Source organism: Physcomitrium patens, chromosome 3, assembly GCF_059467195.1.
Source record: "Physcomitrium patens ecotype Gransden chromosome 3, ASM5946719v1, whole genome shotgun sequence".
NCBI lineage: Eukaryota > Viridiplantae > Streptophyta > Bryopsida > Funariales > Funariaceae > Physcomitrium > Physcomitrium patens.
In genome coordinates this window covers 23,468,829-23,520,024 of record NC_143412.1, presented here as the reverse complement: position 1 = coordinate 23,520,024, position 51,196 = coordinate 23,468,829, and the positions used below count along the sequence as shown (strand labels likewise).

Sequence of the window (51,196 nt, the reverse complement as noted above, 5' to 3'; positions counted from 1 at the left end):
CCACTCATAGCATCCATTTCAATATATGCAATGGTAGTCAACTTGAGACAATTAAGCCTAAAGTATGTCATTCATGATTGTATAAGTAACTCTGATAAATATAACAAAGTATATTTAATTTTAGTGGTGATTTATAAGATTATATTATTAAAAATATTAAAATAAATATTTAGAATAATATTATAAAAAGAGGGTATTACAAGATTTTTATTATTTATTTATAGGTATCTCAAGGCCACTTGAGAAGAATTTAAACTAAGTATTGTGAAGAGATTCACTTGCATGAAAATTAATAATGACAATATATTGGATTTGTGAAAAATTAGGCAAGCTCATCACAAGACATTGAAAGATTATTTAGATCAATTTATAAATCTTGTAAAAAAATACAATGCTAATTTCAATAACTCTATCTAGATCTTGTGGTTTTAGCAAAGCTTACTATCAAATATCTTACAAGACATGATATATATCCAATCCAAAAAGATAGAAGAAATAAATGCACATTATCATTTATATGAAAATCTAAGTGAAAGAATCTAAGTTCATTATTTGTGGTTCTTCAAAGAATCCAACTTCATTGCAAAATTAATCTATTGACTTAATGTTTGAGGATCAAATAAATTGAGCATTAATATCTTAATCCCATATTTTAATCTATAAAAAAATTAGTTAATGAATGTAGTATCATCTTATTTTATATTAATCACAAGTTATTAAAATTATAAAGCATATAATGTTACTGAATGATTTTTTTGTCAAAAATTTAAATCTTATTGATTGCAATACAAATTACCTCATTTTTTTGTATATAAATCAAAATTCTATTAAAAAATCCTCTAAATTATTCAATATTGAATCACATCATTCAAAAAAAGATAAAAACCATGATAATGGTATCGAGATATAATACAATTAATAGGTGAAAAAGATGAAGAAATTATTATATTATAAAAGATCTTACTTCAAACACTTTTCTAAATTAACTTAGAAAATGGAAAATAGTCCAAAAGGAAGTAAATTTAAGGGTGTAAATTCTACTTTTTTACAAAACAGGCTTCTATTTACTTTATAAAGCCATAAATAAGGCAAAATAAGATAGATTAGAAAAATAAAGGATCTAAATATATGAAGAAAGTAATTAGGAATTAATTTTAGTAAAAATTAATTTAAAAAGAAAAAATTTGATATCTAAAGAGAATCGGTAATCAATCTAGGTTGAAATTAGACCCTGTGGCACAAAACTGCATAACTACGGTGATTCGGGGGTTCTTTTGTGGATTAATGTTGTAATACGTGAAGTGTTGCTTGAAAGTGCACCAGGTACTTGATTATAGAAGGTAGAATAGAAATTATAATAATGAAATCTTAATTCTAATAGAATATTAAATAAACTTTAATTAAAACTTAACAATATTAAATAAGCTTTAATCAAATTTAAAAAGAAACCTTAAAGAAATTAAAAAAGAAAAAATAAAAAATCTTAAAGGAGTTGAAAGATAATCTACAATAAACTTTGAAAGAATCCTTAAGAAGCCCTAAAAAATATTTAAATAATTACAATATCTCTTAAATAAATATCAATTAAGTTCTAATTTAATCTTAATTGAATCCTAATAAATTTCAATCAAATCCTTGACAAATCCTAAATCTTAAACTAAATCTTAATCAAATCTTAAATCCTAAATCAAATTCTAATAAAATCCTAAATCCTAAATCAAATCCTAATTAAATCCTAATTAAATCCTAACCACATTCTAAAACTTAAACTAAATCCTAAACCAAACTCTAACCTCAATATCAATGATTGATTAAATCATCGATCTTAATTAAAATTTTACACACCTCTCAATCTCTTAGTTACAAATAAGTACAATAAATTTGAAGACAATCGCATTTACCAAATAGAAGAAAAATCCTAAAATTTGCTTAAATATTACTCGCGCTTCTTCTCAAATTCTCATACTGATCTTTCAGTGCTAATATCTCTCTTTTGCATTGATTTCTATGATAGGATCCTATCAAGTCTGCTATCAAATTCTACATCCAAACTCCAAAAGTGCCCTAGAATTGCCATAGGTATGCAGTTTTGTACCTCAGGGTCTGATTTCGACCTTGGTAGACAATTAGTCCTCTCTAGGTATCAATTCTTGACTTCTTGTGGTGAATTTTGCTAAAATCTTATTTTAATTCTTTCCTACATATGCCTATATTATTTATTTTCTAATTTACTTTTTTTTCTTTATTTATGGCCATACAAAGTAAATAGAAGCTCATTTTATAAAAGACAATATTAGTATTTTTTAGTTTTACTATCTTTTTGACTATTATTTATATTTCTAAGATGATTTGCTATATTATTTTGAACTAAGATCTTCTATAATATAATAATTTTTATATTCTTTCACCTATTAGCAATTATCATATTATAAATTCTTAAAATATGTAAAAATTAATTAGAATATATAATATGTTTATAAGTCTTAGTGTGTGTTAGAATGGTTAATAGATTAATTTAAAGAGAAAAGATATAAAAAAACTTTATTTTGATTTTTATCTATTTTTATTTTGGCATTAAAAAAAAAATATAGAATCTAAATATTTAGTATGAAGCCTTGAGAAGAGATTAGAGCCTAAAGAAGAAAATCGTAATTAGTAGGAGGCTTATTGGGAGGGATGAAAGTAAGGCATGGTTGGATGAAGGCAAGGAATAGAGATCTTCATTCCTATTGGTCAAAGGCCATGCCCAATGGGCTTCAAGGAGGCTGCCCAAGGCCTTATTAAGGATTAAGATTTCTCTTTCGAAGTCATTCGAGCTTTGGAGTCTAGGATCATCAAGTTTATGTTTTTGGATATAGATTGGGTGTATATTTTGTGTGATTTGGATTTTTTATGAAGGAATTATTGACGCTCAAAGTTAAGGTATCAATTTTATACCTATTGTCACTCTTTGAGGCATAACATACATTTACATAAAGCAACAAAGGATTGGCGATTATAGTTGGAGAGCACTTCTTTTACCACACTTTTCATATACTATTTAATGAATTTGGAGTTTGGATGAAGAAGTTATAGAGGATTGAAGTCAGCACATCTAAATCAAAGGCAGTAAGTAAGTGATTTTGTTTATAGTAATGGTTGGAGCCATATTTTGAATTTTTGGAAGAATTTTTGGCTCAAAGATTTTAGAAAAGGTAGATAATTGTATTAAGAAATTATACATACAAACTTTGTGGTATTTGGATGTTTAATTTGTGAGATATAAAGAAAATTATACGTAGGTATATAAAAATTGTTAGGATTTTGGTGATATCTTAAGATCTGCAATAAATTTGCAATTGAAATTTGTTCTAAGAGGTGATAAAAATATATCAGTACTTCATGTAGAATTTGAGTAAGTTTGGACAATCAGATTAGGAGAAATGAGGTATTGAAGTTCAAGAAAATTTCTACATAAGGATATACAAGGTTTTAGAAGATTTTATCATATTTTGGATGTTGTTGGTTACTTGAGGCTTATGTATTTCGTGTAATTTCTCCAAAAAGGAAAATTTTATATATAAACTTAGGACTTTCTTTATTTTGAAGCTTGATTGAGCAATTAGTGGCAACTAGGAGCCCAATGCTTTCTTGAGGCAAATTCTCTCTACTTCGACACCGTATTATATTACAACATTGGAGAGTAGTGTTAAAGAGCATACTAGAAAAAAATAATTTAAGCATTGATTTTGAGTAATTTGAGTATATAATGAATTTACAAGAGCTTTACAAAGTCACAGTTGTTTTAAATGACTCTGAAATTTGTAAAATAAAAAGGGTGTTATGTTTTAGAAAATTTCATAAGTTTGATAATAGATCTACAATCAAATTTTGAATACTAATGTAAATAGTTGTCCGAAGTGTATGCTATAAGTTTGAATTTAATCAAATAGTTGAATTGAAGATTATTGAATTTCAAGTAGGTTGAAGTCTCGGAAATTGGACTTTGAAAGGTAGTTAGGGTTTCTAAGATCTTCAGCAATCTATTAGTTGGATTGAAGTAAAATTTATATTTGAGGATAACAAATTTAATTTGCTAACATATGTGAAATTTGAGAAGAATTGAATGATTTGAAAAGGAGATATTGGCAGTAGAAGTCCAACATTCAAATTGGAATAAGAGACCTGCCAACATCCAAGCGGATTTTAAGATTTTTCTTCTATTTGATAAGTATAATTATCTTCAAATTTTGTGTGCTTGTTGCTAACTTAATTATTAAAAATTAAGTAAATTTTTAAGTAAGATAAAAATTTTAATTGATAGATATTGAAGTTCTAAATAGTATTAGGATTAAATTGAATTGATTAAGGTTTGATTAGGATTTGATTTAGGATTTAGGATTTATCTAGAATTTAGTTAGGATTTGATTTAGGATTTAGAATTTTTCTAAGGTTTAGTTAGGATTTGATTTAGGATGAAGGATTTATCTAGGATTTAACTTAGGATTTAGGATTTGTCTAAGATTTGATTTAGGATTTAAGATTTGTTTTAGATTTGATTTAGGATTTAAAATTTATCTAAGATTTGATTGAAGTCTATTAAGATTTTAAAAAGGATTTATTTAGAACTTAGTAAAGATTTATTTAATATATATTTGTAACTACTCTAATATTTTTTAGGTTTTCTTAAGGATTCTTTTAAGGTTTATTGTGGATTTACTTTCAATTCTTTTAAAATTTATTATTGTTTCTTTTGTAATTTCTTTAAAGTTTCTTTTAAATTTAATTAAAGCTTATTTAGTATTCTTAATGTTTAATTAGAGTTTATTTAGTATTCTATTAGAATTAGGATTTTATTATAGCAATTTCAATTCTACCTTCTATAGTCAAGTGCTTGATGCATTCTTGAGCAAGATTTCACATAATATGATATATTTGGTGAATCCAACATGAAAAGCTTGATGTAGAAGATATTTGGTTTTTTTTTTTATTATTTAAATTATGTAGAAAGAAGGAAGGAGAGTTGAAAGAAGAGCTATGAATGGTGCTTCAATTGGAGCTACAAATAGTGGAACTAGTAAAAGACAATGTATGTATTTTGATCTCAACTTGACAAGCATGTTTGAGGCTTTTGTCTTATTCATGCAAGAGTAAAAGATTAAAGCTTTCAAAGATGGTATGGCAAATAAAATATTACATGCAGTTGTAGACAAGATCAATCAATTTGAAGGGAAGGATATTACAAAATATTTAAAGTATTATATAAAAGAATTAGAGTTGATGCATGTTTTATAAAGAAAGATGGTTTAATTATTTGAATTAGCCTCTGCACCAAAGATAAGAAATCTAATTAAGTTTCTTATAGGACATTTTGGAGGTTTATGGGAGAAACTTTCTCAAGCATTGAAAGATGAATTTTTTTTAGAAGATAGTGACAAAATCACAAAGAAGTTATTTCTTGAATGGATTGAAAGGCGAAAGAAGGATCTTCTATCTACAAAATTATTAAGAGTGTTTAAAAAGCAATATTATTGTTTAACAAAAAAAAAGAGGTAATTATTGGATCCAAATAAAATAGAGTTTTTTCTTCAAGCAGCTAATAGAGAGTTGGAAGAAAAGTTGGAAATTTTGCTTGAAGATAAAGAAGAAGATGAAGGATTGACAACAAATTAGAAGAAAGTAGAAGAGGCAATAGGATTGCTTGCAAAAAGAAAAATGAGAAAGGACAATGTGGATATTCAAAGAATATTATAAGTATCTTAGGTAAAAATGCTTATTACCAATTTTACATCTATGATTCAACCTTCAATGGCTATATTAAAGAAAGAAAAAATAGAAATTGATGAAATTATATGACGGATGAAAGATTTGCAAATAAAATTTGTAAAATTTGAAGAGAAGGATCAATCATTAAGAGTATCAACAAAACAAAGGTTAGGATCAATGGAAGGTGTAGTATATAGGTACATGTGGTGTGATAGCATGGATCATTTGAATAGGAAATGTAAGGATTTTATAGTGGTGCTATGTAAAGGGATTGGTTTTTTCAAAGATGGTATGATACACCTTAAAGAAAATGGAAAAAAATTAAGAACAAACTTTGGGAATATAGGTATGAAAGCATTGACGGTTCATGTAAAGATAGTACAAACATATAGGATTGGACTTACTTGAGATTGTGCTGGCATAAGTATTGAAGCACCAGATCATATAAGTTCATTGTTGCAAAGTGCAATAAAGTGTGTGGAAATTATAAAGGTTGCTAGACATATATTAGTTAATGGGAGCAAGTTTATTTGAAAAATAACATATTGGAATGATCCAATTGATAGTCTAACTATACATGCATATGTTGTAAATGATTAATATGAAGCATTAATAGAAGAAAAACAAATGAGAGGTGAAAATAATGAAAGGCCATCAAAAAGAACTTCAAAAGGAGAAAAGGCACGAAAAAAAAAAATCCTATGCATAAAGAGACAATAGAGAATATTACTACAAAAAAAAGAAAAATTATAATAGAAAAAATAAAGGCTCTTGCTTATAAATTACAATGAGATATTGAGGCAACAACAAATTTGAGGAAGATTTTGGAAGAATTCATTTTAAATGGAAAGGTGGAATTTACATTAGGAGAAGTTCTTGGAATAGCAAAGAGGGAATTCCATGAGGTCATTGTAGATATTATTAAGAAGAAACAACAAATTTAGGATGAGAATATGGCTTCAAATGCATATAGGATAAGAGTGATGGTAGATGAAGAAGACAATGACTATGCATATGGAGATTTTTTATACATAAGAATTATGGAAGAAAAAGAAGAAGAAATCCAAACTTCAAGTCATTATTTTCATAGTCATTGGGCAAAAATAATAATGGAGACATTAGTCAAATTAGGAAATTTAGAAGAACCTATTGTGGCATTAATTGATCATACTTTGGAGATCAATTTGGTATATAAAGAGTTGTATGAAAAGGGGAAATGACCTATTGGCACAAATTATAGGTGGATGATTTGAACGGCAAATAATTCATAAGGAGAATTATATTGAGCATATCCAAATGTAAAGGTTACAATAAGAGATGTTAGTGATGAGCAAAACTTTATTGTTCAAGATATGTTTACTTATCCTATAATTTTAGAACAACCTTATATTATGGCTATTTACATGGAAAAAAAATTATAGACAATGGATTAGTATATATTTGGATTAGGAGTCAAGATGGAATAAAAACAATGCAATTTTTGAGAGTATGTGTTAATCATGAGAGAAATCATGGGAGTTTGGAAGAACAACCTTTGCCAAAGGTTACTAGAAAATTTAGAAATGAGTATATGAGGGATTTTTATTGCACACCATTGTAAAGTAAGATTACAATAGATTTGAAAAAGAGATGTTCTTATTAAGTATAAAAGAGAGAATATTATCTACTAGGCTTATTGGATTGACATAAGATTTTTTATTATTTTTTAAAACTATTGACAAGATGAAAAAAAAAAAAAAATCAATATGTTAAAAATATTGAAAAAAAAAATTGAAAAAAAAATGGAAAATTGATTGAAAATGAATTTATTTTGAAAACAAAAAGTGGGATTTGCAAATATTATAGGAGAATTAAATTATTTTTTACAAGGTAGATTGTAAAGAAAGAATAGAGCTATTAATATATATTTTAAAGAATTTTATAATGAAAGTCACGGATTTATAGAAAATTTAAATTACCAAGAAGTACGTGTTGAAACTAAGTATAAATCAATGGCAAAAAAGGTCAAATCAGTGGCTTTGTGACTACGATGAGATTGTGAAGAAATGGTGAGTAGAACATCTACACAACCAAATTTAAGAGATCTTAGGAAGATAGAGCATGAATTTATGGATGCTACATTAGATGGATTAAATATTAAATGTGATGGATTTTTTAAAAAATATGAAGAAATTTATTTTAAAAATATGCTTGGATGATATAAAAAGGCTTTTATATTTAAAATACATGAAATTAGATATATTAATCCAAGTATTATTACATCGATGGTTATTTTTACTATTCTTTATGAATTATGGAATTTGCAACCAATTCTGGTACCAAGAGTACATTTATCTAAACTAATAGATTTATTCAATAAAAAAATTAAAATGGGAATTTTGAAACTATCTAAGGTACCTTATTCTAATTGATGGTTTACAATGCCAAAGAAAAATGGAACAATGAGATTTATACAAGACATGCAACTTGTGAATAAAGTGACTATTAAAAATATAGATTCAAGTCTAATTGTAGATGAATTTCTAGAAGCATTTATTGGAAGAGCTATTTATTCAATGGATGATCTTTATTTAGATTATAATCAATTTTAATTATCAATACAAAGTAGGAATTTGATAACTATAAAGATATCATTAGGATTGGTCGTAATATATACATTACTACAAGGGGTTACAAATTTTGTGGCACACATGATGAATGGAATGCATAAGGTATTAAGAGAATTTATTTTGAATATAACAATGTCTTTTTTAGATGATGTGTCAATTAAAGAATATAAAGAAGAAAGAAAAGATGATATATTGGATGTAGAAAATTTATGGCAGATCATATTGATGATTGTAAGAAGATTTTGACAAGATTAGAAGAAGTTCATTTAAGCTTATCGGGGACAATATTAATATTTGGAGTAAAGGAATTTTTGATAGTAAGACACATGTGTAGATCATATAGATATAAGCCAAGTATAAAAAAGATAAATATTCTTAAAAAGATGAAAGAATGTGCAAATACAATGGAAGTTTGAAGGTTTTTAGAAGCATGTACTTTCTATCATTTATGAATACCTCATTTTGCATATATAGCAGATTTATTATTTAAGTTATTACAAAAGAATTAAAAATTTTATTAGAAAAGATAACAAAGAAAAGCTATAGAAAAATTGAAATAATTTCTTTTTTTACCTCCAACTTTGAAAAAAGTAAATTATTAATGTGGAAGATCAATGATATTAATAGTTAATATGAGTCTAATTGGAATAGGTTGGATAATTGGATAAGATGATAAATAAAAAAATATATATGTAGTAAGATTTGGGACAAAGATTTTGAATGCTAGGCAAAGGGCATATACACAAATTAAAAGAGAATTATGGAATATAGTAATAGCTATAAAAAATTAAAAGGAATACTTAATTAATACACTAATAGTTATAAAAATAGATTGTTTATCCTTATTAGGCATGATTACTTGTTGTTTTACTTAAGATATAATAATATTAAGATAGATTGCATATATAAAGTCTATAAATCTCAAATTCAAATATATTTCTAGAAAAGACAATGCAGTTACAAATATGTTGTTATAAGCATGATATGATGATAAAGATGATGTGATTGATGATGAAAAAAATATTGGCGCTGATTTTTATTCCACTTTATGTGTAAGAAAGAATGGATTGTGTTTGGCTATATGACTAGAATTATTCTCAGAAGAGTTATATGATGGTGAATTGTTATACATTAGAAAGTACTTAAGTACATTAAAGCAATAAGAAGATTGAGCAGATTATGAGTTTAAAGAAGTTGGAGGAAGGCTTATGGATATTTTCTTTAAGATGGATTTTTAAAGAAGTATCCAAAACAAAGGAATAGAGTGTCACAATAGATTGTATGTGGCTATGGTACTCAACAAAATATCATTGAAGAATTTAATGAAAGCTGGAGGACTGGACATTGAGGCATTTGGAAAACATATGTAAAGGTAAAAGAAAAATATTGGTGGAAGGGCATGTTTAAGGATATGGCAGATTTTATAGGAACTTGTGAGACTTGTCAAATATATTTAAGCGTTTGTCATGAAGATAGATTGCATCCAACATATCTATTAGGAATTCACTACAAATGGGTGGTTGATTTAGTTGTAATACCAATAGAATCTGGACAAAAGAAATATTTGATACTTGCTTAAGAAGATTTGATAAATCAAATGGAGAGAAGAATGCTTCAAACAAAGACTATAGAAGATGTATGCTGATTTATATTAGAAGAAATTATTTTTCGATATGGTTGTATTGAAAAAATCATTGCAGATAGAGGGCAATTAGATATAAATGAAGTACAAGAATTCTTTGAGAGAATGGATATTAGAGTTGCACAAATAACTACATATAGTCCAAAAGAAAATCATAAGATTAAATATGGATACTCTCCAATTTTTAAAGCATTGGTTAAAGCATGCAAATACAAGATAGATGATTGGTAATACAAGTTATTACCATTTGCATTATAGGTAGATGACAAAACTCACAGTACGATTACATGATACATGCCAATAGAATTGATGTATGGACAAAAACCAGTGATGCCAATAGAAGAGGTTGTACCAACAAGGAATGCATTACCTCGGGAAGATGGTTTAAGAAGTGAAGAACTATTAGCATTACAAATTTAAAAACTTGAAAGAAGATTTGAGGATATTGAGGTAACTATAAAGAAATTAAAAGGAGCAAGAAAGAATATATATATATATATATATATATATATATATATATATATAACAAAAAGTATCAATTGCATCCAAAATTAATTCAAAATGTTGATTTAGATAGTAGTTTGGACAACCAACATAGCACAATAAAATAATTTGCAAGGAGATGGTTTGGGCCATATGTTGTCAAATAAGTATACAATAATAGAATATACTTTTTACAAGAACTTGATGGTATAAAATTAAAAATACCTATAGCAGGGAAGAGAATGAAGTTATTTAAACAAAGAAGTAAAAATATTAATTTTGATAAAAAAATAAATTCCATTACAAGATATTTAGATAGGAAAAAAAGAGTAAATTGAAGATGAAGAATTTGATTAAGATGAATACTTTATAACAATATATTGAAGAATCATTGTATATGTCAAAAGATGCATAGGTATTGGGAGGGTGGATGTTATGATATAACACAACTAATAGGTAAAAAAGATGAAGAAATTATTGTATTATAAAAAATATTACTTCAAATATTATAGCAAATTATCTTAGAAAATAGAAAATAGTCTAAAAAGAAGTAAAACTAAGAGTATAAATACCACTTTTTTACAAAGTAAGCTTCTACTTATTTTATAAGGTCATAAATAAGGCAAAATAAGATAGATTAAATAAATAAAGAATATAAAAATATATAGAAAGAAATTAGGAATTTATTTTAGTAAAAATTAACTCAAAAGGATAAAATTTGATACCCAAAGAGAATTGTTAATCAATCTCAGTCTAAATTAGATTCCAAGATACAAAACCAGGTACCTATGGTGACTCAGGGTTCTTTTAGAGATTGGAGAGTAGTATTAAAGAGCATACTAGAACAAAAAATTAAGTATTGATTTTGAATGATTTGAGTATGTAATGACTTTACAAGAGCTTTTTAAAATCACAATTATTTTAGATGACTCTAAAATTAGTGAAATAAAAAGGATATTATATTTTAGAAAATTTTATAAGTTTGATAGTAGATTTATGGTCAAATTTTGAATATTTATGAGAATAGTTGTCCAAAGTGTATGCTATAAGTTTGAGCTTAATCAAATAGTTGAATTGAAGTTTATTGAATTTCAAGTAGATTGAAGTCTTAGAAATTGGACTTTAACAGATAGTTGGGATTTCTAAGATCTTCAGCAATCTACTAATTGGATTGAAGTAAAATTTATATTTGAAGTTAACAAACTTAATTTTCTAACATATGTGAAATTTGAGAATGATTGAATAATTTGAAAAGGAAATATTGGCACTAGAAGTCCAACATTCAGATTGGAATAGGAGACCTGCCAACATCCAAGCGGATTTTAGGATTTTTCTTCCATTTGATCAGTGCAATTATCTTCAAATTTTGTGTGCTTGTTGCTAATTTAATAATTAAAAAGTAAGTAAATTTTTAAGCAAGACCAAAATTTTAATTGATAGATATTAAGATTCTAAATAGTACTAGGATTAGATTGAGTTGGTTAAAGTTTGGTTAGGATTTGGTTTAGGATTTAGAATTTGTCTAGGGTTTGCTTAGGATTTGATTTAGAATTAAAGATTTGTCTAAGGTTTGGCTTAGGATATATTATTTGTCTAGGATTTGATTTAGGATTTAAGATTTATTTAAGATTTAATTGAAGGACATTAAGATTTTAACAAAGATTGAATTAGAACTTGATTGAGATTTATTTAATATATATTTGTGATTATTCTAATATTTTTTAGGTTTTCTTAAGGATTCTTTTAAGGTTTATTTTGGATTTACTTTCAATTCTTTTAAGATTTATTATTATTTCTTTTGTAATTTTTTTAAGGTTTTTTTTTTTTATAATTTGATTAAAGCTTGTTTAGCATTATTAAGATTTAATTAGAGTTATTTAGTATTTGATTAGAGTTAGGATTTTTTTGTAGCAATTTCCATTCTATCTTCTATAGCCAGGTGCTCGGTGCATTCTTGAGCAAGAATTTATATAATATGAAAAGACAAAATTTAAAAGTAGTATTTCAATGAACTTGACTTGTCATCTCAGAGTTGAATAGCTTTGAAGTTGAAGTTCAATCATAAGTTGTACTTGATTAATGAAACTTCAAAACTTTGATCTTGTACCATCAAACTTTTAAAATAAGGTAATTCTTGGTTTTTTAATGCTTGAATGGTGTTCTATCATAGGAAGAGTAATGTGATTTTGTGTAGCTATTAAAGCAACTCCAATTATTTTTATATCTTTATTTCGTGCCAATCTTCTTATTTTTTATGATTATAAATTAAGTTGATGCATTATGAGTATTAATTTCCTCATTTATTCTTGCATCTATGTTATTGCATTCTTCAATTCAACAAACTTTGCCATGATCATACAATAAAAAAGAAGATTTTTAATATATCTTAAGATAAATTGAAAAAAAGACTAAGAAACTAAAAAAACTCTTAGATCAATATTAGTTTAAAAAAAAGGTAATCAACAACTTCTAATATGCTTATGTCTTATCAAGACAAAATAATAATCTATTTAAAATTAAGAAAAGATAAATCTTTAATATTATAAGTTTAGTCTTCTCAATCTATTGAAGATAAGAACTCTAGTCAAATATGTAAACAAACAAGATATTTATCAAAGCAAGATGACAAAATGTCAAGGACAAGAACTCGATGAAAGCTAAAGAGTAAGTGAGACTTTTCTCAAAGAAATAGGACAAAATAGAAATATGTATATTAAGAAAGAAATTAGAATGGCTATTGCCAAAATATAAGAAAACTAGAGACCCTTGAAACTAGACTAGAAGCAAGAAAGGAGTTGACAAGAGTGAAGAGGGCTTCACTCTTGCCTCTATATATACTATCTAACTAGAAGCCACATGGCGATGTTCTATAAGACCTCCAATATATGTTGACTTTCTAGGCCACATGCCTTTGCTTGCAAGGCAAGTTTTCTATGGATGGACCACGTAGTTAGCTTGTTCTTTAAGCTTCCAACATGTGTGGCACATGGCTAACTTGTTGACCAAGTTTCTAGCCTAAAAATCAACTATAGACTCCTATAAAGTCAAAGCAGCGTCTATGAAGCTTCTAAGAAGCTTCTCTAGAAGATATTAACCTACTTTTATCTACTTTTACATACTTTTATCTATTCATATAGGTAATTATATGTATCTCCGTGACATTACCCCCCCTTCTAGGGACGAGTTCCACGAGGAGCGGTGATTATATGTTGAGAAAATCTAATATGCGGCGAATTGTATTTGCTACATACTCTGATTTTTGTTCTCTTCGAAGATAGTTGATGGGTCCTCTTAGCCATCGATAGTGTCCCATTCCAGGGCGAGAAGACCACCCTGTTATTTGATCACTGTTGAGGCCTTCATAACTTCCTTCAAATAATACATTTGAAACACCATCAGGAGTCGTTCCTATCTCCAATAATATCACCAAACATCGAGAATCTCTTCCAAGGTCGTGATACCAAATGCGTTGTATCTCACCATCTATTCGAGGAAGAACATGTCGTTCTTGAGGGTCTTCATCTCGGTTGCGTCGTCTTGAAGGTTGTGACAATCGCAATGTCTCATCCGGTAAGTCAGCAAACGAAGGTTCTTGAGTTGAATCCGCTGGTTGTTGGCTCTCCATCTAATTAGCGTCACAAATGCAAAGAAGTTACAAACAAGGATAGGAAATTGAATGTTATCTTGCCTCAATCTTGTCTCTTTTATAAGAGAGGTTTTCATCTTGGTTTTGATGGATGTCGTTGATGAAAAACTTTGACTTTAGCTGATGCATTTGCTAGATTCCTGGATGGCTCCCATGTGCGCTCATTAATATCATATCCGTGCCAATGAACAAGATATTCCAGCTTATTTCGGCGCCGCCTTGAGTCTAATATCTCTTCCACCTCAAATTCTTCATTATTATCTACTTCTATAGGAGGCGGTGGCATTTGTCTTCTTCCTTGTATATCCACTGTCTTATATGGTTCAAGAAGAGACACGTGGAATACAGGATGGATCTTCATTGACTCCGGTAGATGTAACCGATATGCAACTGGGTTGATCTATTCAGAAACAGAAAAGGGGCCAAGCCTACGATAGTCCAATTTGTCACAAGGTCGAGTGGTCTTGATATTGCGACGAAGTAGCCATACCTTATCACCCACGTTGAGTTGTGGTTGCTCTTTACGATATACATCTGCATTTATCTTTTGTCGTTCTTGAGCTTTCTTCAACTGCGCCTTCATTATTGCATGTAACTCTGACAACCGATTTGCCATATCTTCTGCTGCAGGATTATCAACTTTTGAAAAATCAAAAGTATCAAGTCGTGGATGATAGCCATAATTGGCAAAGAAAGGTGTTTGTTGCGTGGAAGAATGTACCGTATTATTATAAGCAAACTCTGCCAATGGCAGAAGGATTGTTCAATCATCTTGTTGGTAGTTGATGGTACACCTTAAATACTGTTTCAAGACTTGGTTTACGCGCTCTGTTTGTCCATCAGTTTGAGTATGGAAAGCTGAAGATAGCTTTATGTCCACTTTTAAAATCTTGAAAAGAGTCCTCCAGAATCTCGACACAAATTGAGTTCCCCTATCCGATATGATATCTTTAGGTAATCCATGATAGCGATAGATATTATCAATGAAAAGCTTAGCTGTTTCTTCACCTGTGATAGATTTTGTACATGGCATAAAATGTGCCATCTTGGTGAAACGATCTACTATCACAAATATAGAATCATAAGATCTTGAGTTTGGAAGATCTGTGATGAAATCCATAGAAACAGAAGACCATGGTTGTTCTGGTATAGGTAATGGCTGAAGAAGTCCGTAAGGTCGATGTCGAGGAATTTTTGATCTTGAACAAATATCACATGATTGTACAAAGTCTTTGACTGACTTCCACATTTGTGGCCACCAAAAATCTCTTGATATGAGTTCCAGAGTCTTATTATATCCAAAGTGACCTGCTGCTGGAAAGTCATGACGTGCTTGAAGAACACGCAAACGTGCTTTTCCTTCTGGAACATATAGGCGTCCTTCAAAATATAATAGATTATTCTTGAACTCGAACTTAGAAGAATCATGAGACTTGGAAGAATTATTCTCGATATCATGAACAAGAGGGTCTGAGGACATACTGGACTGGATTTGCTTGAGAAAAGTTGAATCAACAGTCAGTGTTGATTTCACTGCTCGGAGATGAAATTGCTCCGGTTTCAAGAGGACCGTTTTTTGTTACTCAAAAGCTGCATCTCCTTCTTTTGGTGCAAAATAAGAACGTCTAGACAGGGCATCAGACAAACCTTGTTGTTTTCCTGGCCGATAAGTGATAATGAAGTCGAATCTTGATAAAGACATACTCCAACGAGCTTGACGACGATTCAACATGCGTGCTGACATGAAATACTCGAGGTTCTTGTGATCTGTATACACAGTGACTGGACTAGAAGCACCTTCTAGATAATGACGCCATTCTTGAAAAGAATCCACGATTGCAAGAAGTTCTTTATCGTGGATCTCATAATTGATCTCGACTGCTGAGAATTTTCTTGAATGAAAAGCTATCGGATGAAGTTTGTCATCTGTTCCCATTTGTGATAAAACTGCACCCAAGGCAAAATCCGATGCGTCTGTTTCCATAAAAAATACCTTGGAAAAGTCAACACGATATAAGACTGGTGCAGAGACAAACGATGTCTTCAAGGCTTCAAATGCTGCTTCTGCTTCTTGATTCCATTGGAATTTATCTTTACTAGTCAAGCGTGTAAGTGGAGCTGCAACTCGTGAGAAGTCTTTGATGAAGATCCGATAGTAATTGGCAAATCCCAAGAAACATTGGACATCTCTTACAGTCTTTGGAATCTTCCAATCCATGATTGTTTGGACTTTCTTAGAATCCATCATAAGACCATCATTTGAAATGATGTATCCTAAAAAGTCAACTTGAGTAGTGTGAAATACACACTTTTCTATCTTGGCGTACAATCCTGCATCTCTAAGTTTTTGTAATACTTGACGAACATGTATTTCATGTTCTTCAACATTCTTAGAATAAATCAGGATATCGTCTAGGTAGCAGACGACAAAATTGTCTAAGAATTCACGAAATACATCATTCATGAGATGTTGAAAAGCAGCTGGTGCATTCGTGAGTCCAAAAGGCATGACATTGTATTCAAAGTGTCCGTACCTGGTTCGAAACGCAGTCTTCCATTCATCTCCTTCTTTGATCCGTACTAGATTATATGCTCCTCTTAGATCTATTTTTGTATAGATCTTAGCTTGATTTAACTGGTCAAGGAGTCCTGATATCAAAGGTAATGGATACCTGTTCTTGATTGTGATCTTGTTGAGTCCTCGATAGTCAACACACATTCGTAAAGATCCATCTTTTTTCTTTACGAATAAAATTGGAGCTCCTGCTGGAGATTTTGAATGGCGTATGAAATTCTTCGCTAAATTCTCGTCAATATATGTCTTGAGTTCAGCCAACTCATCTTGCGATAAACTGTAAATTGGTCCAAATGGTGGCTGAGTTCCTTCCTTGAGATCGATTGAACAATCGTATGGGCGATGCTCAGGAAGAATATCTGCATTCTTTTTCTCAAAAACGTCTTGATAATCCTGATATTGACTTGGAATGCCACTTGAAGTCTTTACGCTTTCGGAAATAGGTGCAGCATAAATAGCAAAAGTTGATCCTTCTTTTGCTGCGTGTATAAATGCTTTTGCACCTATAAGTGCGGGTTTTACTATACTAGATTCATGGTTTTTTACTTGATTAATAGAACTGTTACTAATGCTCCGAGGAAAATCAAGTTTACGAGAAATCCAATCTATTCGAGGATTATACTTTTCTAACCATGATAAGCCTAAAATTACTGGATTAGAGGGAGATCTAATTATATTAAAAATTACGCAACTACTATGACCATTTATTACTACATCTATAGGAAGTGTTTCGTGAGTTACATCTCCAGAAGACAACGGACGACCATCTATGACTTCTACGTGTACAGGTTTAGTTTTTTGTATTAATGATATTCTATGACATCTAGCAAATTCTTCATCTAAAAAACAAGCTGAGGCTCCTGAATCTATCAAGGCAGAGGCTTTGTAATTATTAGGTCCTAAACGTACATCTATTATAAAACAAAGAGATGGTTTTGAGGAGAGGATAGGACCTTCATTAGAAGTTGTACAAGATTCCAGCCGCATGGTCCCTATTGTAGCTGGACGTACTCGTTTTCCGACATACTGTCTTCTTTGACAGCCGTACTCCTCATTTTGTAGTTACGTCGCTTCTTTGGACAATGTTGAGCAGTGTGCTTAGGTTCTCCACAATATAAGCACAATCCTTCTTGTCGACGACGAGACTTTTCTTGCTCAGTAAGAGGTTTGAAACGTACCGCATCAATTTACATATCCTCTACTTCTGAAGGTATGTGTTGAGGAGACGTCGGTGTTGCCATTGAATTGTAGTAACGTTGAGGCCTACTTGTGTGACTCTCGGATCGAAATTCAAAAAGTCGATTGTCGCACTTCACAGCAAAGTCAATTGCTTGACTCAATATTTGAGGATCAGGTAAATTAAGCATCAATTTCTTTACCTCATATTGTAATCCGTAGAGAAATTGACTCACAAGTGCGGCATCATCCCACTTGATATCAGTTGCAAGTTGTCGAAATTGCGAAGCATATAATGTTACTGATCGATTGCCTTGTCGCAAAATACGGATCTTGTTGGTTGCAACACGAATTGCATCATGTTCTCCAAACTTGGATCGAAACTCTGCCAAAAAAGCCTCCAGATTATCCAATATTGGATCTCGTCGTTCAAGAAAAGATGAAAACCATGACAATGCTGAACCTGAAAGAAGTGTACCAATGAATCTAACTTGTGACCCTGGAGTTGGATAGCTCTGGGGTTGAAGTTCAATCACTAATTGGACCTGATTGATGAATCCTCGAAACTTGGATCTGGTACCATCAAACTTCTCGGGCAAGGCCACTCTCGGTTCTCTAACACTCGAAGGGTGTTCCATTCTGGGAGAAGGGACATGGTTTGGTGCAGATGTTGAAGCAGCCCCAATCATCTCTATATCTTCACTTCCTACCATTCTTGTTGCTCCTTGTGGTGGTAAATTGAGTTGATGCATCGCAAGCATTAACTCCCTCAATTGTTCTTGCATCTGTGCCATTGCACTCTTCATTTCAACAAGCTCTACCATAGTAGCACTTAGAAAAGAGAAGATGTCTAATAACGCTCAAAACAAATAGAAGAGAGGAATTGATAATAAAGAAAATACTAAGAACACTATCAGTTTAAAAGAGGGTAATCCGCAACTTCTAATGCGCTTATGTCTTATCAAGAAAAAGGGGTAATCCACTCTTAATCAAGAAAAGACAAAGCTCTCATATTGTAAGTGTACTCTTGTCAATCTGTCAAGGACAAGAACTCGATGAAAGCTAAAGAGTAAGTGAGACTTTTCTCAAAGAAATAGGATAAAATAGAAATATGTATATTAAGAAAGAAATTAGAATGGCTATTGCCAAAATATAAGAAAACTAGAGACCCTTGAAACTAGACTAGAAGCAAGAAAGGAGTTGACAAGAGTGAAGAGGGCTTCACTCTTGCCTCTATATATACTATCTAACTAGAAGCCACATGGCGATGTTCTATAAGACCTCCAATATATGTTGACTTTCTAGGCCACATGCCTTTGCTTGCAAGGCAAGTTTTCTATGGATGGACCACGTAGTTAGCTTGTTCTTTAAGCTTCCAACATGTGTGGCACATGGCTAACTTGTTGACCAAGTTTCTAGCCTAAAAGTCAACTATAGACTCCTATAAAGTCAAAGCAGCGTCTATGAAGCTTCTAAGAAGCTTCTCTAGAAGATATTAACCTACTTTTATCTACTTTTACATACTTTTATCTATTCATATAGGTAATTATATGTATGTCTGTGACACAAAATAATAGTAAAAAAGTATGTATATTTAAGAAGAAACTGGAATAGCTATTACCAAAAATTAAAAAACTATAGACTCTTGAAATTATATTAGAAGCAAGAAAAGAATTGAAAATACTGAATAAGGCTTCAATCTTGCCTCTATATATACTATTTAATTAAGAACTACAAGGTTGATAAGATATAAGCATATTAGAAGTTACAACAACATTGATAAGACAACTTTTAATATACTTATGTTTTAACAACTTCTAATATGTTTATGTCATGACAACGTTCAATAAGACCTCCAAGATATGTCCAATTTGTAAAACACGTGGCTTAACTTGCTAAGCAAGTTTTTTATACATGTGCCACATTATTAACTTGTATTATAAGCTATCAACATGTACAATACTTGATTAATTTTTTGGCCAAGAATTCAACCTAACAATCACTTTTTGACATGTACAAAAGTGAAATCATATCTATAAAGTTTTTAGAAAGCTTTTCTATAAGATATTATTAAATTAATTTATTTATTCCTATCTATCTATATTATCTAGGTAATTATAAGAATAAATATGAATTTTTATAACAAAAGATCAAATACAACATCAAGGAGTATATCCTCATTTATGGCATTTTTTTGTAAGTAAATCAATATTATTTTTGATATTACCATAGACATATATCTCTTAATGGAAGATGAAGAGAAAATTTACTAAAGCATGATCATCAACAATGCCTTATTATAGAAATTGAAATATGTTCAAAAATTCAACATTCTTGCACTACCATTGGTCTTTCTTTTTTCAATGTATATAACCAAGTACCAATGTTATGTTGCCATATTTGATCATACATCATTTCAAAGGTCAATCAAGGAAATTCAAAAAAAAAAAAAAAAAAAAATGCTAAAGACAAATACCTACAAGAACAATATAATGAAGAACTTGAATAAAAAAATCTCATACCAACATTGATGTCCACACCATTATGGTTGATTTACAATACCTCAATTTGAAAAAAATGATTTGAGAAGCAATAATCTAGGAATTCAATTACAACTTAAAATCCTATATTACACAATATAGAAGTTGTGGCTTTAGCCAATAAAAAAATCCACGAGATCACAACACCACAAAGACTTTGTCCAAGATATAATTCATAAATATTTCAAGCTTAATATGGTATTATAATTAGATATTAATCAATTGAATCAAGACATAAGATAATTATTCCATGCCTTGTGGACATCTAGAAGAGTCCAAGATATAGACAATGTACGACACAAGATAAAAAGCATATAATTTCAACTCAAGAAAAAAGTTTACATAATTTGCCAATAGTAAGAAGAACTTGTAGTAGTCAAGTATAATCATACCACTGCAAAGGACGAGTTATAAGAATTACAATACAAAACTCAAGTGCCACAACAAAAATAGAATACTTTTAAAGCCTTAAAAAATATAGCTCAAATTTGAGTCAAAGAATTATAAACTTTCAATACAATTCTTTAAGAGGTTCAAACAACATTATCATCCAAATTCAATAGACTACAATTGCATCTCAAAGGTGCAATATAAAGAATGAAGATAGTAGGTAAAAAAGATTTACTTCTACCAGCAAAACAACATCATAATACATCCATCTTGATTTAGACCAACCCATCAGTGACAAAAGAATGTACAAAACTTGATGTATTAGCGACCATAGAAGCAATCCCACATCTTGAGCAACCAAAAAAATGTGTAAATTCACCTCACATATCTCCTACATATATAACTAATTATAAGAATTGATTGTAGGTCCTTGATAGCATATTAGACCACAAGTTTGACATACTTGTTGGTTGTAGCTAATAATCAATGTCAATAGTATGGCACATGATAGAACTTATAGAATCGACTATTAAATACAGAGTGAACAACAAAGACACCCTCAAAAATGGTTTAGATGGCAAAATAGATAATTTAGAGGCATAATGTATAATATTGAATCATTTAACCAAACATTCACATCTTAAAAAATAAAAAATAAAAAATCCATTTATACTAACATAGAAGATTGGTTGGTTTGTATAAAATCTATATATAATTTAGTTTTTTGATGTCTATAAATATGCATCAAAAATCCAATACAAGCACTATCATATATATTATGGATTTGCTTGAGTAATTCTTAAATTATATAGTAGATCATAACCACTTTGTAGTGAATATTTTTAAATCTTTGATCCAAATTTTAAAAAATCTTGTGTCAAAAATATCTTGAAGATAAAATATAATATATCTTAGAAAATAAAATATTATCTATTTAAAATAACCACATTCAATTGCAAAAAATTTATTCATCAAAAGAACTTATATCCAATGTGGATGATATTCATCAAAGTACTCTAATGATATCGCATCAAAAAAGCGATTAGCAAGGAAATAAGACACTATTATAAGGTCATCAAAATTAATGGAAACATACTGATGTAGAAGAATACTTAAGAGTTAGTTTAAAAAAGTACTTAATAGACAATTGAAAAGTAGCACAATATATAAAAGGGTCTTACATAGTAATACCACAAGTCAAGTTAGTATTGGACCAAAGACCATGTAATTTCAACTAAGCATTAAGCTAATCTTTGTCTTTTTTTTAATCATCTTGCGTATCAAGTCAAGTCTCACAATGTTGTCTTCTATGCTTATTAATAACCTCAAAACTCCAAATAATAATTTTTGAGCTTTTTTAAATTATACTTTTATTTTTATATGTAACTCTTATAAATGATTTGCCCAATTTTTTGTCACATGATTATTATCTATTGAAAATTCAAAAGTATTAAATCATGGATGATAATCATAATCAATAAAAAAAATGTTTATAAAATAAAAGAATATATTTTATTATTATAAGCAAACTTTGCAAATAAAAATAAGTTGTCTAATCTTCTTAATGACAGTTGATGGTATATCTTAAATATTGTTTCAAAACTTAATTCACTTATTGTATTTGTTCATTAATTTAAAAATAAAAAATCAATGATATTTTTGTATCTATCTTTAATATCTTAAAGAAATTTTTCTAAAATCTTCATAAAAATGGGGTCTTTTTATTAGATATAATATTGTTTAATAATTTATGGTAGTAATGAATATTATTAAAAAAAACTTAATTATTTCTTTACTTATGATAGATTTTAAACATGGTATAAAATATGCCATCTTGATGCAACAATTTGCTATGAAAAAAAAAAGAATTATAAGAAATTAAAATCAAAAGATTCATAATAAAGTCTAGAGAAATATAGCACTATGATTATTTTGATATAGGTAGTGGATAAAAAGTCTATAAGGTCAATATTGTAGAGTTTTTGACCTTGAATAAATATCACATGATTTTAAAAAATATTTAATTACCTTCTACACTTAAGACCATTAAAAGTATATAGATATTAATTTCATCATTTTGAAATAAATCAATAAATAATAATAAGAAAAAATTTCTTGTAGATCTTATTGTTGATCTTACTAACAATAAAATTTCTTAAATAAAAATCTATAAAGAAAAGTTCGCCATTGGCTCTCATTTGCAACCATATTATACCTAAGGCAAGGTTTGATGCATTTGTTTCTATGAAAAAATTACTTTGAAAGAATTAAGACAAAATAAGATTAATGCAAAAATAAAAGTTGCCTTTAAAGCTTAAAATCTTCATTCAACTTCTTTTTTTTTAGCCAAGTTTATCTTTACAAATCAAATGTATAGGTAGAAGTGCAATTTAAAAATAATTATTAATAAAAATCTAATATTAATTTAAATTTTCAAAAAATATTAGATATTTCTTATTATTTTTTAAATCTTTTAATCCATGATAGTTTGAATTTTTTTATGGTCTATCATAAGACTATCATTTGAAAGATTGTATCCTAAGAAATCAACTTAAGTAGTAGGAAATATACACTTTTTTATTTTGGTATATAATCTTATATTTTTAATTTTTTTTAATATACAATGAATATAAAATTTATGCTCTTTTATATTTTTAAAATAAATTAAATCATAATCTAGATAATAGATAATAAAATCGTCTAAAAACTCTCAAAATAAATTATTTATAAGATATTGAAAAGAAGTTGATACATATATGAATCCAAAAGGCATGACATTATATTAAAAATACATATAATTAGTATAATATTTAATATTTTATTCATCTCTTTTCTTGATATGTACCAAGTTATATATTCATTGTAGATTTATTATTCTATAGACTTTGAATAGATTTAATTGATTAAAAAATCTTAATATCAAAAATACAAGATATCTATTTTTCATGGTAATCTTATTGAGTCCTTGATAATTCACATGCATCTGCAATATTTTATCTTTTTCTTTACATATAAGATAGGAGCTTGTATTGGAGATTTTAAATGGTGTATGAAATTTTTGGCTAAATTTTCATCAATATACTTCTACAATTCATTAAACTTATTTTGAGACAAATTGTAGATTGGTCCAAATAGCAATTGAGTTTCTTCTTAAGGATCCATTGAATAATTATAAGAACAATGCTTCACAAGATAATCAACATTTATTTCTAAAAAAAATCATCATAATCTTAATACTAGCTTGAAATACAACTTATAGTCTTTCCATTATTACAAATAGGTGTAGCATAAATGAAAAAATATAATCCTTTTTTATAGCATACATAAAAGTTCTTGCACTTAAAAATAAGAATTTGATATCATCAGATTTAAGATTATTTATTTAATTATTAAAACTCTTAATTGTACTTTGAAAAAATTTAAGACTACAAGAAATCCAATCCATTTAAGAATTATACTTTTTTAGCCATGATAAATCTAAAATTACTGTATTAAAAATAAATCTAATTATTTTAAATATCATGAATCAATTATAATTATTAGTTGTTATTTCTAAAAGAAAGGTTTTATAAATAACATCTTTAAAAGACAACAGATGACCATTTATGAGTTCTACATGTATATGTTTAGTTTTCTTTACTAAAAATTATTCTATATCTTTTATCATAATCTTCATCTAAAATACAAGTTGAGACAAGTGAATTTGGCAAGGCATAGGCATAATGATTTTTAAGTCCTAAACAAACATTTATTATAATACAAAGAGAGTGTTTTGAGAAAAAAATAAGATCTTTACTACATGATTTACAAGATTTTAGCCACATGGCCTCTATTATAGTTAGATAAACTTGTATTTCAACATATTGTTTTCTTTGATAGCCATAATTTTTATTTTGTGGTTGGATTGCTTCTTTAGATAATATTGTGTAATGTGTTTATGTTTTCTATAATATAAGTAGAATCATTCTTGAAAACAATGAGTTTTTTTTTGCTCAATAAGAAATTTAAAATATATTGTGTTGATTTACATGTCTTCTAATTTTATATGTATGTATTAAAAAGACATGGATATTGCCATTAAATTGAAAAAAATATTATACTTTATTTATAAAACTTTTTAAATAAAATTCAAAAAGCCAATTATCACACTTCACAACAAAGTCAATTGCTTAATTCAATATTTGAAGATCAAGTAAATTTTGCATCAATTCTTTATCTTATATTATAATCTGTAAAAAAATTGACTCATAAATATTACATTCAATATAAGTTCTCAAAATTATGAATGAAATAATATTATTGATTGATTGTCTTTTTGTTAAATATGAATCTTATTAGTTGCAATACAAATTATATCATATTTTCTATATATAAATCAAAAATTTACCAAAAAGCCTCCAATTTATTGTCAAGGATACAGAAATACAGACTCGAGATCTAACAAGAAGTTCAAGAAGAACTGGCAAGAATTAGATTAATCAGATGAATACAAGAACAATACCAGAGAGGTGAGCTAGAGCTGTAAGAGATGTGTTGTCAAGACTGAAGAACTCTTCAACCTCGATTCCAATATATACTCCTATTTAGGAAGCTTCTCAAGCAACTTCTACTAACTAGGAAGCTTCTAGAAGGTTCTAGAGACTTACTTCTAGAAGGTTCTAGAAACTTGTCTCTAGAAGGTTCTAGAAACTTGTCTCTAGAGGGTTCTAGTAACTTGTCTCTAAAAGGTTCTAAGGACTATGTCCCTAACATCATCCCCTCCTTTAGCTTCGAGGTCTCTGAGAAGCAATTTTGTTGTTAATCAGTACCAATGTAAGGAAATGAAGATTTGTCGCATAACGTCTGCTATGAATTCCAATTGTTGTTCATGAGGCAAGTGGTTCATTGGCCCTTGAAGCCAACAATAGTGGCCCATGCCTTTGACTTCTGACCAAGCATGAACTTCCATGTCTTCATTGTGAAATTGTCCTGCAAACATGCCTTCTGGCTGACCATTGTAAACAGGCTCGATCTCAAATATAATCACCAATGTTCGGTTACTCGGTATCCTCCGTCGTCGTCGTGGTGTAGGCAGTTCTTCATCTCGGGGTCACCTTCGTGAGCTAGTTGGTTGAGATGATCTGACTGGCATAGTATCTATCTCTTGGCTATCCATATCAAAAGACCAAACTATGGCTACTGAAAAAATTCTACTTTATCTTGGAGAAAATAACTACATCAACTATAAATTTTGGTGGTGCTCTCTCCCTTTCTTATATTCTTGGGTGAGCAAGCTTTAGAAAGAAGCTATCGTCGAACTGGCTTAGGTTTATGAGGATGTTGTTGATGAAACTCCTGTACCTTTTGTGGCGCATTGGTGAGATTTTCAGCTGGCTCCCACGTTTGCTCATTAATGTCGTAGCCGCACCAATGAACAAGATACTCCAACTTGCCCCATCTTTGTCATGAATCCAGTACCTTTTCAACCTCGTATTCTTCGTGGTTCTCGATCTCAATACTAGGTGGCGGATATTGCACTCTTCCAAGAAAAGACGACTCTCGATAAGGCTCCAAAAGAGAATATGAAAGACTGGACGTACCTTCATAGAAGTCGATAATTCCAGATGGTACGCCACTGGATTGATTTGCTTTTCGATGATAAATGGTCCCAATCTTCGATAGTCCAACTTATCACATGGTCGCTTGGTCTTGATATTCCGTTGAAGAAGCCATGCTTTATCTCCAATTTTGAAAGTAGGTGCTTGATTCTAAAATCTATCTGCAGATGCCTTGTAGGATTCTTGAACGGATTGTAATTGAAGCTTCAATGTATTTTGAAGCTCTCATAGTTGTTTCGCAAATTCTTCAGCTGCTGGATTGTTATTTGTTGACGAACTCAATAAATCAAGCTTCGGATGATATCCATAGTTAGAAAAGAATGGTGTGTATTGAGTCGACGCATGGAGGGTGTTTTTAGATGCAAACTCGGCTAACGGCAGATATGTGGTCCAATCGTCTTGCTGTCATGGACATACATTGGAAGATTCTTCGAATATTCTTCTAGAATATTCTCTAAAGATTGTCTAAAGATTCCTTTAGAAGGTTCTAGAAGATTCTTAGAATATTCCCTAAAGATTCTCTTAGAAGATTCTAGAATATTCTTAGAAGGTTCTAAAATATTCTGATAGATTCTAGGAAGTTGCTCGAGAAGTTTCCTAATTAGTAGAAGTTGTTGGAGAAGCGTCCTAGTTAGCAGAAGTAGCTCGAGAAGCTTCCTATTCAGTAGTATATATAGGAGTCGAGGCTGAAGGGTTCTTCAGTCTCGACAACACATCTCTTGGAGTTCTAGCTCACCTTTCTGGTGTTGTTCTTGTACTCATCTATTTAATCTAGTTCTGCCACTTCTTCTTGAACTTCTTGTGAGATTTCAAGTCTGTATTTTGTGTCCGTGACAGTTTGTCAAGATTACATTTTCACTGGTATCAGAGCTAGTTCCTTCTTGTTAGAGAGTGGATTACCCCTCTTCTTGAAGGTGTACTAGTGTTTTAGAGGTTGCGGATTACCCTCCTCTAAACTGATATCTCTTCTTTCTCAATATTGGAGCCTTATTCTTCTTGGAGAGAGTGGATTACCCCTCATCTTGGAGTCTTAAGGCGTTTTAGAGGTTGCGGAGTACTCTCCTCTGAACCAATATTGTCCTCTTGTCAAAACTCTTTTTTCTTCTTTCTGAAGGTTAGCCGAAGGTTAAGACGTTAAAATGGCTGAAAGTTTGGAATCCAAACTAGACGCCATCATAAATGCTCTTGCCTCGTTGTCACATAGGACAACAGAGATCGAAGGAGTCATGGTAGGACTCCATAACAATGGAGCATCTGGGATAGCGCCATCTAAAGCATATCAGCCTCAAACTTCTGCGCCAGAAGAAGCAGTTCTACGTCCATTTCAACAAGATCAAGTAGTCCTACAACGAAAGGAGCCTCGAGTTAGTCTTCCGGATAAGTTTGATGGAACTGGTTCCAAGTTTCGAGGTTTTGTCAACCAAATCAGGTTGATAACAATTTTACAGCCCGAACGTTATCCGACGGAGGAAGCGCGTGTTGGGCTTGTTGGAACCTTGCTTACAGCACAAGCTCTGTCTTGGTTTACACCCTTGTTCGAGAAGCGATCGCCAATCCTGAGCAACTTTGAAACGTTCTTGGAGGTGTTTGCAGAAGCATTTGGCGAGCATGATAAAGTTCGATGGGCTACAACAAAGATCTGATCGCTACGACAAGGAACACGCTCTGCATCAGTCTATGCCTCAGATTTCAGACAATTGGCAAGTGACATTAATTGGGGTGAAGAGGCGTTGGTGAGTCAGTTTTATTGGGGCTTGAAGGATGATGTGAAGGACTTGCTGTTATCTCTTCCTGATCCTCAAACGCTCAACGAAGCTATTAGCCAAGCTGTAAAGTGTGACAACCGCCTATTCCAGCGTCGCCAAGACCAACGTCCAAGACACCAAATGACTCGTTCCGACGTGACTATGTCTGCAAATAGCTTAAACTCACATTCGGAGGCAACAGACATGCAAATCGACACGGCGCGTGTCCGATCTCTTACTCCAACAGAGAAGAAACGGCGTATGGAGGAAGGGTTATGTTTGTACTGTGGAGAAGAAGGTCACAAGGTTGGAAATTGCCCCAAGAAGCAAAATTGGCACCCTGTCAAGACTAGAAGTGCGATGATTTCGGAAAACGACGACGCCCAGCCACAGTAGGAACCGTGCGGCTGGACAATCTAATATCACGACAACAATCAGGTTCCTCTTTCTCTGTCCAATCTGCCCGTTGTTTTACAATTCCTTTGTTTTTAGGCCCTCAAAAACAAAAAACTTTAGCTTTATTGGATTCGGGGGCATCTACTTGTTTTTTAGATGAAGAGTTTGCTAAACGCCACAAGATCCGTTTAGTACAGAAGTCCAAACCTGTTCACGTAGAGGTGATAGATGGACGACCCTTATTGTCAGGCAACGTTACCCACGAATCAGAACCTATAGAAGTGGTGTTTAAGGACCATAGTAGTCACGTTATTTTTAATATTATTAGAACCCCATCAAGCCCTGTTATCCTTGGTCTTTCTTGGTTAGAAGATCATAATCCGTCCATTGATTGGAGGCTACGAAGAATAACATTTCCTGAAAAAAATAATAATAAACCTGTTGGTAGAACCTACATGAAGAAATCCATGTTTATTGGAGCGAGAGCGTTCTTAAGATCGTCCAAGGAAGGCGCACCATTTGTCATTTATGCAGCTCCAACTAGCGGTGAGAATATCTCAACATCGAATATACCAGAGCAATATAGGGATTTTGAAGATGTGTTTCAGAAGAAGAACGCCGATATACTGCCAGAACATCGACCACATGATTGCACCATAGACTTAGAGGAAGGAGCGCAACCACCTTTTGGTCCAATATACAACCTATCGCAGACGGAGTTGGCAGAATTGCGGAAGTACATCGATGAGAATCTAGCCAAGAATTTTATTCGACATTCAAAGTCGCCAGCTGGAGCACCAATCCTATTCGTGAAGAAAAAGGATGGCTCACTGCGGATGTGCGTGGACTACCGAGGACTCAACAAGGTGACCAAGAAAAATCGCTATCCCTTACCTTTGATCTCCGGCCTCTTAGATCAACTTGGACGTACAAGGATTTTTACAAAGATTGATTTAAGAGGAGCCTACAACCTTGTGCGAATCAAAGAAGGAGATGAATAGAAGACAGCCTTTCGTACAAGGTATGGTCATTTTGAGTACAATGTCATGCCTTTTGGTCTTAGCAATGCTCCAGCGGTCTTTTAGCATATGATGAACGACATCTTTCGGGAGTACCTCGATGACTTTGTTGTCATCTATCTGGATGATATTTTGATATTTTCCAAGAATGAAGAAGAACATGAGAAGCACGTTTGTTTGGTTCTTGAAAAACTACGCAAACGAGGACTCTACGCCAAGTTGGAGAAGTATCAATTTCACCAGAATGAGATGGAATTTTTGGGTTTCATTGCGACTACAGAGGGCTTGAAGATGGATCCAAAAAAGGTAGAAGCAATTATATCTTGGGAAGTTCCGAAGACGGTTCGAGATGTTCAGTGTTTTCTTGGATTTGCTAACTTCTATCGGATCTTCATCAAGAATTATTCTCAAGTTGATGTACCACTCACGCGTCTAACAAGCAAAGACAAGCTCGAATGGGGATCACAAGCAGCAAAAGCATTTCAAGATCTCAAGACCGCATTCACTACGACTCCAATCTTGGTACACCCTGACTTTGCAAAGGCTTTCTATTTAGAGACCGATGCTTCAGATTTTGCTTTGGGAGCTGTGCTTTCACAGATGGGCATAGACAAGAAGCTTCACCCAGTTGCGTTCTATTCACGGAAGTTCTCTGCTGCTAAGATCAACTATGAGATCCACGACAAAGAGCTGCTTGCTATAGTGGATGCCTTCCAAGAGTGGCGTCACTTCCTCGAAGGAGCTGCACATCCAGTGACTGTTTATACGGACCACAAGAATTTGGAGTACTTCATGACAGCTCAAATTTTGAATTGTCGTCAAGCTCGATGGAATATGTCTCTATCACGATTTGACTTTATTATCACCTACCGCCCTGGAAAACAGCAAGGATTATCTGACGCATTATCGAGGAGATCGTATCTTGCGCCAAAGGCTGGAGAAGCAGCGTTTGATCAACAATGTACAACATTGTTGAAACCAAAAAAATTCAGGATTTTTGCTACTGTTGCAACTATCGATGACGGCTTCCTCAACGAGGTACGTACTGCGACCATTGAGGATTCTATAGCTCTTGACATCAAACAACGTGTCGATAATGACAAGTTTAAGGTGGAGGGAGATCTTCTGTATTTTGAGGAGCGGTTGTATATCCCGAAAGGACCAACTCGACTCCGAGTACTTCAATCTCGCCACGACTTTCCAGCTGCGGGACATTTTGGATTCAAGAAGACTTTGGAGCTCATTTCACGAGATTTTTGGTGGCCCCAAATGTGGAAGGATGTAAAGGAATTTGTCCTTTCTTGTGATGTTTGTTCAAGATCCAAGATCCCTCGACATCGTCCGTATGGACTTCTCTAGCCATTGCCTATTCCGCACCGACCATGGTCTTCAGTTTCTATGGACTTCATTACGGACCTACCGCCATCAAATTCATTTGACATCATCTTTGTTGTGGTGGATCGATTTACAAAGATGGCGCATTTCGTGCTTTGCAAGAAAACATCGTCAAGTGAAGACACCGCAAGACTCTTTCTTGATAACATATATCGTTATCATGGCCTACCAGATGATATCGTGTCGGATCGAGGTACTCAATTTGTATCCAAGTTTTGGAGGTCCCTCTTTGAGATATTGAAGGTGGATATTAAGCTCTCTTCGGCTTTTCATCCTCAAACTGACGGTCAAACGGAGCGGGTGAATCAAGTTTTGGAGCAATATTTATGATGCAGCATCAACTATCAACAAGATAATTGGACTGCATATCTACCGCTTGCTGAGTTCGCATACAACAACACTCTTCATGCGTCAACTCAACAAACACCATTCTTCTCCAACTACGGATACCACCCCAAGCTCGATTTATTGAGTTCTTCAGCAAATAACAACCCAGCAGCTGAAGGATTTGTGAAGCAACTATCGGAGCTTCAAGCGACGTTGAAGCTTCAATTGCAATCTGCCCAAGAGAGTTACAAGGCATTTGCAGATAAATATCGAAATGAGGCGCCTACTTTTAAAGTTGGAAGTAAAGTATGGCTTCTTCGACGGAATATCAAGACCAAGCGGCCATGTGACAAATTGGACTATCGGAGATTAGGGCCATTTGTTATCGGGAAGTAGATCAATCCGGTGGCATATCGTTTGGAGTTACCAGCTACTATGAAGGTACATCCAGTCTTTCACGTGTCTTTGTTGGAACCTTATCGAGAGTCAGCTTTTCTCCAAAGAGTACAAAGTCCGCCACCAAGTATCGAAATTGAAAACCATGAGGAATACGAGGTGGAAAAGGTACTAGATTCACGGCGTAATAGGAGAAAATTGGAGTATTTAGTGCATTGGAGTGGATACGACATCAATGAACGAACGTGGGAGCGTGCCGAAAATCTTGCGAATGTACCAAAAAAGGTACAAGAATTTCATCAACGATATCCTCATAAACCTAAGCCGATTCAACGATAGCTTCTTGCTGAAGCTTGCTCATCAAGTAGCATAAAAAAGGGGGAGGGCACCTCCAAAACCCATAGTTCGATAAGTGTAGAACTTTATTAGCAACTATAGTTTGCTCTCATCATTTTAGCCTTTGGACATGGATAGTCAAGATACTACACTTGTTATGTCATCTCAAGCGACTAGCTCACGAAGACGACCGCGAGATGAAGAACCGCCTGCACCATGACGACGTCGGAGGATACCGAGCAACAGATCGCTAGTAATTGTATTTGAGGTCGAGCCTGCCTACGACGGTCAGCCAGAAGGTGTGTTTGGAGGACAGTTTCATAATGAAGACACAGAAGTCCACGCTTGGTCAGAGGTTGAAGGTGTTGGTCACTACCGTTGGCTCCAAGGGCCGATGAATCATTTGCCTCGCGAACAACAATTGGAATTCATAGCGGATGTGATGCGACAGATTTTCATTTTCTTGCGTTGGTATTGACTGATAATAACATTGCTTCTCGGAGACCTCGAAGTTAGAAGAGGAAGTGATGTCATGGACATACATTGGAAGATTCTTCAAATATTCTTCTAGAATATTCTCTAAAGATTGCCTAAAGATTCCTTTAGAAGGTTCTAGAAGATTCTTAGAATATTCTCTAAAGATTCTCTTAGAAGGTTCTAAAATATTCTGATAGATTCTAGGAAGTTGCTCGAGAAGTTTTCTAATTAGTAGAAGTTGTTGGAGAAGCGTCCTAGTTAGCGGAAGTAGCTCGAGAAGCTTCCTATTCAGTAGTATATATAGGAGTCGAGGCTGAAGGGTTCTTCAGTCTCGACAACACATCTCTTGGAGTTCTAGCTCACCTTTCTGGTGTTGTTCTTGTACTCATCTATTTAATCTAGTTCTGCCACTTCTTCTTGAACTTCTTGTGAGATTTCAAGTCTGTATTTTGTGTCCGTGACACTTGGTGATAGTTGATGCTGCATCGTAAGTATTGTTCTAAGACTTAGTTCACCCGTTCCGTTTGGCTGTCAGTTTGAGGATGAAAAGCCGAAGAAAGCTTGATATCCACCTTCAGTATCTCAAAGAGAGATCTCCAAAACTTTGATACGAACTGGGTTCTTCGATCTGATACGATATCATCTGGTAGTCCATGATATCGATACACATTATCGAGAAAGAGCCTTACTGTAACTTCACTGGACGATGTCTTCTTGCAAGGGACAAAGTTCACCATTTTTGTAAGCCGATCTACCACGACAAAGATGCTATCAAATAAGTTCAATGATGGTAGGTCCGTAATAAAGTCCATGGAAATTGAAGACCATGGTCGACGTGGAATTGGCAATAGCTGTAGGAGTCCATAAGGGTGATGCCGAGGATTCTTGGATCTTGAACAAATGTCGCAGAAGAGGACAAAATCTTTCACATCCTTCCACATTTGGAGCCACCAAAAATCTCGAGAAATAAGCTCTAAGGTCTTGTTGAATCCAAAATATCCCGCAGCTAGAAAATCGTGGCGAGATTGAAGAACTCAGAGTCGTGCTGGTCCTTTCGGGATATATAACTGCTCCTCAAAATATGAAAGATCTCCTTCCACCTTGAACTTGTCATCATTGGCACGCTGCTTAATATCAATGGCTACTAAATCTTCAATGGTCACTGCACGTACCTAATTCAAGAAGTCAACATCAATTGGCATAATAGTAGCGCAAAGCTGAAAATGCTTTGGCTTCAACAATATCATACATTGTTGATCAAACGCTGCTTCTCCAACCTTTGGTACAAGATACGATCTCGATAAGGCATCAGATAGTCCTTGCTACTTTCCAAGTCGATAAGTGATAACAAAATCGAACCTAGATACCAACATACTCCACCGAGCTTGACGTCGATTTAGAACTCGAGCCGACATGAAATATTCCAAATTCTTGTGATCTGTGTATACGGTCACTAGGTGTGCAGCTCCTTCAAGAAAGTGACGCCATTCTTGGAAAGAATCCACTATAGCAAGAAATTTCTAATTGTCGATCTCATAATAGATTTCAGCAGTAGAGAACTTTCGAGAATAGAATACAACCAGATGGAGCTTCTTGTCTTCTCTCATTTGTGAAAGTACAGCTCCCAAAGCAAAATCCAAAGCATCAGTTTCTAAATAAAAGGCCTTTATAAAGTTTGGATGTACCAAGATTGGAGCCATAGTAAATGTGGTCTTTAGGTCTTGAAACGCCTTCTCTGCTAGAGGTCCCCATTTCAGCTTATCCTTGCATGTCAACCGAGTGAGAGGAGCAGCAACTTGAGAGTAATTCTTGATGAAGATCCGATAGAAGTTCGCAAAACCAAGAAAGCATTATACGTCTCTAACTGTCTTTGGAACCTCCCAAGATACGATTGCTTCTACCTTCTTAGGGTCCATCTTCAAGCCTTCCATAGTCGCAACGAATCCCAGAAACTCCATCTCTATTTGATGAAATAAACACTTCTCTAAATTGGCATATAGTCCTCGCTCGCGTAGTTTCTCCAAGACCAAACGAACGTGCTTTTCATGTTCTTCCTCGTTTTTGGAGAATATCAAAATATCATCCAAATAGATGACAACAAAATCGTCAATGTGCTCTCGGAAAATGTCATTCATCATATGTTGAAAGACTATTGGAGCATTGGTAAGACCAAAGGGCATGACATTATACTCAAAATGGCCATACCTTGTACGGAACGCTGTCTTCCACTCATCTCCTTCCTTGATTTGTACGAGGTTGTAAGCTCCCCTTAGATCAATTTTTATAAAGATCCTTGCACATCCAAGTTGTTCTAAGAGACCAGAAATCAAGGGTAACGGATAATGATTCTTCTTTGTTACCTTGTTGAGGCCTCAATAGTCTACGCACATCCGCAACGAGCCATCTTTCTTCTTCACAAATAAGATGGGTGCTCCAGCTGACGATTTTGAATGACGGATGAAGTTCTTGGCTAGATTCTTGTCGATGTACTTCCGCAACTCTGCCAACACTGTCTGCGATAGATTGTAGATTGGACCAAAAAGCAATTTTGCTCCTTCCTGCAAGTCTATGGAGCAATCATATGGTCGATGTTCCGGTAGCATGTTGGCATTCTTCTTTTGAAAAACGTCTTTAAAATCCTTATATTACTCAGGTATACTTGTTGTCGAGATCTTCTCCCCGGTAGTTGGAGTCGCATAAATGACAAATAGTGTGCCTTCCTTGGACGATCTTATAAATGCTCTTGCTCCAATGAATAAGGATTTCTCTATTCGGGGTTTTCTACTAGGCTTGCTCTTGGGTGGTTTTGTGGGAAAGGTCATCTTCCGCAACCTCCAATCTATGGATGTATTATACTTTTTTAACCAGGAAAGACCAAGAATAACAAGATTTGATGAGGTTCTAATAATATTGAAAATAATATGACTACTATGGCCCTTAAACGTCACTTCTATAGGTTTTGATTCATGGGTGACACTACCAGACAATAAAGGTCACCCATCTATAATCTCAACGTGAACAAGTTTGGATTTTTGTACTAAAGGGATCTTATGACACTTTGCAAATTCTTTGTCTAAGAAACAAGCAGATGCTCATGAATCTAATAATGCTAAGGTTCTCAGTTTCTGAGGGCCAATAAGCAAAGGGATTGTAAAGCAAAGGGCAGGTTGAGTTGGAAAGAAAGGAACCTGGTTGTTGTTGCGATATTTCACTGTCCAGCCGCACTGTTCCTATTGTGGCTGGGCATCCTTGTTTTCCTGAACAAACGCGCCCCTAGTCCTGACAATATGTCGATTTTGCTTCTTGGAGCAGTTTCTAACTTTGTGGCCTTCTTCACTCCAATACAAGCATAGACCTTCCTCCATACGCCACTTTTTTTCTTCTAGAGTGAGGGATTTGACACGTACCGCATTAATTTGCATGTCTTCTACCTCTGAATGTGAATTCATGGTGCTTGCCGACATAGTTGGGGCATGGCGAACCGTATGTTGTCTTGAACGTTGATCTTGGCGACATTGGAATAGGTGATTATCGTACTTCACAGCTTCGTTAATAGCTTCGTTGAGCATTTGTGGATCAGAAAGAGTTAACAACAAATCATTCACATCATCCCTTAAACCCCAATAAAATTGACTCATCAATGCTTCTTCGTCCCAATTGATGTCGCATGCTAATTGCCTGAAGTCCGATGCATAGACTAATATAGAGTGCATCCCTTGTCGTAGTGACCAGATCTTTGTTGTAGCCCATCGAACCTTGTCGTGTTCACCAAATGCTTTCGCAAATGCCTCCAAAAAGGTTTCGAAGTTGTTTAGTATGGACGATCGTTTCTCAAACAAATGAGCAAACCATGATAGAGCTTGCCGTGTAAGGTTCCAACAAGCCCAACATGTGACTCCTCCGTTGGATAGCGTTCGGGCTGTAAAACTATTATCAACCTGATTTGAATGACGAATCCTTGAAACTTGGAACGCGTACCATCGAACTTGTCCGGAAGGCTAATTCGGGGCTCTTTATGTTGTAGAACCAATGGTGCTTGTCGAAATTGAGGCAAAGTTGCTTCTCCAAGTGTAGAAGTTTGAGGCTGGTGCAATCTAGATTGTGCCATCCCAGATGCTCCATCATTATGAAGCCTTGCCACAACTCCTTCAATCTCTGCAATTCTTTGCAATAACGTAGCGAGGGCATTCATGATAGTATCTAACTTGGACTCTGAACTTTCCGTCATACTAATATCTTGGCCTCCGGCCATTCTAAGAGAAGGACAGAAATGACTCTACAAGAAGACAATATTAGTTTAGAGGAAGGTACTCCGCAACCTCTAAAATGCCTTAAGAGCTTCAAGAAAAGGGATAATCCACTCTCTCCAAGAAGAATAAGACTCCAATATTGTAACAAAAGAAGTATCAGTTTAGAGGAGGGTAATCCGCAACCTCTAAAATGCTAGTACACTTCCAAGCAGAGGGGTAATCCGCACTCTAACGAGGAAGAAACTAACTCTAATATCTGAGGTGAGTGAAGTCTCGAAAAACTGTCATGGACACAGAAATACAGACTCGAGATCTAACAAGAAGTTCAAGAAGAACTAGCAAGAACTAGATTAATCAGATGAATACAAGAACAATACCAGAGAGGTGAGCTAGAGCTCCAAGAGATGTGTTGTCGAGATTGAAGAATTCTTCAGCCTCGATTCCAATATATACTCTTATTTAGGAAGCTTCTCAAGCAACTTCTATCAACTAGGAAGCTTCTAGAAGGTTCCAGAGACTTGCTTCTAGAAGGTTCTAGAAACTTGTCTCTAGAAGATTCTAAGGACTATGTCCCTAACATCTTCTATCAACTAAAAAGCTTCTAGAAGGTTCCAGAGACTTGTTTCTAGAAGGTTCTAGAAACTTTTCTCTAGAAGGTTTTAGAAACTTGTCTCTAGAAGGTTCTAGAAACTTGTCTCTAGAGGGTTCTAGAAACTTGTCTCTAGAAGGTTTTAAGGACTATGTCCCTAATATTTATTCAATATTAGATTATATTATTTAAAAAAAGATAAAAATATTAATAAAATAGATTCTAAATGAGTATTCAAATAAACTTGATTGTAATCCTAGAGTTAGATATCTTTGAAGTTGAAGTCCAATGACTAATTATACTCGATTGGTGAATCCTCAAAACTTTGATCTTATGCCATTAAACTTCTTAGGCAAGGCAATACTTAATTTTATAATGCTTGAACAATGTTCTACTATAGGAGAAGTAACATGATTTGGTATAGATGTTGAAGCAACTCCAATCATCTTTATATCTTTACTTCCTATCAATTTTATTGCTCTTTGTGGTAGTAAGTTGAGTTGATGCATTGTTAGCATTAATTCTCTCATTTGCTCTTGCATTTGTGCCATTACATTTGTTATTTCAACAAGTTTTTCCATGGAAATTTAATAAAAAATAAATTATCTAATATCACTTAAAATAAGTAAAAGGTAGGACTTGAGAACAAAAAAAAAATTAAAATATTAATTTAGAAGTGGATAATTTATAACTTCTAATATGCTTTTGTCTTATTAAGAAAAATGAATAATCTACTCTTAATTAAAAAAAAGACAAAGCTTTGATATTGTAAGTATACTCTTATTAATCTATCAAAAATAAGAACTTGAAGAATATAAATAAATAAGTGAAATATTTCTCAAAGAAAGATGAAAATATATATATATATATATATATATATATATATATATATAGTAAAAGAAATTCGAATGACTATTGCTAAAGATTAAAAAATCATAAACTCTAAAAATTAAAGTAGAAGCATGAAAGGAGTTGACAAAAATGAAGAAGGTTTTATCATTGTCTCTATATATATTATTTAACTACAAGCTAAGTGGTGACATTCTATAAAACCATTAATATGTGTCCAACTTATAAGACAATTTATATGATACCTACATGGCCAACTTGTACCACAAATTACCAACATGTGAGACACTTGGCTAATTTGTTTGCAAAGTTTCAACTTATCAATTACCTACAAATACATGAAAAGTCAAATTTGCATCTATGAAGCTTTTAGAATGCTTATCTATAAGATATTATCAAATCTACTTACTTCTACTTACTTCTATTCAACACCTTTAATCTAAGTAAATATGTATGTCTATAACATAAAATTTTAAATATTATAATTACTTTATTGTTGTGTATGCATTATGTTTATCATAATATCAATTATACCATTAATTTCCAAAGATACTTATAAATCTCTATGAATCATTTTATTTTATATTTTTTATATTTTTTATAAAAGTCCTATATGTAAAATTAAGTTTTTTAAATAATAAAATTAAAATAATATATATATTTATGTACATAAAAATATTCTTTAATATATTTATTTGTTAATTTTTTAATATCATTTTTTAAAATACTAATATTAACAACAAACATTATTTGTAGATTTTATATAGGCTTTAGCTGCAAGTACATCCCAAATTGCCATTTGCACACCTATTATGTCTACACATACACTCAAGGCTTCTAATTGGCTCTTCTAGATCCTCTCTTCTTTGTTTTGGAGTAGGTCTTGGAGCTCTTTTTCTTCTTCTACTTCTTTATTCTAGTCCCTTCTTCTCCTTCTTCTTCATTATGACATGGGTCTTAGATTTCTTTTCCAACTTTTTAGCCTTGCTGCCAAATCAAGAAAAAGGAAAGAAAAAAATAAAAAATAAAACTAAGATCCACATTGAAACACGAAAGAGAAAAAAAAAAAAAAAAAAAAAAAAAAAAAGACTAAGACTTATACCAAGATAAGGAAGAGAGGGTCTAGAGCAACCAATCAAAGGTCTTAGATGTGTGTATAGACATAATGAGTGTATATAACAACTTGAGGTGGGCTTGTAGCGGAAACCTTTTACATGATATATTTTCAACATGTATATCTAAAATCATTTTAAATCATACTTGATTAATATTAAAAACATATCATAAATAAATAAAAACTCAATGAATAATAAATTTATCAAATATAGTATATAAAATATAAATTAAGTTAATATATATATATATATATATATATACATATTTTTTTAATATTAATACCTATGATAAGAACATATATTTCCTATAACAAAATCTTTGTCTAGCAATAGCATCTTTAAATTTGCAATTTTACAATTCAGATTTATAAGAAAATAGTCTGAATTCAAGTGTTTAGGTTTTTTAGTACATACACATTATTATTATGTATGTATGTAGGTTAAAACTACACATTATTATTATTATGTACGTAAGAATATATATATATATATATATATGAATACAAACATAATAATATATAATGTATATTCACACGTAGATATATTTTTTTTATTTTTTTCAAGTCTCAAAATGAAACAAATTGTATTCCAGCATACACACCAAAAGAAAAAAAGATGAAGAGATAAACCGGTAATTGTTTAACAATCAATGGAGATTAGAAATTCTTAAATCTTATTGTGTGGCTGAAATCTTTCAAATCGCAATCCAAACCACGCATTCCGAAACCTCAATCCAAACTACAGGGCTCTGTTGAAAAAGATGCCAGGGAACAAATGTTTGCAGTTGTGGGTTTTCCTACAGAAACGTATTACGCTAAACAACCTCCATCGCCGCATGATGTGGCGAAGGTCCACAAATCATGACCCGAGAGAAAAACCAGGTTTAGCTTCACAGAAACAGAAAGCAAAAATGAATCGAAGCTAAACACAACCCAGTAACGCAGAAAATGCCTCCACAACGCAGCCTCACACGCTACAGCAACGCATAGTGAAGGCGTGTTTGCACAATTCCACATACCATATAATATCACACACAAACACATGTCTGTATATATTTCCCGTTGGTTCCACGGTTGCTGTTTGATTCTAGAGCTTCGTCCCACCTTTGCGCTGTCTGCTCTGTGTGTTTGTTTTCTTGCATTCCACGGCTCCACAAGTTCCTACGGTATCAGATCGGAGAGTTCCGCTGACAAACGTCTTCTTAGTCCAGCTTTCAAAGTTGGGTCCCTGGAGTATTCGTCTCTGTGCAGGAAGAATCTTGAAGAAGGGTTACTCAAGCCGTTGGCAGAACCATGGTATGGGTTTGTGGTCGGCGTGTTGAGAAACTAGGTTTTGAGTATCGACCATTTTGTGGGGTGTTGAGGGATTGGTAATAAGTTATTGGAATTTTGAATCTGGTGGTGAGGTGGTATTGTGGTATCCGATGCATCTGGTTTTCGTCTGTTTGTCTGTGGGTCGAAGTTGTGTTGGCCTGTATGGTAGCGGGTGTGTTGTCTCGATCGTGCTTTTTCTGTGAGATTTGTGGGTCTAGCTCGGTGTGGCTTAATGTGAAGGTGTAAGGAATTACCTGCCAGTGTCGGCAGGTGAAGTTGGTCGGCGGGGTTTTCCCATCGCCTTTGTCACCTTTTTCTGTAAAGATTTTGAGGTCGAGAGTCGGCACTGAGCAATGGTTGTTCATGATTTCTCTGTTTTCGCTTGTACGAGGGTTGATGTGGAGTATCTCAGTGTTCCAATTTCCATGGACGTCCATAGAATTCGTTGTTGTGTTATGGTTACCGATCACGTCAGAAACCGAGTTGTTTTGCGGGAACAAAATTTATTTCGTTTGGTTTGTCGGTAATTCATTTGTGAAGTTTATTCGAAGTTGACCCGCCAAGGAGACGCATTTCCAAGTACTCATTGGATGATTTATCTCAGTAGTGCTGAACCAATTTTCTCTTTTAATGGGGTTTGCTTGTGCATTGCAGAGTTTCCGCAAACCTGGTATGGGACCCGCTAGGCGGGACAAGGCCAAGCCCGGCCGGTTCCAGGGTCTTACTGATGATCAGAAACAGGAGATTCGTGAGGCCTTCGACCTCTTTGATACAGATGGTTCCGGTAAGTACCATCAAACCGCTGTAATTGGTGGGTGAAGTTCGAGCTTGCTCCAAGCTTCTCATTTGAGATTCACCTATGAGTTTGTGTTTGTGTTTGTGTTTTGTGTGATAGGGACGATTGATGCTAAGGAACTCAAAGTCGCCATGAGGTAAGCAAGTTCATGCATATATTCTAGTATTAATGTTCGATTATGGGACCTGCTGGAAGTATTCGAGCAGCACAGGAATTTTCTGAAGGTGTACCTGGAGCTGAGTGTTGGCGTATCATTCCGTTGTGTGTGACAGGGCTCTTGGTTTTGAACCTAAAAAAGAGGTCAGTTTCTAGCTTTTCTACTATTCGGAATTCGTTTGTTATTGATCATTATTTTTTGAATAATGGCATGATTTATCTGCTGGACTGCCTATTGGCTGTTCAGATCTAAGTTCTTCAATTAGCAGTGTGGTTTTCAGATAACATCCTTGAATACCTAAGTGGAATCTTAGTTCTTATAAGAGCCAATCAAGTTACATTATGATTGATACACGATAACGGTAGTGCAGGAAATCAAGAAGATGATTGCTGATATAGACAAAGATGGAAGCGGTACTATTGATTTCGATGAGTTCGTACATATGATGACAGCAAAAATGGGAGAGCGCGACTCCAGGGAGGAGATCATGAAAGCCTTCCGTCTCTTTGACGATGACGATACAGTGAGTATTCTTGAATCATTGAATTGCTTGTTTAAATAACCTAGAATACTGTTGGCCTTCCATTTACTTGTAGCTAATCTGTTTGATAAGTGTATGTTGATGGATGACAATAATCGATCACACAGTGTTTCTCAGTACGTCAGTGTGGCAATTCTTCGATTGAATTTCCAAACATGCAAGTGAAGATATTAAAATCGGTTTAGGAGTAATACTCACAGTTGAAAAGACAAATATTAAGTTGGGGCTTGATGTTTGCATCGAGGTCGATGAAGTTAATCGTGCTTTCTTCATGGGTAGGGGTGTAGAATCAAATTGAGGTATATCGCGTATGAACCCAAGTGAAAGAAAAGACAATCTCGGAACTCCGTGGATATTTTCAATTAGAAACACCCATGCACCTATTGCTTCCAACAGTACTGTCACAAAGAGATTGACTCATGTTTGTAGCCCTTTGTTAAAGCTCTGTATTAGTGATGAAATCATGACAACCAAGTCTTCCACTGTAGGGCACGATTACATTCAAAGATTTGAAGCGGGTTGCACGGGAGCTGGGTGAAAATTTGTCCGATGCAGAGTTGCAGGAGATGATTGAGGAAGCCGATCGCGATGGTATGGTTACAATCTTGATTGACGGCACAGACTTCAAGATACTGCATGGTTCAATGCGAATGCTCTTAACTTCATTGTTATAGAAATACCAGTATTTCTCATAGCCCTTTCTGCATTGTTTATTCATAGCTGATGTTGTGTTCAATTCCTGACTTGGAAACAGGCGACAATGCGGTCAGTGAGGACGAGTTTTACAGAATCATGAAGAAAACGAGCCTTTTTAACTAAGACTTCTGTTCTCTCGCACGAGATCAACTGAATGGTGGCTTTTCCTCAAAATGTAGCGTGGGATACTGATGCTATGCTGCCGCCACTGAGATTTTCGCTGTGGGGATTTGGCCACCAGGAAGGGTGATTTGCATTTTGTATATTCCTCACAGTAGCTCATGCAACTTAGCATAAGTATACAGAACGTTAAGGTGCACTGTTTCTACGTCGAATGAGATTTTTCCACTTCCCATGTTTGAAAAGGACTTATTTTCGTGTTATGTTTTTTTGTCATTATTTGCTTGCGTATGCACTTTGGTAAACGTGTTTTCAACACCGATAATTGCGGTTTCTCTTAGCACATGATATAGTGTGGAAAATATGTTGCAACTCGTTACGAAAATGAACATCCTGGAAATGTGCTTTGGATTGTAACGCTCAAGCACCGGTGTCGATGCCCTAAACCACAACTGCTTTGTGTAAGTAGCCTAGCTTTGAGGGGCAATCGTGAGACTCAAAGCTATTTTTCAGCGACTGAAAGCTACAATTGCAGTGTTGTTTGTCCTAGTAGCGTGCTGGTGAAGTTGTACTCATTGTTGATTACTACCTAAGAACTTTTTCTTATCCACACAATCGAGAAACTCGCACATATCAAATTCTGAAGTCAAACAGCATTCAAGTAAAATAGAATGGAACGTAGACAAACTAACTTTCAGATAGTCAATGTCCAAATCCTTCAAATTTTGTTTGATGTCATTAGATGTCTGCAAAAAACACGCTAACAAAAACCCCTAACAATTTACACCAAACCTTCTGAAATCTAGTGCACTTCAAAGAGTCTACCTCCTCTTACTATCATCGACGGGAACGGGAGTATACTTGCAACTAGGTTGTCGAACTTTCCTGTTTGGAATTGCATTTATTCCTGAATGCTGCCCCCTGTCTTGTTTCGAAGCCTTGTAGAGCGAGATGAGAGAAGATTTCACTTCACCGTTGGGACAGCTCCATGAAGAATCTAAGCCGTCGTGAACTCGCTCCGACTCCACTTTCATCCAGGTATTGAAGGAAAGGCTAAGTGGCCGTCTCTCCCCGGGCTCGTCTTCAGGGACCTTGTTGCGATCTATTCTGGTCTTGGCTGAGAAAAAAGATTGGAGGCCTATTGGTAAACAAACTGAGCCTTCACCAACTTTCACAGACTCCCGTTTCACCCTACCCATGCTGTCATCCATAATGGTATACTTGACCAGAGGAGGATGCCCTGCGGCTGGAACCCCTCTAACTCGCATTCCTTTGTGGTGTAGGCAACGTTTACGGCCTTTGACGGGAGCAACATCACAAGGTATACCTTTGTCTGTTAGCACTCCGCACCTGAGCTCCATGGAGGCCGTCTTCCCTGGAGTGAGGACATTCGCTGGGACAGGAGATTGCATCTGCATGCAAAAGCACGGGTTTGTATTTATCATGCTTTTGTTCGAATTTGATGAAGTATCTTGAGGCTTCCGCAAGGCTACCTTGATGCCTACAGCATTGGTGCCGCAAAGGAGAAATTTCTTGCCCGAAAAAACGGGCTTGCAGAAGGGATCATTAGTAGGCCAAGACATGAAAAGCTTGGCAAGAATGTCGCGAGAACGGCGGTTGCCATTGCTGCCTTTATTCCACGCGTAGTCGAAGACAGCCAGAAGTTCTGATTCCACTTGCTCAGCCATTACTTTACTATCTGTCTGCAAGGACACACACGAGAATAGGGTCTGCTTTGAATCGAAGTGCACGAAGCTCCATCCAATTTTCAACATGAATGATTGATTGATTGTTCGATCGATTGAGGCACACACTGAACAGTTTAAGAAGTAGTTCACATTACGTTGAGAGGTCTAACAGGGACAAGCAAAAAAGCTACAACACGTCAATCGGCGTAAATTGATCAATTCAATATGATGAGATTTGAACTCTCCCACAGCAGATCTTACATGTGCCCACCGAAAAGCAACAGAACTGCCGAGAGCAAAAACCTCCGAAAAAAGGCGAGGACTGCTATTAGATCTCTTTACTCCACTCTGATCTCCACTTTGTGAGCGGAGACTGCTACTGCTCCCGCAAGATACTGAGTCGTCGTTTCCTCGACAGTATTTTGTGGATCTGCAGCAAAAAACATCTGTCAGAGACCTTGTTGCCAAGTTTCCGTTCATCAAAGTTGGAAACCACTGATTAGGCATTAAGAGATGGTCGCCTCCCTGGAATGCATGGTTTCGGCAATGTGATGGAGAATCCTTACCCTGAACCTTCAAGGTGCGAACCCGCCTGCCCATATTGCTGGAGACGTTGACGGATATTATCAGCTTGACCAACGTACACGGCCAAAACATCCTCCCTTTTCAAGCTCCGTCTACGCTGACTGTGAGAGGTTGGAGTCCATGACGGAGCTGTCACACCCAGTTCATAAACTCCTGGCCCAAAATGAGAGGCCGGAAGGTTGTGAAGATGGTATCTGTCTATACCATCCTTCCCCGCCGAATGTTCGCTCCAGTCTGAAGGACCTACTAGAATCTGCATCACATTATTGCAAACACAATCAAATCCCAATAAATTAGAATTTGCGAGAGCCACTGTATTACCCAAAAAGCTAGGAACTACCATTTTGTGATTTTACCACTCTCCACGACTGCATCAGCGAGGTACAATATTCAGTCCAGTTTCTTCCGAACACAAGGATGACTAAAATCACAACCCTAAGAATAGGAAGAACGTAGTAAACTAGAAAAAAGATGCAGCACGCAACTAGAAACCCAATCTTTGTTGCACTGCATCAATATTTTACAAACTATACTTTTCAAAATGATTCCAAATGCAGTTGCAATTGTGGGAGAAATTTTCATGAGTGGAAGATAACCCAGGCAACGGATCGATATAGAAAATCCTCTCTAGAAACATTTTTACGACAATGTAAAGACCGTTCGCATTTGCGTGACAAGAGAAAGGCTCAATTCAGGCTTAACCGGGATGGCAATGCTACCTTCCATTTGGAGAAAAGCTTGTCGTGTTTGACATATTCACAGTCCTCTCGTCTCAAGCGTCTCTTCACGCCAGACCATTCACTCCGCTGCTGGACAAGCACCTCCTCTGAGGTGCGACTGTAAAACAAAACCCCCATTCTCACTATTTCTTCACATTCGCAGGCGTTTCGGCTGAATGCTAACCTTCCACGAGCTCCCAAACCTGCTGCATTCTTTCCTTGCCCTATACATTCAACTCACACCTAATACACCATACGAACTTAAATCGACTATCGAAACTTTCCTGGTTCCCGCCCAAACTGTCCCGAGATAAACCCTGTGCCTGGGCGATCAGTTTCAGCAAATCTCGGGGTCAGACTTGCGACAATTCCACACCTCGAAATGTGGAACACTTCATGAACCATACTTCTTACTGCAGAATCTCCTGCGAACCCCAGTTCCTACCAGTGCAGAATCCGCGACTTGACACCAAAGCATCCGAGACCCATTCCAACCGATGTTGTGAACAGCATGCATCAAGAAAACGAACCCAGCTCTCCGACCTTCAAATGCAACTAGCAAGTGGACCAACTCCAGACCTTCAACGAAGCTCGTGCACGCTGGTGATCGATCCAACTGGGTCCGTCTCCCAGCGCTCCTCACCCCATCAAGAGCAAGGAAAGCCATGCTGACTACCCGCATGCTAAAAAAAAACAAACACTGTCATGACCCATTTCCACCGAAAATCCTCCACTGACTGAATGATCTCCCACCATCACCTCCGTGGCCCAAATTTATCTTCAATGGAGCACTTCATATTTTGTCCATACAAAACACATCTTTGTATATCAGCTTTCATTTTAGAATAAAATGGTAATGAAAGAGCATGATCTCATGAAAAGATGTCATGAAAAAAAATATATATATATATCCTAAAAAAAACAAATTGTTGTGTGTGTGTGTATTCATTCCCCGAATCTGCTGCTATCTAAATGAGCCAAACCTTCAAAGTTTTGTTTGTGGGTTATTGTCAGATAAATGGAGGAAGGGAAGCAGGAATGTCAACATGTTTATTTCGATATATGTATGTATGTATATCCGTATTTTGATGAGGTATAACACTGACAAATCGACATTCATTACTGTGCTTACAACTTAGCCAATTCCACACCCATTTTACGCTTGAAAACAATAGATAGATGAAAAAGACGTTGCGCACATGAAAAGACATACGGATGAATGGTGTTTGACTTGACTTAGTCCATTATGTGGGTAGAATTCCATCCATGACGTACCATCACCCACGTAAAAAACGGACCAATAGTTGCAAATCAAATTATAAAATATAGAAGCCTGTTTGTTTAATTGTTTGTTTGTTTTTTTTTTGTCTTTTTATTTGTTTTTTATTTTCCACACAAGTGTGTTCGTGGGTGACAGTGGCCTGATCACCAAACGCCTCTGCAAAATTCCTCTTGATCGTTCAGAGGATTGAGGGTGTGTGTGTGTGTTGCCAGAACTGGGTGCCACACAAAACTCTTTTTCTCTTGAACCTCCTGGTTTTGCAGTCAGCAAATTGGTATCACAGGTCACAAATTTTGGAATTAAAAATGACTGGTTGAGCATTTAAAATTAAATGAATAAATAATGCTTAAAATGAAAAGAGTAGGTTCGTTGTTTGCTTCACCATTGTTCACACCGCCGTTTCCAAATATGGACAACGTAATATAAACATGCATTGTTTTGTTTAATGACGTGGACGAACTGACTCAGCAATACATTTGTCTCTACCTGCAAACGTCCTTGATCTCACACAATTGGGGTTGCTAATATGGACGTGTAATGATGTGGTAATATGACTCTGCAAAATAGCAATGATAAAAGTGAGAACATGATATTGCACCTCAAAACATGGAAAAAAAAAAAAAAAAAAAAAAAAAAAATGTCTTTCTTTCTATCCCTTTTCACTCCTGCAATGTTCCTCGTAACCAACGGCTTCTTTCTTTTTCCGCTGCTGGTCTGTTGATTTGTTCTACTACGCATGGAAACTATCTCAAAAGGTCATTGAAGTGGTTTTATGCCTTGCTCTATGATGAGGTGGTGGCAAGCTTTTCTGACCTTAGATTAGCTCATGATCTACGCAATCATGCAGCAAGAGCATGAACTGGTATGCAGCGGTTTCAAGCTCCTCATTGACATCTATCACACTCTACAACCTAATAGCCTCGGCACTGAATCGAACTATCAATGCTGGCTATTGATGATCCATTGTATCTGCGCATTGCTTGGCTGTTGAATCCAAGATTTAGTGCCTCTACAAAAGGGCTTCTACTTACGTAATTGACGAGCTCTTGAGATGACCATTCTGAGAAGTGGACCAAGCATCTCCTTTCGCTGCAAAAGGAAGAATCCACTGTCGACAGAGACCGTCTCGTTTGATGCAGAGCACTGTGTGCCGCGCTTAGTGTTGTTTAGATTGATTCAACAAACAGGAAATCAGCACCCGGGTTAGTGCCAACATTCTTCTTGTCTAATTCTGCAAAATGCAAATCGCCGTTTCTGATCGACTGACATTGCGAATGAGCTCGAAAAGCATGATTCGTCAACATTACGTTATATCGAGTGTCATACAGAGTCTAGAGCTAACTCTGCACGAACTATACAATGACATTTTGTTGTTGAAATTTCGGATTGCCTACTAAGTGAATCTAGACGTGAGTTAGAGCTGTAACAGAGTAAAATGTAACTTTCTACTGTAGATAGGTTGTAAATACTCTTCGATTTGTTCTTCAATTTCATTCTTAGAACCAATGTAACTCGCTCGAGGATTTGCACTGGTATGCAAGTGATTTCACGCACAATTCGATTGCGGATGTAATTTGTTAAATTCTTCCAACATGTCCGCGATAGGCATTGAAGCTGTTGTCAGTTTTAACGTGGACATGGACAACATGTGTGTGGAAACCTTCGCCTTTTCTGTGTTGATTCTTTGAAAAGAATTGAACGTTGAGGTAGGGATTATTCAAGATACACAGAAAATTATTCTGCTTGTTCTGCACAGCTTCACGCCAGGACGATTCATAAGATTATTCTTCGTTTGACATTAAAGACGCACGGTATTAAAGCAAGCTGGTAAAGGAAAGTTATTCTAAAACCATACAATGAGAGGCTTAGTTATGACTTAAGTTATTGTATAGCGTCGTATAGAAGCTAGTGGGATAAGTAATTGTGGTCGGTAGGATTAACCGAGCTACTGAAAAGAACAACTAGTGTTGAATTATTCGCATGTGGGTATGGGTACAATCCGTCAGGTTGGGGTATGATTCAGTTGTGTCTAGCAACAAATAGACACTGGACAGAGTGATTGTGACTAAAAACCTTTAAACCAAAGCGGGATTGTCTTAATAGCGATTTGGCATGACTGGGAGGGAAATTTTTAGTAGAGAACAGCTTGCTAGTATTGGAACTTTGCAATGGTCCAGGATATGGACAAGTGCTAACAATTCACTTTCCTATCAGCACGAGAAAATAAGTAAGCTAACATCACAACCTGCCGCATCAATTGAGAATCGTATTCCCACTACATCAAATATCAATCCTAGATGTTGTGGAGGGAAGCCCTGTGAACCGACATGACATTTTCAACGACTCGTCCGAACTAAATATAATATGACCTCATTCAGACAGGAAATAGAAGACCGTAAGTGAAACATTTACTTCATCTTTACTTCAAAAGTAGCATCAAATGACACAAATCGTAGGTCATGACCAACTTTGCAAATCAAATCGGCGACTAATATGGCAACCTCTAAATACACCACCTAACATGATGTGAAGAAATTAATCCACTTCCCGAGATGACCAGCTCCCTAACTGCCTGAGTCGACACCCTGCCATGCACTACTCCACTACAACCCCACCGATCTAATCAGATGCTGACATGCCGAATCCTGGCGTCACTTGTACACCAGACTTCACAACTTGCGGAGGAGAAGCTTACAAGAGATGGACATTGACTCCATTCACGTAAAAATGCCCAACACAACAACATAATAGCAGTGCTCTCATGGACCTTGAATCCTGCACACCATTTCCAATCGATCAGGCCAGAAAATGCATCCGTCGCCGCTGACGCCCATAGGATGAATTAACAGTTTACACGATATAAACCATAGGACATACCATCTACACCAATGCAAGAAGGATGACTCATACCTGAGGCCCACACCGCAACGAAAACAACCTCTCAGTAACCACCTGCAGGTGGGGAACCAGAGCCGGGAGAAGAACCAGAAGGACTTGGGGTATACGGAGAAGACGGGGTGCTGGGAGTAGGGGTAGAGGGGGATCCACCACTGGGCGTCGTCGGAGTAGGAGTATAAGGAGCAGAAGGGGTGGGGATCACCGGAGAGTCTACAGAGGGAGTAGGAGGACTGTAGGACGGAGTGTAAGGCGGGGTCACTGGGTCCGTCGAGGGAGGGGGTGGGCAGAAGCTCAAGCTCGGGAGCAAGCTGCTCAAGCCACCACTCCCACTGCCACTCCCGGGTAGAGTAAGCAATGCCCTGGCGGCATCAGCAGGAGCGAAGCAGCTGCAGCTGAGGAGAACCGCAGCAACTGCAACCAGTCTCATCGCCATAGCTTCAGAAAACCGACAGTGAACTGTATCGACAACGTCGAAAATAGTTTACAGCTGAACGATTCCGAAAAAGGTAGATGGGCGGCTGGGGGGCTGTGAGACAGAGGTGGAGAGTGGGCGGTATATATAGGACGGCAAGGAGAGTGTCCGGGTGTTGGGAAGAAGGAGTAGCAGTTATGAGAGCCATGAATGAGCATAAAGAGCAACAGTCAATGGAGTGTGTTGATGGATCCGGCACGGCCCTGCACTTCACCGAGCGGTGGCTTCAGTCCCACCTGGATCGTCTTTTATTACAATCTGTGCACAATTCTTAGAACCATAAAAGAGGTCTAGATGGACTGAAGCACGTCTTCGGGAAGGTAGTGGGTCAGGTCAGCTAACTCCGGAGCCCTTCTTCATGGCGTTCTGTTTTCTCCGCCTCAATGCTTGTGTTCGTTGCCTTCTGTTGTCAGACTGCTTGGAAACTTGCAAAATTGTTTCTTTCGTTGAGTCCAGAGTTTGAGTACATTGGACGCTCTTAGACCACAAGTGAAGAGTGTAAGAATATTAAAGTACTCATATTTTATTGTTATTTATGTTTATTATTTATGTTGTATGGCAAACAGTGCTTCATAAATGTCCACCGACTATTTGCTGCACACTGATCGACAACACCTGGAATATGTTGAGGT

At 34.8% G+C, this 51,196-nt stretch overlaps 3 protein-coding genes across 3 annotated transcripts; 1 reads left to right on the top strand and 2 right to left on the bottom strand.

Annotated features, from left to right (window-relative positions):
• The first annotated feature begins 40,359 nt into the window (after positions 1-40,359).
• On the top strand, positions 40,360-43,183 carry LOC112280212 (caltractin). Its single transcript, XM_024515437.3, has 7 exons — positions 40,360-40,592; positions 41,265-41,394; positions 41,506-41,542; positions 41,679-41,706; positions 41,934-42,086; positions 42,593-42,695; positions 42,859-43,183. Exons 1-7 carry the CDS (start codon positions 40,590-40,592, stop codon positions 42,921-42,923), a joined length of 519 nt encoding a protein of 172 aa, XP_024371205.1. The 5' UTR covers positions 40,360-40,589; the 3' UTR covers positions 42,924-43,183.
• Positions 43,184-43,612: 429 nt separating this feature from the next.
• LOC112280211 (protein EFFECTOR OF TRANSCRIPTION 2) lies at positions 43,613-46,596 on the bottom strand. The gene is made up of 4 exons (XM_024515436.3): positions 45,913-46,596; positions 45,175-45,446; positions 44,870-45,038; positions 43,613-44,623 (listed from the first exon to the last, which is right to left on the bottom strand). Exons 1-4 carry the CDS (start codon positions 46,048-46,050, stop codon positions 43,742-43,744), a joined length of 1,461 nt encoding a protein of 486 aa, XP_024371204.1. The 5' UTR covers positions 46,051-46,596; the 3' UTR covers positions 43,613-43,741.
• Positions 46,597-49,590: 2,994 nt separating this feature from the next.
• On the bottom strand, positions 49,591-50,609 carry LOC112279577 (uncharacterized). Its single transcript, XM_024514169.3, has 2 exons — positions 50,105-50,609; positions 49,591-49,969 (listed from the first exon to the last, which is right to left on the bottom strand). The coding sequence occupies exon 1, from the start codon at positions 50,523-50,525 to the stop codon at positions 50,136-50,138; it is 390 nt and encodes a 129-aa protein (XP_024369937.1). The 5' UTR covers positions 50,526-50,609; the 3' UTR covers positions 49,591-49,969; positions 50,105-50,135.
• Between the last annotated feature and the right edge of the window lie 587 nt (positions 50,610-51,196).

Bases quoted from the DNA above. Each gene is read 5' to 3' on its own strand.
- LOC112280212 (XM_024515437.3), top strand. The intron at 42,087-42,592 runs GTGAGTATTCTT...CTTCCACTGTAG, and splicing joins TCTTTGACGATGACGATACA to GGCACGATTACATTCAAAGA. The intron at 42,696-42,858 runs GTATGGTTACAA...ACTTGGAAACAG, and splicing joins TGAGGAAGCCGATCGCGATG to GCGACAATGCGGTCAGTGAG.
- LOC112279577 (XM_024514169.3), bottom strand. From the start codon at position 50,525: ATGGCGATGAGACTGGTTGCAGTTGCTGCGGTTCTCCTCAGCTGCAGC.
- LOC112280211 (XM_024515436.3), bottom strand. From the start codon at position 46,050: ATGGGGGTTTTGTTTTACAGTCGCACCTCAGAGGAGGTGCTTGTCCAG. The intron at 45,447-45,912 runs GTAGCATTGCCA...AATGTGATGCAG, and splicing joins AGCTTTTCTCCAAATGGAAG to ATTCTAGTAGGTCCTTCAGA. The intron at 45,039-45,174 runs GTAAGGATTCTC...TTTTTGCTGCAG, and splicing joins TCGCACCTTGAAGGTTCAGG to ATCCACAAAATACTGTCGAG.